Raw genomic sequence first — 72,089 nt, forward strand, 5'->3', positions numbered from 1 at the left:
CAAAACACGCGAATTTATAACATGTGGCCAACTTTTCAAGGCCATGCGATCGTATGGCTTTTGTGCCTCCAGGCCATGCGATCGCATGGAGGTAGGTATCAGCTCACACTCCTTTGTTTTCTTGTTTGCTGACGGTTTAATAAATAAATATAATATATAAATAATTTTAAGAATTATTTAAATATTATATTATATTTATGTGCATAGTTGACTTGTAATTTTTAGTCCGTTGCATCGAGCGTTGAGAGTTGACTTTGGTCCCGGTTCCGGTTTTTCGAACGTCCTTGCGTACAATTTAATATCTTGTATTTTGCGTTTCGCGTCTTGTACTCTTGTAATTTTGAGACGTTTCTCATTAATAATTGGAACCACTTTGATTGTACTTTGTACTTTTGAGCTTTTTGGTCGTTTGCGTCTTTAATTCGTCGAATCTGTCTTTTGTCTTCACCTTTTATTATTTAAACGAATATCACTTGTAAATAGAACAATTGCAACTAAAAGCTTGTCTTCCTTGAGGGATAATGCTATTAAATATATGTTCATTTTTAGCATTATCAAATGGAAAAGATGAATAAAGATATTCACGCAATACGAATCAGTTGTGAGCAATGCGGTGGACCACACTTAACGAAAGATTGTCACATTGAGCAAACGATAGAACAACGAGAGAATGTTTCCTACATGAACCAAAGGCCGGGAAATAATTAACAAATTAATTATCAACCGCCAAGGCCAAACTTCAATCGAAATCAAAATATTCTTTACAATCCAAATGGACCTAACAATAACTCGTACAACCAACAAGGTCCGAATAACCAACCAACTCAAAACAACACTTTCAATCAACAAAAACCTAGCTTATATAAACCACCACAAACCGAAGAGAAAATGCCAAATCTAGAGGAAATGATGGCAAAGCTAATGGAATCTCAAACACAATATATTACATCTCAAACCCAAACAAATGAGAGGTTTGATCAGTCATTAAGAACTCAACAAGCTTCCATTTTGAATCTAGAAAAATACGTAGGTACTCTTGCTAGCACGATGAGTGAGAGGGAACAAGGAAAGCTACCGATTAATACCGAAGTAAATCCTCGGAATGAGAATGTTAATATGGTTTCAACGAATTCTGAAAAACCTGTAACATCCCGCCTTTTTCCGTTTACTTTTCAGTTTAACTATTTAAATTCCGTTATATGATTATGACATCCCTCGTTAATTCGCGTTTTAAAAATATCTCGTTTAGGTAATTCACGCACCCGCAACCAAACTCGAGGGACTAGTTTCGCCAAAGAGCCAAAGAGGTGACTAACTTGTGACTAGTCACCCCACCACCTATCTTTTTCATTTTCATTTTTCCTTTTCTTCTTCTACTTCCACATTTTCTTTCAATTCTCCATTTTGAAGAATCATCATCTAAATCTAAGCTAGCGGGTGTCTTGCAAAACAAATTACATATTTGGAATCCTTGCAACTTCCTCTTCGATTCCATACCGACTTCATTACATTTGGGTAACTTTCTAAAATCACTAGATTTGGTGTTCTTGATGTTTTTAACTTATAAAGTTGTTAATTAGTGTCTATGGCTCAAGTCTAACATGAATATATGATTTATATGTTCGATTTTGTTATTTGAAGTAACTAGCATGAACATAAACTTTGGTGTGTTTGATTTGGTGACTTGGTTGTTTGAATGATGTTAAATGTCATAAATGCATGTATTAAATGTGTTCCTAACATCACTAGCTTCAATTTCATGTGTAGGTTGCTTGAGAAAACTCCATAAACTTGATTAGTGATTTTGGTGAATTTGGGTTAGGGTTTGATAAGCTTGAAATGAATATTTGATGCATTGAATGCCATGAATTATTGTTAGTAAGTAGTTAGTTGTATTGTATGCTCGATTACCTACAAAACGGCATGTTGTATGTATGCATTAAATGCCCGAATCATAAATGTGCACTTATCAAATTTGAGTATTAAATGTGTGCATTAATTGATCATTTACTTTGGAAAGCCGATTGTTACAAATAACGTTTTTGGTTGGTGAAATGTATTTAGTTGTGTTTTTTGTCAATTTACCTTTCTAACGATATAAGGTACGAGTTCTAAGTATTAGCGGTTTGCGAGTTATGCTTGAAAGTGTTTTGAATTGAGACTTGGACATTTGAGACTGACCAGGTACCAGCTCCCGTGTATTGTCGCGGTGCGGCAATCCTGGGTCGCGGCACGGCCTAAGCCGTGTTCAGGTTCGGACCTACATGTCAATTATATGAAAAATGTTTGGCACCCTATGGACCTCCGATTCACATGAGACTTATTCTAACATGTTTATATATGAATAAAAACCTCAGAAAAAATAGTTCGGGACCCGACCCGAATGTGTTGACTTTTTCATTGACTTTGACCGACCAAAGTTTGACTTTTGTTCAAACTTAACCAAATGATTATGCAACCTTCCTAACTTGTTTCTATACTTGTATCTTGCATGAAACTTGACAATTTGATTCACATGCTACATAATCGAGTCGTAACGAGCCATAGGACTAATTGAACATCTTTGACCTATCGGGTTTACCGTTATTGATACGACCTATTTGTTTAGGTCAAGACTAGCACTATCCTTCGCACACGTTACTTTGTGAACTACTTTTCATACGTGCACTCAAGGTGAGATCATAGTCCCATCTTTCAAACAACTTTTATGCTTTAAACTATGGGATGAGAAACATATACGTATCATGCTTTTACACTTTGAACACAAGTACGAAAACGAACATTCCACGTACGGGTTTGACCAAAAATCCTCAATTTAATTATCATTAGTTACACTTGCAGGGTGTAAACGTGAACTTATATTATGTGATCACATGGGCTTGACGAGCCTCATTCGGACGGTTCGCTACCGTTAGCGGATGAAATATATTTTCAGGTCTAGTGTATGTTCTAACACTACGCAAAGGGTGCAAAATAGTTAAGTTTGATAATTGGGTGCCCGCAAAACAGATAACAACTTTGGAATGTAAATGATTTTGATAATCATATTATATTAAATCTTGTGGTTCAAATGCAACATTTACAAAAACCCCTATGATTTCACCAACGTTTTCGTTGACAGTTTTCTATATGTTTTCTCAGGTCCTTGAAAGCTACTTGATACATGCTTCTGCACTCTTTTTGATACTTGCTTGGATGTCGAGTATACATGCATAGTTGGAGCGACTTTTGACTACTTTAAATTGTGTCGCATAGGTTTCATTCGTACGTCAAACATTGTAATGTAACTAGTCTTTTGAACTACATTTGTAAACTTGAAACATCCTTTTCTTATGAAATGAATGCGACATATTTTGGTCGAACGTCATGTTAAAGACTTATGACCATGTAACGGGACCTAAGTAGTCGGCGCCATCAAACATGATTTGGTCGGGTCACTACAGATGGTATCAGAGCATTGGTTGTAGGGATTTAGAGTTCATTGGTGGCGACCCAGAGTCATAGGGTACATTGGTAAGTCTAGACTACAACCGGCATATAGACTTGAAGTAGGAATTACTTGACTACTTGTGCATTATACTCGAACTCGTCTATCATATCTAATTCTTATTCAATCTTAATCTCATGTTACTTGATTTAATTGACGCGCCACCTTGACTATATGAATTAGTGTCGAATGCACATATGAATTAGGGTAATATAATTTCCGGGATTATATTACGGTGACTCATACGAACATTCCGACATTATGACATAAAGAATTTAAGGCGAGTCAAGGAAAATTTCTCTCTATCCTTATTCCATATCATGGTTAGTATTATTAAGAATACTAATCAACGGTATTCTTGTGTTTTAAAGGAACAATGCCTCCTCATCGTGTGCCACGCCATGAGACTCCCGAACAAGCACTACAATGAATGATAGCCACCGCCGTGGAAGCGGCCACGGCCGATCACTCCTCCAACAATAACAACAACCACAACAACAATCAAGGGGCCGGTAACTCAAGCGAAGGGTGCTCCTACAAAGCCTTCATGGGGTGCAAACCTCACACTTTTGATGGAACCGGGGGACCGGTTGTGCTCACTCGATGGTTCGAACAAACGGAAGCCGTTTTTAGCATAAGCGGTTGTCGGGACCAAGATAAAGTCAAATATTCCACCCACACCTTTCCCGGTATCGCCCTCACGTGGTGGAATACGTATGTACAATCGGTGGGTACCGATGAAGCTCACGCCCTCTCTTGGGCCGATTTGAGAGAAAGGATGATCGTCGAATTTTTCCCTCGTGAAGAAACCCGAAAGCTCGAACAAGAACTAAGAACTTTAAAGGCGATCAGATACGATCTCAAGGCCTACAATCAATGATACGCAGAGCTATCCTTGATGTGTCCCAACCTCGTGAACCCCGAATCTCAAAGAGTTGAACTGGTCTTCCAAAGAGCATCAAACAAGGAGTGATGTCATCCAAACCCGCTAACCTACAACAAGCTTTGAACATGGCCCGCCAATTGATCGAAACGGTTGACGAAATTGTAGTTCCGGCACCTAAGGCCGAGGATAAATCGGGCAGCAACAAAAGAAAATGGGAAGCCCCCCAATCAAGCAACAACTACAACAACAACTTCACCAAAAAGCCTTTCACCTCCGACGCCAAGAAAAGTTATGGCGGAAATAAACCCTTTTGCAACAAATGCCACAAACACCACTATGGTGAATGTAGCAATCTATTTTGCCACCGGTGCCAAAGGGGTGGTCATGTGGCCAACGATTGTAGAAGTGCCGCCCCGTCGCTCAAAAGGTGCCCAATGCTCCAAAACCGGGTACTTGTTATGAATGTGGCCAAACGGGTCATTTTAGAAATGCGTGTCCGAAGAAGAAAGCCAACACCAACACATGCGGATGAGCTTTCAACATCAACACCGAGGAAGTCTGAGATGACAATGAATTAGTCACGGGCACGTTTCTCCTCAACAACACTTATGTTACTTGTTTACTCGATTCGGGTGCCGATAAGAGTTTTGCATCCAAGACTTTGACTCATTCTTTTAATACTCCACCACTTCCACTAGATACCACTTATACCATTGAAGTGGCCAACGGAAAAATATTGAGTGCCGACACATATTACCGGGGGTGTACGTTAAACATTTTGGGTAATGAGTTTGAAATTGACTTGATACCCATGGAACTAGGAAGCTTCGATGTAATAATCGGTATGAATTGGCTAGCCAAAACGAAATCTCACATCCTTTGTGATCTTAACGCAATCCGAATTCCTATCGAGAATGGTGAACCTTTGATCGTCTATGGCGATAAGAGTTGCACCGGACTCAACCTCGTTTCATGCATTAAAGTTAGAAAACTACTCTGTAAGGGTTGTTTTACGATCCTTGCTCATGTTAAGAAAGTCAAGTCCGATGAGAAGCACATCGATGATGTGCCAATTGTTAGTGACTATTCCGATGTATTTCCCGACGAATTACCAGGTCTTCCACCTCATCGACCGGTTGAATTCCAAATCGATCTTATTCCGGGAGCCGCACCCGTAGCACGTGCACCATATAGACTCGCTCCATCCGAAATGTAAGAATTGCAAAGTCAAATCCAAGAACTACTTGATCGTGGTTTTATCCAACCTAGCCATTCACCTTGGGGCGCTCCGATTTTGTTTGTTAAAAAGAAAGACGGATCCCTACGAATGTGCATTGATTATCGTGAACTAAATAAATTGACGGTTAAGAACCGATATCCTCTTCCTCGCATCGATGATGTCTTTGATCAACTACAAGGGTCTTGTGTATATTCAAAAATCGATCTCCGCTCGGGTTATCATCAATTAAGGGTTAAGGGGGAAGATGTCTCCAAAACCGCTTTCTGAACTCGTTATGGTAGCTATGAATTTCTTGTAATGCCATTTGGTCTCACTAACGCACCGGCAGTGTTCATGGATCTTGACAAATTCATTATCGTGTTCATCGATGATATTTTGACATATTCAAAAAGCGAAGAAGAACACGAGGAACACCTCCGACTTGTGCTTGAACTTTTAAGACAAGAACAACTCTATGCCAAATTCTCCAAGTGTGAATTTTGGTTAAAGGAAGTTCAATTTCTTGGTCATGTTGTAAGTGACCAAGGTATTAAAGTCGATCCATTAAAAATCGAAGCCATTAGTAAATGGGAGACCCCTACTACTCCTACTCACATTCGTCAATTCTTGGGTCTCGCCGGATACTATCGTAGAAATTCATTTGGGCGACCGAACAAGAATCCGCATTTCAAATCTTGAAAACAAAGCTAACCACCGCTCCTATCTTGTCACTTCCCGAAGGCAATGACGATTTTGTTGTATATTGCGATGCCTCGAAACATGGTTTTGGGTGTGTGTTGATGCAACGAACGAAAGTCATTTCTTATGCTTCTCGACAACTCAAAATTCATGAACGAAACTATACGACACATGATCTCGAACTCGGAGCCGTTGTCTTTGCACTTAAAATGTGGAGACACTATCTTTATGGAACCAAGAGTACTATCTTTACCGATCACAAAAGTCTCCAACACATCTTCGATCAAAAGCAACTAAACATGAGACAACGAAGGTGGATTGAAACCTTAAACGATTACGATTGCGAGCTTCGTTACCATCCCGGGAAGGCAAATGTAGTAGCCGATGCCTTAAGTCGAAAAGAAAAGCGGTGCCTCTTCGTGTCCGAGCTTTAAACATCACCATCCACACCAACCTTAATAGCCAAATTCGGGTAGCCCAAGATGAGGCTCTCAAGGATGAAAACGTTTCACACGAGCTCTTAAACATTCTAGTCTCTCGATTCGAAACTAAGGAAACCGGACTCCGATATTTCGCCGGAAGGATTTGGGTGCCTAGTTATGGGGACCTACGAAGTCTTATTTTAGATGAAGCCCATAAGTCACGATACTCGATTCACCCCGGTGCCAATAAGATGTACCACGACCTTAAAGAACAATATTGATGGCCGAACATCAAAAGGGACGTAGCTACTTATGTTGCCAAGTGTTTGACATGTTCCAAAGTCAAAGCCGAACACCAAAGACCGTCCGGGTTACTTCAACAACCCGAAATCCCGCAATGGAAGTGGGAAAGAATAACGATGGACTTCATCACCAAGTTACCAAAGACAACGGGCGGTTATGATACCATTTGGGTTATTGTTGACCGTCTCACCAAATCCGCACACTTTCTCGCTATGAAAGAAACCGACAAAATGGAGAAACTTGCACAACTTTACATCAAGGAGATCGTAGCCCGACACGATGTACCTTTATCGATTATCTCCGACCGAGATGGCCGTTTTGTTTCTAGATTTTGGCGTACCTTGCAAGAAGCGTTGGGAACGCGTTTAGAAATGAGCACCGCATATCATCCCCAAACCGATGGACAAAGCGAACGCACAATTCAAACCTTAGAGGACATGTTACGGGCTTGTGTGGTTGATTTTGGAAAAGCTTGGGACAAGCACTTACCTCTCGCCGAGTTCTCTTACAACAATAGTTATCACGCGAGTATTAAAGCCGCACCTTTTGAAGCGTTATATGGCCGTAAATGTCGTTCTCCTCTTTGTTGGGCCGAAGTAGGCGACGTACAAATCACCGGACCCGAACTCATTCACAAAACCACCGAGAAGATCGTTCAAATCCGAGATAGGCTTCGGACGGCCCGGAGTCGTCAAAAGTACTATACCAACAAAAGACGTAACGACCTTGAATTTCAAGTCGGTGATCGCGTCATGTTAAAAGTCGCACCTTGGAAAGGTGTGATTCGTTTTGGAAAACGTGGGAAATTAAATCCGCGGTATATTGATCCCTTCGAAATCTTGGAGCGTATTGGAACCGTTGCTTATCGTTTAGATCTTCCGCCTTAATTGAGCTCCGTTCATCCTACCTTCCATGTATCTAACTTGAAAAAGTGTCTTGCCGAACCCGATATCGTCATCCCTCTCGAGGAACTTACTATTTATGACAAACTTCATTTTGTGGAAGAACCGGTTGAAATTGCGGACACCTCCGTCAAGACATTGAAACAAAGCCGAAACCCGATTGTCAAGGTTCGTTGGAATGCTAAAAGAGGACCCGAGTTTACTTGGGAAAGGCAAGATCAAATGCAAAAGAAATACCCTCACTTATTCCCAAATCCGGAAACGCAAAATTTCGAGGAAGAAACAACGACTACTACGCCTACTTAAATTTCGGGACGAAATTTCTTTTAAGGAGTAGGTAATGTAACATCCCGCCTTTTTCCGTTTACTTTTCCATTTAACTATTTAAATTCCGTTATATGATTATGACATCCCTCGTTAATTCGCGTTTTTAAAATATCTCGTTTAGGTAATTCACGCACCCGCAACCGAACTCGAGGGACTAGTTTCGCCAAAGAGCCAAAGAGGTGACTAACTTGTGACTAGTCACCCCACCACCTATCTTTTTCAATTTCATTTTTCCTTTTCTTCTTCTACTTCCACATTTTCTTTCAATTCTCCATTTTGAAGAATCATCATCTAAATCCAAGCTAGCAGGTGTCTTGCAAAACAAATTACATATTTGGAATCCTTGCAACTTCCTCTTCGATTCCATACCGACTTCATTACATTTGGGTAACTTTCTAAAATCACTAGATTTGGTGTTCTTGATGTTTTTAACTTATAAAGTAGTTAATTAGTGTCTATGGCTCAAGTCTAACATGAATATATGATTTATATGTTCGATTTTGTTATTTGAAGTAACTAGCATGAACATAAACTTTGGTGTGTTTGATTTGGTGACTTGGTTGTTTGAATGATGTTAAATGTCATAAATGCATGTATTAAATGTGTTCCTAACATCACTAGCTTCAATTTCATGTGTAGGTTGCTTGAGAAAACTCCATAAACTTGATTAGTGATTTTGGTGAATTTGGGTTAGGGTTTGATAAGCTTGAAATAAATATTTGATGCATTGAATGTCATGAATTATTGTTAGTAAGTAGTTAGTTGTATTGTATGCTCGATTACCTACAAAACGGCATGTTGTATGTATGCATTAAATGCCCGAATCATAAATGTGCACTTATCAAATTTGAGTATTAAATGTGTGCATTAATTGATCATTTACTTTGGAAAGCCGATTGTAACAAATAACGTTTTTGGTTGGTGAAATGTATTTAGTTGTGTTCTTTGTCAATTTACCTTTCTAACGATATAAGATACGAGTTCTAAGTATTAGCGGTTTGTGAGTTATGCTTGAAAGTGTTTTGAATTGAGACTTGGACATTTGAGACTAACCAGGTACCAGCTCCCGTGTATTGTCGCGGCGCGGGAATCCTGGGTCGCGGCACGGCCTAAGCCGTGTTTAGGTTCTGACCTACATGTCAATTATATGAAAAATGTTTGGCACCCTATGGACCTCCGATTCACATGAGACTTGTTCTAACATGTTTATATATGAATAAAAACCTCAGAAAAAATAGTTCGGGACCCGACCCGAACGTGTTGACTTTTTCGTTGACTTTGACCGACCAAAGTTTGACTTTTGTTCAAACTTAACCAAATGATTATGCAACCTTCCTAACTTGTTTCTATACTTGTATCTTGCATGAAACTTGACAATTTGATTCACGTGCTATATAATCGAGTCGTAACGAGCCATAGGACTAATTGAACATCTTTGACCTATCGAGTTTACCGTTATTGATACGACCTATTTGTTTAGGTCAAGACTAGCACTATTCTTCGCACACGTTACTTTGTGAAGTACTTTTCATACGTGCACTCAAGGTGAGATCATAGTCCCATCTTTCAAACAACTTTTATGCTTTAAACTATGGGATGAGAAACATATACGTATCATGCTTTTACACTTTGAACACAAGTACGAAAATGAACATTCCACGTACCGGTTTGAACAAAAATCCTCAATTCAATTATCATTAGTTACACTTGCAGGGTGTAAACGTGAACTTATATTATGTGATCACATGGGCTTGACGAGCCTCATTCGGACGGTTCGCTACCGTTAGCGGATGAAATATATTTTCGGGTCTAGTGTATGTTCTAACACTACGCAAAGGGTGCAAAACAGTTAAGTTTGATAATTGGGTGCCCGCAAAATAGATAACAACTTTGGAATGCAAATGATTTTGATAATCATATTATATTAAATCTTGTGGTTCAAATGCAACGTTTACTAAAACACCTATGATTTCACCAACGTTTTCGTTGACAGTTTTCTATATGTTTTCTCAGGTCCTTGAAAGCTACTTGATACATGCTTCCGCACTCTTTTTGATACTTGCTTGGATGTCGAGTATACATGCATAGTTGGAGCGTCTTTTGACTACTTTAAATTGTGTCGCATAGGTTTCATTCGTACGTCAAACATTGTAATGTAACTAGTCTTTTGAACTACATTTGTAAACTTGAAACATCCTTTTCTTATGAAATGAATGCGACATATTTTGGTCAAATGTCATGTTAAAGACTTATGACCACGTAACGGGACCTAAGTAGTCGGCACCGTCAAACATGATTTGGTCGGGTCGCTACAAAACCAGCATCAGAAAATGGGAAGGTTTTCGATGTGAGTAACAATGAAGAAGTTACAACACTACCACTACCACCACCACCCGAGTATGTAAAGCCAGTGGTGGCACCATACAAACCACCCATCCCGTTTCCAAGAAAAGGAGTTGAGTATGAGCAAGTAATAGGTAATAAAATTTGTGATACCTCTGGAAAGAAGAAGAAGAATAAGAAAGTACAAGAAACAAAAACCGTAAAAATAAATTCGGTGAAGACAGTTCAACCAAAAGCTCCACCCAGGGTGGGTGATCCGGGTGAATTTATTGTTCCGTGTCTACTTAGTGATTGTGTCATGTATGATGCACTAGCAGATTTAGGTGCGAGTGTGAGTGTTATGCCTCTTTCATTATATAAGAGATTAGGAGTAGGTGAGTTAAGTCCAACAGAGATGAGTGTCCGACTCTTTGATCAAGCCATTAGGCACCCAGTTGGAATTTCAGACAACCTACCCGTTCAAGTGGGTAATTTAACCTTTCTAGTCGAATTTATTGTCATTGACATAGAAGAGGACCCAAACATTCCTCTAATTTTAGGTTGACCATTCTTAGCATCCACCGGGGCGTTATTTGACGTAAGAGATGGTAGAATGACACTTAGTAATGATGAAAAATCGATCACCTTTGTAAGTCGAAAGTCTAAATCTCCACCAACCAAAACCGTTGAACCAAAAAAAACGATTGGTAAGAACCATGTTGTTTTACCAACTCCAACGGTAGTGCTTAGCAATAATAAAACGCCTAAGTGTGGGGAAAATGAAGTAACACCTAATGATTACTTGATAACGAAGAACCCCGTTGTTGATGCGAAATTAAATGACTCTGTTATTAATAGTTCAATGAAGAAACTTATTAAACGGATTCGCGATGCTAGAACCAAGGGGAACTTTAAGTTATGTAACCGGTTAGTATCTAATCTATCGCCTAAAGAAAAGGCGAAACTAGTTGAATTTGTGAATATTACACAGGAATCTGACCAATGGCTTAAAGCAAAAGTCACACATATGCAAGTCGATTATGGTCCAAGAGAAATTGATGACGAAGTTAATCACAATTTCGACACCACAGCTACCTAAGTGTGGGGAGATTCAAATGTTCTAAAAAGAAAACGCTGTCTAGAGTTAGTTGTTCTGTTCTCGTGTAGTTCCGAGAATGGAATCCGATTGGTCTTTTCCGCTAGCAGACACTAAAGAACTAGTTTTCTCCCCCCATTCTAAATTTTTTGTTTTATAGGTTTTATATAAAATTATTACGCTTTCTAAATTTAAGTTTTGTGTGAATTTAAAAACAAAATTTACTTTATTTCATTAAGTTTAAAAAATAATTTCTAAAATTCATCGTAAGTTGAAGACTAGGTCATGGAACCGAAATTGCTTTACCCGAGTGCGGGGCGACAAATTTTGTTATCATTATTTTTAATATTATTGATCTAAAGTATACCAAAAAAAATAAAAAACCCAAAAATCTTTGCTTTTAAAACAGTCGCTTTAACGATAAATTTTAAATTTTGTCAAGGGACGGACTAGGTAAACATACCGAAACCACCTAAAGTAAAAGGAAACAAAATTTTAAAAAATTATTCATTTAAATTGTTTTAATAAATAAAGGTTTTATATAATATATATATATATATATATATATATATATATATATATATATATATATATATATATATATATATATATATATATATATATATATATTATATATATATATGTTTGTAGTTTATCTTATGTACAAAACAGGGTAAAACAACGCACTTTCAAAGATTAAGTTCAGCAATAGCTACAAATTTTGACGATAAGACGCAAAACATATGTGAAATTACAATAAAAGAAATGAACGATGAGGCGCGCCATCTATCATTCGACGAGCTTAGAAATTTTAAACTGGGTATTTTTAATCACTTTTCTACACTAATCACCCTCATGAATTTATAATTATAGTCTGATTTCATGCAAATGAGGGCATTGCATGATCTCAAGTGTGGGGAAGGGTTATAAATTCTCTCGGGTTTACACTTAGTTTAATTGCCAAATTTTGTGAAAATTTGAAAAAATTTCAACTAAATGAATTCAAAATCATGTTTATACATATTTATGAACGATAAAACTAGATTTTACTACCGAAATTATTGTTACCTCGGAGAGAACATAAATGGAGAAACAACCCAAAACGTTAGAATTCATTTAAAATAGAATTCATTTAAAATAGAATAGAGGAGAATAAAAAGGCAAAGAAAAAAATAATAAATAAAAGCTAAGTGTGAGAAGAATTTACCAAGTTATTTAAAACACATATCACATATGTTTGTACAAGATTATTACAGGTACTTTTGTTTTGGACGATTTTAATCAGTTTTACCCGATTTACTATATTATATTTGAAAGAAAGATGGATCTACACGATGAATCAATTCCATCATTAAAAGGAAGTAAAGTCTTCCAAAAAAGACACGCGCTTCTTGATTTAGGTCAAGAAGTTGTCGTCCAGACCAGCTGTAGGTTGATGAAAAATCTAGAAAAGTCATCTCTAAAATCAGCTGGATATCCACGGACCTCAGCATCAAACAGGGTCGCCAAGTGGTCAGACTTATCCTAGCCATGAGAGGATCTGTTTCGTAAAATAGGGAGGGCGCCGTGCAAATTAGTTTGATAAGACTAATGAATCAGACCCCCAGAAAGGATAATCTCCTTAAAAGATTAAAAATCAGCTTTTAAGCCTGATATTACTCAATCCTTGAGATTGACTTTAAAGATTGAGAATTACAAACTCATGGAATTCGATGATATCTAAACTCGAGCGTGAACGAGAAAATATTTGGCCAAATTAAAACCGATTTATTTTCTGAAAACCTATTTTCAATGCGTTCATTACCATTGAACGTAAAATCCTAAGAATTCACCAGAATTCATTAGGTCACCTGAACCAAATCGGGTGTCAACTGTAAGAACGGTGGTTGATAGCATGGTCGAAGACAGGACCTTGTGCCAGACCGAAAAACTATAGGGTGATCTTTACTATTGCTCCTACAAAGGATAGTAATTGCATCCGACACGATATAGACCATAATAAAAAGCATGTCACGGGACATTGCCTTAACAGTTGCTTGTTCAACGCTTTCCTTTACAACCGGACGGTAGTTTACCGAAAGGTAATATACGGAGCAAGTATACTGGACGTGTGCTTTCCTAATACAAGGTTAGCAAGTGGGTGACACAAAACCGCAAGTTTTGAGCTAAAATTTTAAAATCTAAAACCCACAAAACCCACAAAAACATTTTGCAAACACCGGTGAAGGGTTATTCGGGGAAAACATATCTAGGGTAAATGCTAGAATGAATTTTCAAAAGATCAAATGTTTTCATAAAGATCCAATTTCTTTAAAGGATCTAAATTTTTATAGTCATGTGGGACTATAAACCACATCGTTACTATCATTGTTTATACCGCCGTATCAAAATCACTGATGTATAAAGTGTGAGAATAAAAAAAAGTGATTCGAGTGAAGTGTGATTTTATTTTAAGTTCTGTATTGCTTGAGGACAAGCAACGCTCAAGTGTGGGGATATTTGATAGTGCTCCAAATGAACATATATTTAGGCACAATATCCTTCCAATATGTAAAGCTTTTAGTTGTAATTGTTCTATTTTTATGTAATATTCGTTTAAATAAATAAGTACGAAGACAAAAGAAGAAAACGACGATTTGAAGACGCAAATGACCAAAAAGCTAAAAAGTACAAAGTACAATTCAAGTGGTTCGAAATATTGATGAGAAACGTCTCAAAATTACAAAAGTACAAGTCGCAAAACGCAAAGTACATGATATTAAATTATACGAAAGGACGTTCGAAAATCCGGAACCGGGACCAGAGTCAACTCTCAACGCGCGATGCAACGGAGCTAAAATTACAAGTCAACTATGCACATAAATGTAATATAATATATAAATAATTCTTAAAATTATATATATATATATATATATATATATATATATATATATATATATATATATATATATATATATATATATATATATATATATATATATATATTATATATATAAAACGTCGACAAACTAGAAAACAAAAACATGTGAGCTGATCCAGCTGGCCATGCGATCGCATGGCCAGGATGCCCATATTTCATGCGATCGCATGAGCCCAAATGGCTGGCCACATCTATAAATTGCAACGTTTTTTCAGCGAATTATACACATCTTTTTCTTTTCCTTCTCTGTAATTATTTATATATATATATATATATATATATATATATATATATATATATATATATATATATATATATATATATATATAATTTAAAGTTTAATTTAAGTTTAATAATAATTGGGTTAATGTAAGAAATGTTTTACGGGTTTTAAAGTCGGAACTCTATCCGGGTAACGCTACGCGATAAATAATCACTGTAAGCTATGTTCTTCCTTTTTAAATTAATGTCTCGTAACTAAATTATTATTATGCTTATTTGAGCCGAAGTAATCATGATGTTAGACTAAAAATTAAGATTGTGTTATTAGATTTTGTACCATAATTAAGGTTTGGACAAAAGACCGACACTTGTGGACATTGGACTATTGACTATTAATAGATAGGGGGTATTGTCTAATCAAATGACAACTCATTGGAACATGTCGAACTTATCTTCAAATTAGTTAATCTAATGATTATTAAAATGATTATGTATGTTCTATTTAGTGACATTTATACTACATCTTTTACGATCATTTAATTAATTATTCGGGTTGGGTAATTGATTATTCATTCTGATCAAGTGGGTAAATTAATATTCATATCTCATTAAAACAGGGGTGGATTACATACAAGGATAATTGGTGTAATTGTTAACAAAGTATTAAAACCTTGTTACAGTTCGAATTCCTAATTAGTTGGAATATTTGACTTCGGGAATAAGGTTAATTTGATGAGAATTTTATAATTATGATCGATGGACTATTATGGACAAAAACCAGATAGGTATCAAATAAATCCAGGACAAAGGACAATTAACCCAGATAAATAAATTAAAATCAAAACGTCAAACATCATGATTACGGAAGTTTAAATAAGCATAATACTTTTATTTCATATTTCATCGTACCTTTATTTACTGTCATTTTAATTACTGCAATTTACTTTATCACAATTTAAATTCTATCATTTATATTATCGTCATTTATCTTTACGCTTTATTTAAAATCGACAAACCGGTCATTAAACGGTAAAAACCCCATTTTATAATAATATTACTATATATAATTATATATATTTTATATAAATATAGTTGTTAAAAATATAGCGTTAAACTCAGCTAGCTCCCTGTGGAACGAACCGGACTTACTAAAAACTACACTACTCTACGATTAGGTACACTGCCTATAAGTGTTGTAGCAAGGTTTAGATATATCCCATCTATAAATAAATAATAAAACTTGTGTAAATTGTACCGTATTTCGTATTAAAAATAAAGTATTTCGTATACATCGCTGCACACATCAAGGGTCATTGTTAAAGAAACATCTGTACAGTGGGAGTTGGCTCGTGATGAAAAATTAGGTTTGTCAAAAGACGTGCTCTCGTATGTAGTCGGTGTTCCAATGGTGAAAGCAAAGGCGGTTATGTGGAAAATCAAGGGTGTGAATGCATTCTCACACGGTTGCCTTGATGGCATTTTCCACATGTTTGATCTACCGGGTGGTTTATTCTATGTTGGAAAGATAAATCGGGTAGATATTATAGAGTACGGGTGGATAGCTTGGGCGATGGGGTTAATTGGGTCGGGTCGGACTCAAACAACCCGTTATCTCCTAGTGTAAGGAGATAGGTGTCATAGCCAAAGAGTTGTTGTTGTTTGTGTTTTATTCTCTCAAGCTAGTAACATAGTTATCAAATTATAGCTCAGCGGAAGGAGGTGTAATTAGTGGGTCAAGTTGTTATTGTGGGATAATAATGTTTGAAGTCTAACAAGTAGCGTTGAAGACCTTATATCGAAAGTCTACTCATCCGAAGTATGTGATGAGGTGCGTGTACTAAACGGTAATTGGAGGACCCAAATGGCGTTTGGCGGTATGTAAATGGTATTTAATGTTCTTGGTTAGATTAGGCGAGTTTACGAAGGATTGAGTTTGTTCAAAGTCTCCAAGTGGGAGATTTGTTGAGGTGTGGAGACATTTAAACAAAGTTGAAAATGTCGCCACAAAAGGTGTGTTAAGGTGTTGCACGGACTTTACAAATTTCGGGTTGCGTGAAACCTGAACTCAGGAGGTTTCAGGGCGTGATGCGGTGCATCACTCTTGGATGCTGCGCATCCATGCAGCATTTTGGCCCGAAGGTTTGTGATGCGGAGCTTTAAAGGGATACGACGCATTTTTTGGCAAATGATGCGGCGCATTATGAGGAGATGCGGCACATCTCCTGTCTAGCAGCAAGTTGGCAACTTGCTCACATGGGATCCGGATTTGATTAACCAAGTTGTCACTTTAGGTGCAAAGTAGGTTACTTTACACCTTGTTTTATTGCTGTGATCATGCATATGCAAGGGTGTAAAGAGGATCAAGTTGGCTAGTTGATGGTTCCTTGATGATTCCTTGAAGCATGCTTATGTTTCTTGTTTCTCCTATAAATAATCCTCATTGTAACTCATTGTAAACACACCACCATGAAATTAATACAAATAGAACACTCTTTGGTTGGCCGTGGACTAAAGCAATCACTTGTGATTGCATATAACCACGTTAAATTCCCGTGTTATTTATCATTCTTGCAAGTTTTGCGATTATCACTATATTTTTTCGTTTGTTGGAAGTGGGTTAGATAACTTGGGGTTATCTTGTCTTATTTGGGCTCACCTAGTCGGGTTTCCTAACACATATGTCCATTAAACACACATTTAGGCGTATGTGTTTCCTTTCTCTGCATAAGACACATGTAAGACCCTGTTCCAGTTTCAGTCTGGTTCAGTTGATTGGGACGCCGTCCAGGTTTTGGGACGCCATCTAGTAGAGAAGGACTGGACGCCGTCCAGATTATTTGGACGCCGTCCAAGTGGTCTGACGGGCCAGCTGTGTAATTTTTAGATTTTAAAAGGGGTATGTTGGTTTTTTCACTTGGTGGCCGGTTTTAACCCACAAATGGGCAAGGTTGAGCTCATTCAACCTTATCCTCACCCAACTTATCCTCTCATCTTCAACCTCAAGTTCTAGAGAGAGAGAAGAGTGAGAAAGCTTGAGAAAAGGAAGAAGAAGCTTGAATCGATTAAAAGCTCGGGTTTTAAAGTTGTTCATCTCGTTCACGGCTACATTGTGGTAGTATTGGTAAGTTCAAACTCCGAATTTCAATTGTTAGTTTTGATATTCAAGTTAGGGTTTGAGCTTGATTAGTTGTGAAACCCTTTTAGATGATGAAGTGGGTTTATGGTGACTAGTTATTGTGGTCACATGGCGGGTTTTGGGTTGGTTGACGTTTTGGCCATTATTAGGCTTTGATAATGGGTATAACCACTAGTGTTAGTGATTATGGAAGTGTTGGAACCCATTTGAGGGTATTTGGTTGATTAATTTTGAAATGGGTCAAAATTAGGGTTTATGTGTCAAATTGGGCGAGACGAGTGGTTAACACTTGTGTTCGGGTTTAGTTGGCGTATTAGGACTATACTCACTCGTGTTAGTGATTATTGGTTGGTTTGGACGCGGTTTGGTGCTTGGAAGTGCAATGGGTCGAAATTGCACTAAGTGTCGATTTGAGTTGGTTTGTAAATCCACTCTAATTGTGTTGTTGCATTTGTGATATTGGAATAGGTACATTCCATCGGCGAGTTCCGGATTATTCGGTAGCATTCATCAAGACGACAAGGTGAGTGTTAATATCCTATGTGCACATGTATGTATAGGATGGGTGCGGGTCGGGTGAAGTGGTTCTCGGTTATAGAGCTCATCACTTCACGTATAGGTGGATTTGTTGGACTTGTGTAATAGGTCCAATCGGCACGGTTGTGCTTTTTTGGTTGACCACCTTTAGCGAGGTGCACACTTGTGTGTACGTTATCACATGTGCTTGCGATGTGGGTTATACAACCCCAATGGCGAAGGGTTGGTATTGAGTTGTGAATGGAGAAGTGAATCACGTGTGGATACGGATTCACGATGACTCGTGTGGTTCGGTCATCTTATTGAGGTAGTGATCTCGTGTGATTGCGGATTCACTAAGGCTCGTGTAGTTCGGCCAACCTCGATGTGGTTGTGATATTGAAGATAGTAGTCTCGTGTGGATGCGGATTTACTAAGGCTCGTGTAGTTCGGCCAATCTTCATTTGGTATTTGGGTTAAGGGGTTAACCTTGGGCGTTTTACGCTTTATTGTTATATATATATCGTTGTATTGTTGTGATGTAGCTAACCCTCCAGGTGTAGCTTATTGGAGTGGTTCATATCGTCGTTGGTGAACTTACTTGTTGATTATTAGCTTGTGTATAACGGTTGAACGGTATGCTTAGATTGCTAGTCTTATACTTGGATGCTCCGGTATGTGTTATTTGATTATTTGTGTGGCGTGTCCATTTTATGCATATATATGTATGTAGTATATTCTCACTCACTAAGCGTTAGCTTACCCTCTCGTTGTTTACATTTTTAAGAGCTTCATGAGGACTAAACCCCCGATGTATGACGGGAAACCGGATCCTTTGGTAAGTACAACATGGATCTCGGATGTCGAAGGGTGTTTTTGTACTATTGATTGCTCTCCCGAGAAGATGACAAGACTCGCTACTAGCTTGTTGCGGGGTAGGGCGAAGGATTGGTTGGATGGTAAGATTGATCTTGTCGGTGGAGAAGCGTTTACGGGGTTATCGTGGGACGATTTTAAGAAGGAATTCTTCGGGGAATTCCGGACTTCAGCCGATCTGTCAGAATTGCGTAATGAGTTGCGAAATTTGCAACAGGGTTCTATGGATTTGAATACTCTCAAGACGACCTTTATGGCGAAGGCTCTTTTTTCCTGGAGTATATGGGGAATGATAGTTTGTTGATGGAAGATTTCTATCGGACTTTGAATGATGACTTAGAGAATAAAATTACGAGAAGTCGTTTGCGGAGTTATTCGCGGTGGCTAGGGGTTTCGAGTCGTATTCGCGATCGAAGATTGGCGAACCTTCAAGTGAGAGAAGGGTTGTTTCATATGGCGCTCCAAGTAAGAGAGCTAGGGGTACAAGTGTGAGCACGGGTGGTATACGGACGAGTATATCGGATTCTAGTGCGTCTAGGTGTTACAATTGTGGCGAGAGGGGTCACAAGTCTTGGGAATGTTCGGTGCCAAAGGGTGATGGCACGGTGTTTCAATTGCCAAGAAGAAGGACATCGTAAGTCGGAGTGTCCTTAGTTAGCGGGGACGGGTGCGGCAAGGAGACGTTAAGGTACGTTTCGTTTTAATAAATATGTCCTTTGAATATTTATTTATGTGCCGATGTGTTCGGGTTTGTTGGATGCATTGTGTTGAGCATATTATTGTTATGGGTGACGTTCCTAATGGAATTACCCTATGGGGACATTTTGATTGATGGGCGAAGGGCGTAAGACTTGGTGCAACCAAGCATTCCTTGGTGTTTGGAAAATGTTTCTAACAAGCCTCAGGAATGGGCTTTGGTGTTCGGTTTTTAAGAGCGTGTTCGCTTTTGCGTTTGGGGTGGTGAACCATGAGGTTCATCGGGTGGATAAAACCCTAAAGGTCGAGTGTTTGATCTCGATGTATGTTGGTAATGGAGTCTACGTGAAGCGGTGTTAGGCACCTCTTTCATACCTACTAGCGTGGTATTCGACTCCGATGATGTTGCGGTTACATTGTACTTAGGGTACCGGAGAGAAACCCTTAGGTACATGAGTGACTAGGTGGAAATTTGACAAGCTAGAGCAATCGGAGGATTGCAAGATTAAAGTTTGTGTAATTTGGGGTGAACTCTTCGTTCGAAGTGTTTAAGGATAGGTTAAAATCCTTTGTATGCTCATGGATAGGGCAAGGTATTGTGAAGTGTATATCATGGGATACCTTTATCTCGATGATGTGGTTATGAAACGGAGTTCTAAGTGGGGGAGTTGTACTCTCGCATGAAGGTGTTCTAGTGTATTGATATTGGACGATGCTCGTATGGATTCGGAGCTAGCGTTGAGACCTACGTTGGTCGATTGTGGTAAAAGTACGATTTGGAATAAATTGTACTTATGGTTTTGGATTTAAATTATCACCGAGGTGGTAATGTGGCGAATCTCATTTAAAGATAATGGACGTGTTTGACGAGCAAGGTGAGATCCCTCGGTTAAGGGATGTGTAACGACCCGACTTTTTCGACTTGCTTTTATGCCTTGTATTTTAGCGAAACTGCGTATTTGTGCGTACTGTGCTACTTTATACTCTGGAACCTCTATATACATGGTTTACTTTCATTTATATATTAAACCGTGCCTTAGAGTACGTAGGATACTTAACTTGTTCACCGGAAGCTTTTATGACCGTTAGTGTCACTTGACGTTTCGAATAAACCGCGAACTGCGCACACGTTTAACTTTTGTCGTAATCGGAATATAATGACTACGAAATATTAATTATTATTTTATAAAAATAATTACTTGGGTTTTTGGATGCTTACTTATGCGTAGTAATTTAATTATGCTTACTAGTTACTCTAGTTGGACTTTCTACCTTGATGGACTTAAGCCCACCCTACTCTAGCTAGTAGCCCATTTATTTAGCCCACTTATTAATTACTAGTGACCCAATAATAAGTAAGACAAATGCCCATTTATTAGAGGAAACATGCTAGCATTTGTGTCAAGTATTATCCTTAATGTTGCATGGGATCCTAACATAAGCACCAACTGTAAAGACCCCGACCTTATCCACCTGGACGAAGTCTTCAACATATGGTCCCATTGCGAGGTACTGAACTCTACATGCCATGAATGACTCCATGTAGTATCTTTAAAATGAGCAAATGCACAGCGGAAGACTTAATTCGTACCTGAGAATAAACATGCTTTAAAACGTCAACATAAAGTTGGTGAGATATAGGTTTAAGTGCTAACAGTGTTATAAATATAGACCACAAGATTTCATTTTCATAAACATAATACACTCGCAAGTGTATGTAAAGCATTCTAAGTGGTTGAGCACTTGGTAACCATACTTAACTATTAATCAACGTCGCATATTCCCTTTATTATGAAATCTCACTACACTGTACCAAGTGTAGCCTACAAAACGAAGTACTGTGCAACCGTTGAATACTGGTCGTCCAGTCCGGTTGGGGTTGTCAGGCCCGATAGATCTATCAACAGGATTCGCGTTTACAATACCCATGTAAATAGTAGTTACCAAGCTACAGGGAAGTATGTCAGTGGTACAACTCAACGTAGAATGTATTTTTAATCACTTGTGTCCATAACGTAAATCGTAAAATGCATGTATTCTCATCCCGAAATATTTAAAGTTTAAAAATGGGACTATATACTCACCATACTGTATTTTGTAGTAAAAATATATATGACGTCATTTAACAAGTGTAGGGTTGACCTCGGATTCACGAACCTATATCAGTTATTTGTATTAAAATATATAATGATAATCAAATAATCCCATCTATTAATTATATAATATTCGTATAGTTAGTGTTGTAGTTTATATAATTTTGTACTAAATTCTTATATATATTGTTTTCATAAATTACATGTTATGTATGTATTTATTTTGTATATACATAATAGAAATGTTTATAGATAATATTAATATAATTATAATATAAGTATATTTTATATACAAAATATTTATTTGTTATAATAATATAATAATATTAATGATAATGAAATTTTAAATAAAAAAAAGTTTTAATAATAATGAAAATTTTAATAATAATGATAACTTTAAAAAAAAAATAATGGTTCTCTTAATAATAATAGTAATAATTATGATAATATTAAAAATGATATAAATAATAATAATAATAATAATAATAATAATAATAATAATAATAATAATAATAATAATAATAATAATAATAATAATAATAATAATAATAGTTATAATAATAATAAGAATAGTAATAAAACTACCTTTAAAGGAAACAAGCTAAAAATATAAACTATTGTCGCCCAGGCTCGAACCCGCGACCTCTTGCTAACCACTCACACGCCCAAACCATTAAACCAATTGTAAATTTTCTGATTTAAATGGTACATGATTTCGTTTTAACCCGCTATCATCACGATCCTTAACCATAAACAATATCTTAGTCGTTTCATTAGTACCATCAAGGCATCATCATGCTCTTCGAAATGGCATTATCATACACATCATACGATCATCATTATTCTCGAGCCATAAACATCATCATCATCTAATGCATAATACCATCATCTATTCCATAATATCATCATCATTATATCATACCTATCATCCTCTTAAATTTTATCTTCGACTTACATCACCATTCGATCTCCATCATCATCAATATCTCGTCATTATAACCTCATCACCGTCATACTACTTATTATCATTATCGTCCCTATCTTGCATCTACTTGTCGATTAGAAATCAGAAAAACAGGTACAAGAGTTTGCAACTTGCGGCCCCATTTTCCTCGCAAGCCCAAGAGAAAAATATCATTTGGCCCAATTTAGAAGATGGGGAATATGGCAGTCCACAAAAAAAAATCAATTTGCTGGGCCTTACAAATTTAAAAGCCCGTTAAACTACCAGATTCCTTATTCATTTATTTGTAATTACACTCGATGGAACTGTGGTGGTGGGGTTAGTCTGGAAAATAAGACAACCACTCCATCATCATCTTCGTTATTTTATTCGAATCAGATAGCAATAAAATAAAAATTACGGTTGTTTGTGGTGGTTCTAGCATGGTATTGGTTATCGACGTGGAAGATGGTGGTTGTTTTCGTTTGACAAAAACCGAAAGAAACAAGAAGAGATAAGTAGGGAGTTTGAACAGCCGTATTTTTGTAATATGAGACTGAACATGAAACATAAAAGTGACAGGTTTCGGTGGATCAATAGAACAGAAATAGAAAACAGAATCAGTAGTATAACAGCGATTGTTGCAGTTTTTAAAGGTGACGGTTTAGTGTTTAATCCATGGGGAAGAAGAAGGATGGGGTGGTGGTTCTTGGCTTGACTTACGTAAACCCCAAAAAAAATTTGATGATTGTTTTTGTGTATACCCGAAATAGGAAACAACCCAAAGATATTTGCAGCAATAAAAGATGTTTGAAGGTGGTTAAATGGTGATTTGTTGATGGGTTTAGTCACGGTTTACAAATACTAACGAAACAAAAGATATGTGGGTTTCAATAATTATGGTGGTGGTTTACGGTCTTCAACAAGAATATTATGGGGTGGTTGTTTGATGGATGTTAATGGTGATGATGGTTCGTGATAGTTTAAAGGTGGTGGCTCGATGGTTGATGGTGTGTCGTGAAGATGAAGTGGATTATGGTGGTAGCCGATGGGTGTTCAATGGTGACGATCTTCGAATCATGATAGGGAGCACGGTAACAACAACAATAATAATAATCCAGTCCGTAGCCGTAGTTATTTGATTGATGCGAGTGGTGGTGATGAACTGAAAGTGATGAGTTGTGGTTGTGAGTTTGATGAATTACTCCAACAAACAGATGCCAGAAAGTAGAGGTAGTAGTGGTTTTCTTTTGTGTTTGCAAAGTATGTATGTGTATGCTTATATATATAGGGAGAATAAATAGATAGTGTCCAAGCAAACAAAAACAGTATTACCTATATATCAATTACGCATAGTATACACTAGTGGTTGAATTGATTATAAATCACGGATGTAATATAACAAATTAAAGTAATAATATAAAATTAATAATAATTAATAATATTAATAATAAATAATATAATAATCAAAGAAATATATAAATGTGTAAATTGTTAGCCGTCATCTACTATTTCATTTACGGACTGAATTTCGTAATCCGTTTGTTAATTCAATGGCAGATAAAAGTCCTCTGAAAAATCCCATATTTTAAATTAAATGTCATTATTTATTTTGGTCATTATGGTATAGAATTCAATCGTTAACTATTAAATAAAATTTTACTCATTGTCCACTCCCGATCCTTGGTAAAATATAAAAAGTTTTAAAACTTACCAAATAGTTCCTAAATACATTTTTAATAAGTCTACAATCCGTAGAACTCAGTTTCGGTTCACCGTTTATTTTAAAATCATATAAGTTTGAATTTAACTTACTTATTATCAATCGGAACATCAATGAGTATTTACAATTACTTAATATTTATTTTTAATATACTTTATTTGTATATAGATATGTTTTAAATAATAATTATTATTTTTACATAATTAATTACATCATAAATTATATTTCAAATTATATATATATATATATATATATATATATATATATATATATATATATATATTTATTTATTTATTTAAATATATACATATATATTTATAAATAGTTGTTCGTGAATCATCGGAAATGGTCGAAGGTCAATTGAATATATGAATTAGTTCAAAATTTTTGAAATCCAACCTAACAGATTTCTCTCAGCGTGTTGAAAATACAATATCGTATCGAGAGTTAGGTTCAAAATTAGTCGAAATTTTCCGGGTCGTGACACCAACTTTAGACAACCATTAACCAAAAAGCAAACTTTTGTCCCCCTTGTCCCCCCTCTAAATTTCGGCCAACTCACCCCACCCTCACCCTCATTTACTATAAATACCACCCTTATTCCATCCATTTAACACTTGCACTCATTTGTATTTCACACACACTTACTCTCTTATTTCCTTTCTAATCTTTCTCACTCTAAAACTTGTAAGTTTTTTATTTTTCTTCTTCTTCTTCTCCTTTCCTTTTCGTGATCATCATCATTCTTTAAAAGATTAAGCTTTTTAGCTTTGATCTTGATTACATCTTGTAGATTCAAGCATGAATCCTTCAAGAACATGGAAGATTCAAGCTTTCTAGCTTTGAATCTTCACCTACTTTATAGATCTACATCTTTTAGCTTTAATCTTGTTATTTTGTTGTAAAGATTCAAACTTTTGTTTGTAATCTTCATGTAACTTAAGATCCAAGCTTTATGCTTCAAGATCTTCAAGAACAACCAAGATACAAGCTTTCTAGCTTGAAACTTCATATCTTTTTGTTGGATCTAAGTTTTCTAACTTATGATCTTGTTGTTTTGTTATAAAGATTCAAACTTGTGTTTGTTATCTTCATGTAACTTAAAGATCCAAGCTTTATGCTTCAAGATCTTCAAGAACACCAAAGGTTCAAGCTTTCTAGCTTTGTAACCTTGCAACTTGTGTGAAAAGGATCCAAGCTCTCTAGCTTAGGGTTCCATCACCTCATTTGACTTAGATTATGTTCATACTTGTTTGATTGATGTAAAGTTTGTAGCTTTAGTTGTAAATGTAACTTGTAATTGTGTTAAGACTAAGGATATGATGTAACCTTGGTTCATCATCCATCTAAGACTCTTAAATGAGTTGTGTTCTTACTTGGTCTTAACATATTGTGTGTTGATGGTGGAATCTTGGTCAAGGTGATGCTAACCCATCAACGAGTTGTACACTTGAAGCTACAAGCATCAAGGATGAGAACCGTGATGAGCATCAAGCACCAAGAACCCCACCGGAGCACTTGTTTACTGTTTTTAGGGATCTGATCAGTAACCTGGGCTACTGTAAAGTTGATTTTCAGTTAGTTCGGTTCGAGTAGATTATTTTTCGTTTAGGCCTCATCTTAATCCGAGTTACGGTTTAGGATTTATGGCCCTCCAAAAGTTACTACGCCCTTGTAACGTTGTGCTGAAATTTCTGACCTACTCGCACTTAAACCGTCGCCACGGTCAAACGAAGACGAGTTTGGTTCTAGAAATTGGTCAGCAACTAGGGGACTCATATACGGAGCCATAGCCACTGATTACGCGTCTTTTTGATTTACGTAGAAGTCGTAGCAGCTGACCGAAGTCAGCCTATTGTTTCGATCTCTATTCGTGTCAAACTTACTTAGCTTTTATGATGATGAATGATGATGATGATAACACTTAAACTTATTTTATGCACTAATAGAACTTATAAAGACAACCTACTGACCTAGTAACCTTTGATTTAGGTTGACGACCTTTCAGACCGACTTACTACTTGCACACTTTCGTATCGACTTGTATTGCTTATTCACTGTGAGTTATAGCTTCCCTTTATACTTTACTATTTTTGGGACTGAGAACACATGCGCTTTTTATGTTCTACTTATTTGACACGAGTACTTAAACTTTACATATGTGTGGGTTATATAACGGCATAAACTTTCCCCTTAGCACGGTAACGTTTAACTATTGGTTTTTGAACCGGTAGACGCGAATCTTAGATATGGATCCATAGGGTTTGACATCCCCACTCGAGCTAGTCGCGCTAGCATTTAACGGGTGTTTAATACTTCGAGGACATACGCACTCGCCAGGTGTACTTTTAGGGGGTGATATTTATATTTACGTTAAGTCTAGTTACCATGTGCCCACGGTTATACATATACTTTTCATACTGTTTTGAAACATTGAAATCTCGTGGTCAATCTTATATTACTGTTACAATTTAAACTATAGCTCACCAACATTATTGTTGACGTTTTTAAGCATGTTTTCTCAGGTGCTTAGATGTTTGTTGCTTCCGCTGTTAGACTTGCTGTCATGCTGTTTAGACTTGCTGTTAAGGACCTGCTGTGTTAGGTATCCGCTGCATAACTTAGAGATGTCTCAATTATGGAACTTTTCTTTTGCATTCGTAATTTATGTTATTTTCAAAAATAATGACTTTGTAACTACCTTTGTGTCACGTTATCTTTTGTAAAACGCTATGTCTTTTTATGAATGCAAACTGGTTTTCAGACAGCATATAGTATTTGACCGTGTAAAGATCCTGTTGTTGGCGAATCGTACACGATGGTTTTGTACGGGGCGTCACATGATGTGTGTGGCGGATTCTCTTATGAAGAATTATTGTTTTGTGCCTATGTGCGATATGGGCGGTTCTTGCTCGATTGTACTGGCGTTGTGTACGCATACGTATGATGCGCGTATGTGTATAATGGATTTACTTGGGTGGGTTAGTCCCGGTGGGTTAGTCCCAGTGTTAAGACACCACCTGGGGGTTAGTGTTACGCGGTGTTGAGTACACTAATGTATATTTGTTTGGGGTGGATGGTTAGTGTAATCCGTTAGGATTCACTATGGTGTAGCAGTGCGCGATGTTACACTACTCGTTGTGATCGAGGCCAAAAGAGTGTGTGTTGATGGTTAGTGTATTCCGTTAGGATTCACTATGGTGTAGCAGTGCGCGATGTTACACTACTCGTCGTATGAGGCCAAAAGAGCGTGTGTGATTGGTGGGTTATGGCCATCGACTCAGCCCGCAAACTTCACCATGGGAGTAGTGTTATATCGGCATGGTATAACGTTATCTGGAAATGCGAGTACCGATGGGGAATGGGAGTACCATTCCTGTGTTGAGATTTGGGAGGTGAATCACGTGTGGTTGCGGATTCACGATGACGCGTGTAGTTTCGGTCATCTTATTGATGAAGTGAGTCTCGTGTAGTTCGGATTCACAATGACACATGTGGATGCGGTCATTCTATTGGGAAGTGAGTCTCGTGTAGTTCGGATTCACAATGACACGTGTGGATGCGGTCATTCTATTGGGATAGTGACTCTCGTGTAGTTCGGATTCACTAAGGTGCGTGTAGTTCGGCCAATCCCGATTGTTGATGCGGTGGAGGTGGTGAGTCACGTGTGGTGCGGATTCACTAAGGCGCGTGTATTTCGACCAGCCTTCATGTGGTTTGTGTTGTGGACTATTGGTTGTTTTATACACCAATGGTGGGGTCGTGAGGACCATGTTATGTGATTAGTGATGTGATAGCCGTGTTTCGCTCACATGTTGTTACGGGTGTGACAATAGTCGATTTTGTACACCTTGGGATTTGCGTTTCCATAGTCGTTTGGGACGCTAGTGGATTTAGTCGTTTGCTTACGATTTTATGATAGTTGCGTATTGGTCGTGTTGCACACTACAAGGGATGTTAAGTGGTAAGTGTTATCCGCAAGGATTCGCTTCTGTTTGGTCTTCATTCGGTTTGGTTGTTGACCTTATTTTGGTATGTGGTTACTTTAGCATTGTACTTGTTAGGGGTACGCTAAAGGGTTGATATCTCGGTACGAGATTGGTTGAGTTCTTCCCGATGTGAGGGATTGAGCAAGTTTTAGTGCTCGGATTTGTGTATTTGATAAATCGCGGATGACGATTTAGTGTTTAAGGTGATTCGTTGGGAAGAATTGCCTAGCGAAATTGGAAGAAACGCTTGATGTTTTCATGTATGCTAAGCGTTGTAATAGTTTTCGGATGTTGTGTGCATTGCATGTCCCCTAATGCGTGCAGGTGTGTAATTGGTAAATGGGATAATCTTCGGATTTTTGATAAATGTGGCGAAGGTCGGATTGGAATGTATGTTTGAGGACCATTGAGTGTTTGTCCGGTTGGTTAAGTGATGGAGATCACAGGGACGTGATCCAATTTAAGTGGGGGAGAGTTGTAAGACCCTGTTCCAGTTTCAGTCTGGTTCAGTTGATTGGGACGCCGTCCAGGTTTTGGGACGCCGTCCAGTAGAGAAGGACTGGACGCCGTCCAAGTGGTCTGACGGGCAGCTGTGTAATTTTTAGATTTTAAAAGGGGTATGTTGGTTTTTTCACTTGGTGGCCGGTTTTAACCCACAAATGGGCAAGGTTGAGCTCATTCAACCTTATCCTCACCCAACTTATCCTCTCATCTTCAACCTCAAGTTCTAGAGAGAGAGAAGAGTGAGAAAGCTTGAGAAAAGGAAGAAGAAGCTTGAATCGATCAAAAGCTCGGGTTCTAAAGTTGTTCATCTCGTTCACGGCTACGTTGTGGTAGTATTGGTAAGTTCAAACTCCGAATTTCATTTGTTAGATTTGATATTCAAGTTAGGGTTTGAGTTTGATTAGTTGTGAAACCTTTTTAGATGATGAAGTGGGTTTATGGTGACTAGTTATTGTGGTCACATGGCGGGTTTTGGGTTGGTTTGACGTTTTGGCCATGATTAGGCTTTGATAATGGGTATAACCACTAGTGTTAGTGATTATGGAAGTGTTGGAACCCATTTGAGGGTATTTGGTTGATTAATTTTGAAATGAGTCAAAATTAGGGTTTATGTGTCAAATTGGGCGAGACGAGTGGTTAAAATTTGTGTTCGGGTTTAGTTGGCATATTAGGACCATTCTCACTTGTGTTAGTGATTATTGGTTGGTTTGGACGCGGTTTGGTGCTTGGAAGTGCAATGGGTCGAAATTGCACTAAGTGTCGATTTGAGTTGGTTTGTAAATCCACTCTAATTGTGTTGTTGCATTTGTGATATTGGAATAGGTACATTCCATCGGCGAGTTGCGGATTATTCGGTAGCATTCATCAAGACGACAAGGTGAGTGTTAATATCCTATGTGCATATGTATGTGTAAGATGGGTGCGGGTCGGGTGAAGTGGTTCTCGGTTATAGAGCTCACTTAATGTATAGGTGGATTTGATGGACTTGTGTAATAGGTCAAATTGGCACGGTTGTGCGTTTTTGGTTGACCACCTTTGTGTGTACGTTATCACATGTGCTTGTGATGTGGATTATACAACCCCAATGGCGAAGGGTTGGTATTGAGTTGTGAATGGAGAAGTGGATCACGTGTGGATGCGGATTCACGATGACTCGTGTGGTTCGGTCATCTTATTGAGGTAGTGATCTCGTGTGATTGCGGATTCACTAAGTCTCGTGTAGTTCGGCCAACCTCGATGATGTTGTGATATTGAAGATAGTAGTCTCGTGTGGATGCGGATTTACTAAGGCTCGTGTAGTTCGGCCAATCTTCATTTGGTATTTTGGTTAAGGGGTTAACCTTGGGCGTTTTACGCTTTATTGTTATATATATATATATATATATCGTTGTATCGTTGTGATGTAGCTAACCCTCTGGGTGTAGCTTGTTGGAGTGGTTCATATCGTCGTTGGTGAACTTACTTGTTGATTATTAGCTTGTGTATAGCGGTTGAACGGTATGCTTAGATTGCTAGTCTTATACTTGGATGCTCCGGTATGTGTTATTTGATTATTTGTGTAGCGTGTCCATTTTATGCATATATATGTATGTAGTATATTCTCACTCACTAAGCGTTAGCTTACCCTCTCGTTGTTTACATTTTTATAGATATGCATGGATGCGGTGGCTCGGGTAAGCGTGGAAACTAGAGGACTTGCGTAGTTGCTTAGAAGACGTGCTTTTGGATTTGATTAGGATTGAGTAGCGTATCCCCAATCACCATGATCGGTCTTCGTGTTTGTGTTAAAATTTATATGGTCGAAAACTTGTATTTTGTACGAAAGTCGTAAAACGGCCAATGTGGGCCCGGTGTCGTAAAACTCGATTTTATCGTGGAAAACTCTTAGTTTTAATTATTATAACATATTGTGAAAGTGTTTTCGTGTGAAAGTGTCGGGAAGCGGGTTTTCCGCTCGCGCGTAAATGTAAAACTGATCAGAATATTTTAGTTCATTTGGATGCCGTCCAAAAGGCTTGGACGCCGTCCAGTCCTTCAAAACTGGACGCCGTCCAGATAACTGGACGCCGTCAAGATAACTGGACGCTGTCCAGATACACTGTGTCACAATTTTTTTTAAGGCGTGTTTTTGGTCGGATAACGGGTTGGGTCGTTACAACACAAATTCAAAAAAATGGGTAATTTATACACCGTAATATATAAATATAACATCTATACGGATAAGCGCAAACATGTATTATCAATGACGAAGCTTTTCAGAGCAGGGAGGGGTTGTGGCCCCCGCAATAAAAATGAAACTTGTAGTCATTTGAGTTACAATTATTTACGTTGTTGAATCAGCTAAATCAGACTCGGATTCAGCAAAAATCTCATTTTTTGGTAGTACGAAGGAAGGATTGACCCAAAAATTGGATAGGGGTCAAGACGCTGTCGGGAGCCAGCGGCCGACTCAAGTGCCCCCGAAACTCGCGAAATGGTCGCTAAAGGCTCACAAAATATGTTGGCTATCACCGATTTGAGCACATCTCCTTCATTCATACGGATTTATATTTCATATTTAGTTAATTTTAAAGCTTAAACGGTTTTAACTCAAAGGGCAACTTTTATTTTATGGTCAAATCCTACCGTCTTAGAGAGACCCTATGCCCCTATCTTGATATAACCCATGATATCACAAACGTACTAAAAATATATTGTATTGTATGCTAAAATCATTTGATCTCCCTGATAAAATTCTGGAAGCTCCGTCATTGGTCATCGTATTAGTTTGGACTCAACAATCACATTAGTTATAGTAATACAGAACGCATTGCGTATTTAAATAATCAATTCACAAATCATCACTATTTCCTTATTACTAAACACTGCTCTGAATTCAGTTATTCGTCACATCTATCCAGTAACAATTTATCAAAATTAAAAATACATAGAAGCAACAAACAACATGAGCTAGAATAACCCTAACCTCTTTAATCACACCATAATTGTGACCTAAAAATCAGAGCACCGACCATTTCGTTCCCAATCCCCGAATCGAGTAGGTTCGGGACCTCTTGGACCGCCAATTTCACCTGTTTCATTATTAATATCCAAATCATCATCACCGTCATCATCTTCTTCTTCTTCGTTTTTATCATTAGGTTTTTGGATCTTATCTTGTTGGTCGTTATGTGAGTCGGTTTGAATAGTTTCGGTTGAATTGGAAATGAATCGGTTGATGGAGTTTGGGAATTGTGATCGTACGGTGGAGATGATGACAACCGAACGTGAGAGGTCGGTCGGCGGTGATGATAGTAGGCGGCGAAGGTTAGTCATTGCAATTAATTTTTTTTCTTGGTGAGGAAAGTGAAAAACAAAGAGAGAAGGACGAACTAAATCGATTCGCATGTTGGCGAGTCGTAATGAGGTGACGTGTCTTAAATGCCCTGCCACGTAAATGGCCTCAATAAATTACACGTGTACAAACGATGACCTTGAAACTATGTTAGTTCTACTGTAAAAGGGGTGTTCATCTAAAGGTGACGTGTTCATCTAGTTTTCGATTCTCTCGTTTTTTTTGTTTTTTTTATTTTTTTTATTTTAGAGACTTAACCATTCACGCACGCGATCATCTCCAGCAGTTGTTATACCCGTTCCCAACTACTTGTCCAGAAGAAACTCACACCAATACCATACGAGACGAACGGTAAAACCTCTTTCCCTTTACCCACACCAATTCCATACGGGACATGGACGGTAAAACCCCTTCCCCTTTACCCCAAACGCGATGTGAGAAAGGTGCCATGATGGATGGTACTTTACTTCATGGCAGTGATGAAATTGTGAATTAATATGTAGCAAACGATATCGAACTCCAACCCCCTAAAGTTGGCGGGCCTCTCAATATATTTGGTATGTTTAGTTTTTAAAAATTTTGACCCCCAAATCAAAAATCGAATTTGTATCTAACATTGAAACCATACTTGCTAAGGACCATTGCAAGTGACTCAATATATGTTCGTCTACGTGCACAGGTATCAACTTAAAGTTTAAACTCGAGATGAAGAAAAAGAGAAGTGGCTAAATAAGTAGAAACCATTTGGATTCAAATCTTGCAACGGAGAAATAAAAAAAAATAAGGCCAATAATCACATCCAACAATAAATTGCACATTGGATGCCAAAACTAGCCATAGATGACAAAAAAACACTCATCTATACATATTATTTGTTCAATGTTCAAACATGCAACAACCAATACAAAAAGAAGAAGCTATAAACAGCAGATCAGCATACAAAACTAGACCTTCCACCAAAACCCACCTCTCTCTCTCTGTAACCCTTTCTTTGTATCTTCTATTATTATGACCTAACTGCTGCTTGTTGCACCCTTTTTCCCTTTTCTTCCTGCAACCTTTCTTCAAGATCCTTACCATCATTCATCATGAATTTGTCCACCTGTGCTGCCGCCTGTCGCCCTTCTGAGATGGCCCACACAACCAATGACTGCCCTCTTCGGCAATCACCCGCTGCAAATACACCATCTACATTCGTTTGAAATCTCCCATACTCCGCCTTCACATTTGATCTCCCGTCTTTCTCTAACCCCAGTTTATCTGCTATCATCTATCAACACAATTTTAAACCAGTTAGCAAGTACTAGAGGTAGCAATTTTGGCCCACCTACGAATAAATCAGGCGACTCAAGCTTATTATTCGTCTCTAATATCGAGCAGGTTTATATATAAATATATATATACACACATACACATACACACACACACACACACACACACATATATATGTCTCTGTGTACACTTTTTTAGTATGTCAAATATGACTACGAATTAGTGTCTCAAATATGGTCACTAAATATGGCAAGTTCGGCCCACCTACGAATTAATTAGAATTAGGTGTCTCAAATTTGATCACTAGAGACTAGAGATAGCAATTTCGGCCCACCTACGAATTAATTAGCAGTCATATTTGACATACTAATTAACTAAGAATTTTATAAGTATTCAATATTTGTTACTTACAAAATTAATTCTGCAATCATATTTGACACACTAATTAAGGTTTTTAAAAATATATATAATATAATTTCTTGGCACAAAAAGATTTATAGGTCAACCCCAAAAAAAAAATCTAATGGGGGGTCCAACTTGTATATTTTAAGTGTTGATAAATACTAACCGATTCAGGACCAAGGAATCCCATGGCTAGCAAAACCAGGTCAGCCTCAAGTATCTCTTCTGAACCTTCAACTTCCTTGAATTGGAACCGTCCAGTGTCATCCTTTGCCCATTGAACACGTACAATCTCAATCCCTTTTACTGATCCATTCTCATCACTAATAAACCTTTTCGTCAACACCTCATACGATCGTGGGTCTTTACCAAACTTAGTAGCAGCTTCCTGGTGTCCATAATCTACACGGAACACACGAGGCCACTGCGAGCCCAAAAAAAAAAAAAAAAAAATCAAGAAAAAAACAATAAAAAAAACTGCTTGTGAGATTTCATTCTTCATTTCTTCTAGTGATTTAGTGAAAAGAAACAAACCTGTGGCCAAGGATTTCCGGGAGCTCGTGTTTGTGGTGGCTCAGGAAGAAGCTCGAGATTAACAATGCTGGTACACCCATGTCGTATTGAAGTACCGATACAATCAGTACCGGTGTCACCTCCACCTATTACAATTACCTTTTTACCCTTAGCAGAGATATAGTTATTATCTGCAAGGTTGCTGTCCAATAAGCTTTTGGTATTCGCATGCAAAAATTCCATAGCGAAATGTACTCCCGACAGTTCACGCCCTGGAACAGGAAGGTCCCTGCAACGCAACATTTTAATTGTTTAGCGTTTCATTACAACAGATAATAAATAACGAAATGAACATTTAAAATTTTATTATAAATACCTTGGCTTTGTGGATCCCACGGCCAAAATAACGGCATCATTGTCTTTACGAAGTTGCTCAATGGAAAACGAAGGATCAGTTCCAACATTGGCATTCACGACAAAGTTAACACCTTCCTTGTCCATAAGGTCAACCCGTCTTTGAACAACATCAATTTTGTCGGCTTTCATGTTAGGAACCCCGTACATCATGAGTCCACCGATTCGATCAGCACGCTCATACACGGTAACCGTATGGCCAACCCTATTTAGTTGATCCGCTGCAGCCAAGCCAGAAGGCCCACTGCCCACGATAGCAACTTTTTTTCTGTTTTAAAAAAAAAAACACTGTTAGAATATCACATTTGTTATAAGAAAGTCAAGGGGAAAGTTAATGATGAGAAGTCAAGAATACCCTGTTCTATTGACGGGAGGTCTAGGCACCATCCAACCTTCTTCAAAGGCTTTGTCAATAATCGAGCACTCAATGTTTTTAATCGAGACGGGATTTTCAATAATACCGAGCACACACGATCCTTCACATGGAGCAGGACAGACACGTCCCGTGAACTCAGGGAAATTGTTTGTCTCAAGAAGTCGATCCAATGCTTCACGCCATCTGTTCTGGTAAACTAACTCGTTGAATTCTGGAATTTTGTTGCCAAGTGGACAACCAGAGTTCTCCTGCCATTATTTTACAATAATTTAATTAAGCTTAAAATTTATAATTTATATTTTATTTATATTTAACCAGTTTGATGATATAAAGTCATTATCTACCTGATGGCAAAAAGGTGTACCACAATCCATACAACGCGCAGATTGAGTTTTTAAGAGCGGGCCAGGTTTTGTCTCTTCCATTACTTCATTCCAGTCATTCATCCTAACAGCCGGGTCACGATACGATACTCCCTCACGCTCGTATGCAACAAAACCACGGTGTTTGACCGCATCCTCAACCCGAGATGGTCGGGTCACTGGTTCATCCTGTTCAACCTCAACCTCGATGACCGGCTCAATGACCTTATTAAATGATTTGGCTGCCAACTTTTTAAGTTCTTCAAAAGCATCTTTCTCCTTCAACACATCTTCCTCTCGAATATCAGCTTCTTCAGCAGCTTTTTCTGCAGCCTTTTGCGCAATTTCGGTTGCTTTCATGGTCGCCAAGATCCTCTTATAATCCCTAGGGAACACCTTAACAAACTTAGGCAAAAGATTGTCAAAATCTCTAAGTACTTCCTTCGCCAGCTGGCTGTTCGTGTGGCGTTGGTGTTGCTGAATCAGCATTCTGAGAGTCATAATATCGTCTTCATCTTCCACCTTATCAAGATCAACGAGCTCAGCATTACATCTTGACCGAAACTTTGAGTCAACGTCAAGAACATATGCAATTCCACCACTCATACCCGCAGCAAAATTCCTCCCGGTTTTACCCAAAATGACAACGGTCCCACCAGTCATGTATTCACACCCATGATCACCGACACCTTCAACCACCGTTTTCGCTCCCGAATTTCGCACACAGAATCGTTCAGCCGCCATACCATTAAAATAAGCCTCACCGCTCGTTGCACCATACAAAGCAACGTTCCCGATCACGATATTCTCTTTAGGGTCGAACCCGCTTCCTTTGGGAGGATAAACGACAATCTTTCCACCCGACAACCCTTTCCCGACGTAATCATTGCTGTCACCTTCTAACTCGAGCATGATTCCCGGGCAAAGAAAAGCTCCGATACTCTGACCCGCACTTCCATTAAGTTTGATATGGATAGTGTCGGTTGGTAGGCCCGGTAAATGGTAACGTTTAGTTACTTCATGACTAAGCATCGTCCCGACTGCACGGTTAACATTGCAAATTGGTGATTCAATGTACACGGGAAGTCCTTTTTCTAAAGCGGGTTTTGCGAGTGTTATTAACCGTTGATCAAGCGCCATATCTAAGCCATGATCTTGTTTTTCTACACAAGTCTGGGCGGCATCGGGTCGGATGTCAGCAGCAGGTCGAAGTAATAGTGACAGATCAATGTTTTTCAATTTCTCATTGTTTTTGGCAAGATCTTTATCCACTTCAAGCATATCTGCACGTCCCACCATTTCGTTAACTGTTCTAAAACCCATTTCGGACATTAATTCCCTCATTTCCTCTGCTAACATGAAAAAGAAATTGATAACATGTTCCGGTTCCCCTGCAAACTTTTCACGAAGAACGGGATCCTGTGTAGCAATCCCGACGGGACACGTGTTTTTGTGACACTTTCTCATCATGATGCAACCGAGTGTGATGAGTGGTGCGGTACTGAACCCAAACTCCTCGGCCCCGAGAAGAGCAGCAATGGCTACATCTCTTCCGGTTTTTAGTTGACCATCGGTCTGGAGAACGGTTCGACCACGAAGATCATTTGCAACTAGGGTTTGGTGTGTTTCGGCTAGACCAAGCTCCCATGGAAGCCCAGCACTCTTGATCCCGGTCCACCTAGATGCACCAGTTCCACCATCATGGCCTGAAATCAAGACATGGTCTGCATGGCCCTTAACCACCCCACTCGCAATTACTCCCACACCAGCTTCAGAAACCAGCTTCACGCTCACACGAGCCGAAGGATTTGCATTCTACAGCAACCAAATACAATTGTCAAGAAAGTTTTTTAATTTATGTACACTAACTAAAAAAAATAACAAATTTATTATTATTATTACCTTCAGATCGTGAATTAATTGAGCAAGATCTTCAATCGAATAGATATCATGATGTGGCGGAGGACTAATTAATCCAACACCAGCTGTCGAATTTCTTGTGACAGCAATATCGCCGATAACTTTGTGACCTGGAAGTTCGCCACCTTCACCTGGTTTTGCTCCCTGTGATGATGAAATATAAAGTAAGTACTATAATTAATGGCATACGATAATAAACTTTGGTTTATTTAACCTCACCAAATAGTCAAATGTGGGTATTCACTTAATGATGCAAAGTCACCATCATCTGTCCATTAACATAAATACATAAACAAGAGGAACTTATGTTCCAACTGGGGTACTGGGACCAACAATTAATGCAATGACAAACAGGGTAGGGGCCTCGTTTACTGAATGATTAAATTAACATATTACCTGAGCCATCTTAATCTGCAGTTCATCAGCGTTGGTAAGATAGTAACTAGAAACTCCAAATCGTCCACTAGCAACCTGCTTAATTGCACTCCTCTTTGGATTCATTGAACCATCTGGTAGTGGTACCAAACGAGACGGATTTTCACCTCCCTCACCTATAAAGATTAAATACTATTAATAAAATACTAAATTCATTCAAATCTAAAACGTCTAATTTCGTAGATACATACCAGTGTTAGATTTGCCTCCTATTTTGTTCATAGCTACAGCAAGAGTGGTGTGAGCTTCCAACGAAATTGACCCATAACTCATGGCACCAGTACAAAATCGTTTTACTATTTCACTAGCGGGTTCAACCTCTTCTAAAGGAACCTTAACATTACCCTCTTTAAACTTTAACAGCCCGCGTAAATTGCATTCTTTATTCAACTCGTGAATACGTTTTGAATACTCTTTATAAGCAGCAACACTATTACCCCGAGCAGCCTCTTGCAGCTTTGCAATAGCAAGAGGATCGTTTAAATGAACCTCGCCACCTTTTCTCCAATGGTAATCACCATTGTTTGGTAACGCAACGGCTTCGGCACTGTGCGGAGGAAACTCGCGAGTCGGAAACCCTAAATTGTGCAATTGAAGAGCGTCACCCGCAAGTGCTTCGAACGTGGCCCCTTCGACTCTACTTGGAGTGCCAGCAAAGCATCGTTCCATAACTTCTGTTGATAACCCAACTGCTTCGAAGATTTGTGCACCTTTATATGAGGCTAAAGTGGATATTCCCATTTTGGCAAGAACCTTTTGCATTCCATAGTGACTAGCTTTGAAATACTTTTTGACTAATTCCTGTTTAGTGTGGAAGTCGCCGTTTGACTTTGGTGGGATTTTACCATCAACTTGCATCCTCCAAATGGCCTCCACGGCTAAATATGGACAGATGGCGTCAACACCGAAGCCGACAAGCGTACAGAAATGATGCACTTCACGTGGCTCGGCGGATTCAACCATCAATGCAACCCTGGTTCTTTCGAGCTTCCTAACCAAATGATGGTGGACTGCACCAACGGCTAACAGAGAGCTTACTGCCACTCGCTTTGATGAAAAGGCTGCAAAAAAAGAAATGTTAAATCATCTAATACATATCCAATCCATGTTTGGGAATTAGAGGGCATTCATTAGCAGATATAAAATATGTTAGTAATGATTCAAGATTGTATTATGTTAATCTGTTCAACTCATTTGACACAAAGGTGCCTTTTAATTAAACAGGTCAAAAAGTTGCACGTCAGCAGTCAGAAGTCAAGTCGCTCAAAGGGCACTTTGAATGCATAGAACCTCCAAAAATTGATCATTGATAAAATAACATGTTTAAGATTAACGTATGATTTATCATTAGAATGACCAAGGAGATTCGACCCGTTTATGACCCAAATTGAAAATTATCTGACTCAACCCATACCCATTTTAACTCCTTACGCAACCAACCTGTCTCGTCAATGTCAGGACATTTAGAGTGAAAACAGGGCTAGGTATGATAGTATTGAATGTTTACCTCTGTCAGAAAGTACCAACGTAGTATAGCCCTCTTTAATTGCATCATGAGCCTGCGAACAGATTCTATCTAGGGTTTCCTCCAAACCCTTTCGGCCAAGTTCTTTAGGGTAGGTTATATCAAGAACTTTGCTTCTCCAGCCTCTGAAATTCATATTTTTAATTGATTCCATCTCTTCGATAGACAAGAGTGGGCCTTTTAGTGAAAGCCGATGACATTGCTCTTCTGTTGTCTCTGTAAGATCACCTTCGGGTCCCACCATGCATTCCATGGAAGTTACAATCTTTTCCCGTATAGGATCGATAGGTGGGTTCGTTACTTGTGCAAACATTTGCTTAAAATACTCGAATGTTAGCTTCTCTCTGTTAGACATCACAGCCAACGGAGCATCATTTCCCATTGAACCAAGTGCCTCAACACCATCTTTTGCCATCGGTAGTAAAAGCATTTCCAATGATTCAATTGTATAACTGCATAAAACCATATCCGCATTACAGTTAATAAACAAATATATAAGTAACAAATAAAGAGTATTATTGTTATTAGAAGTTTAGATACCCAAAAGCCTTCAATGGAGCCAAGAGTCCCCGAATACCCATGTTCTCCATGTTATCATCCTCAGGAGTTGCCTAAAATAGAATGGAAGTGAGTATAAATGCTCAAAAAGAAAATGAAAAGGTAGGAAGTTTTCAATCTTCATAATTTGCCATACAAATACACATCTAAATATCTGAACATCACAACTTCAACAACTAAACAAATCCAAAATAACAATTACCTTTGAGACTCCGGCAATAGGTGGGCAGGTGCGGGAAGACTTAGTAACAGATTCAACAATGTTCTTGAGTTCTATCTTTTGCTTTTCTAGCCACGTTCCATAAGGTTTTGCACGTGAATATTGTTGTTTCAAGGCTTCATCATCAACAACTGTATGTTTCTCAAAATCCACAAGAAGCATCATTCCCGGGTTGAGTCTACCTTTCCTGGACACATCTTCAGGTGGAATGTCAACAACTCCAACCTCACTCGCCATTATAACTCGCCCGCTGTGAGTAACATAAAAACGACCTGGACGCAGTCCGTTTCGGTCCAATGTAGCCCCAAGGTATCGGCCATCAGTAACTACAAAATAAATGCTCATGAGAACAAATAAAAACTACTATATCCTTGTCTCAATCAGGAGTAACAATTGAAGTATATATTTTGTAATCATACTTGACATGCTAACAATTTAACAAAAATTTGGACAACAGTTCACCCCCAATTCGTTTGACCCATATCAAAAAACTACCCATTTTGACAGACATAATATAAAGTAACATCAAATAATGATATGCAGGGCATACATGAAACTAAAGCAGGTCCATCCCATGGCTCCATTAAAGCTGAGCAATATTCATACAAGGCCTTCCTTTGAGGATCCATATTTTTGTCATTCTGCCAGGCTTCAGGGATCATCATCATAACAGCCTCAGGAAGACTTCTACCAGCTCTAACTAATAACTCAAGAACACCATCAAAAGCACCTGCAAAGCAACAACAAATTATTATTACAATTCACTATATTGAACCAAATAGAAAACCGTTCAAGTATTGAGTATTTAATTAAATATTCAGTTGGATAAATTTGTACACACCTGAATCTGATGAACTGGCATCTACAATGGGAAGAAGTTTCTTCAACTCGTTCTTTGAGAGGCCAAGCTCCTTGCATTTTAAAAGGCCTTCACGTGCCTTCATCCTGAATATAAAAACATACGACTATATTAACAATTATAACACAAGTGATTGATAAGCAAACAACAGTTTTGAATTTTAAGAGGATTTACCAATTAACATTCCCTCTAAGCGTGTTAATTTCTCCATTGTGGCCAAGAACACGCATAGGCTGAGCACGATCCCAACTAGGAAACGTGTTGGTTGAAAATCGAGAATGAATCTGCGCAAAACACACGAAAACCAAGGCTTTCAGTCCATCAAATAGTTAGATAGCGATAATAAAATGTATTGTAATGCACTTGGATGACCGAGAACCCGATACCACCATTGAAATCTTCATGTGAGCAAAAGACTGCATCAAGTTTTTGTAAACATGATGTACCTATTTGCCAACTCACCACAAAAGAATCCAATCGAGCAAGCAATCCAAATTCACAAAATTAATCAAAGAATGCCTCGGAAGTCATTCCTCAACATTGCATCTCTCTCCCGTTAACCGGTTGATCCAATGCTGTTGTTAAGTATGAAGTCAGCAGACAAAAAAACAAGTTCATGGAATAAATATTTACCAGTGCCATGTAGCTCGTAAACCTTTCATTCCCAAGATCAGCAAAATAATACTCCTTCAACTGGTTTGGTTTTAGCTGGCCTTTGTACACAACCGTTCTGCACAAAATTATTCAAATTTAACAACCCGTCAGATCACAATCACAATATAATTATGATATATACATAATACATATATGTAACACAGTGAGATAGGGAAACCAAACCTAGATGATAAAGAACATATATAGAAGTCCCTGACCCCACCATGTTGGAGATTCAATGCAGCTCGGATGGCTACCATTGAAACCCTCCTTAGTATGTACATCTGCAAATAGCAATTATCTAACAAGATGAGCATCATCCGTATCAAAATTGGTCAAATATACATATTTGAACAAGTTATGAGCATACAACATAAATTTCCTACATACCTGCTGCTCAAAATCAGCTTTTGACCTAGATGTTGGTGTGAGAAACACTTGTTCAATGATGGGTTCAGTTTGTAAAGCAGACTTGCCCAAACCTGAATTATCAGTGGGAATCGTACGCCATCCAAGCACAGTGTGCCCAAGTGATTCAGCAACCTGCAAATAAAGATGTACACTTTTTCAATACATGCACCATAAAGTGCTCAAGACTAAAACTTATACTGTAAATTTACAAAGTATTTATACTACGTCATATAAATTTAGGATACCTACCTTCGTGAATACAATCTTGCTTTGCTCCCTCCTAGTATCGGAAGTAGGCAAGAAGAACATGCCGACTGCATATTCCCCAGGGGGTGGTAGCTCAAACCCCTCATCCTTTGCCACCTGGTGTTGAATTTTGAGCAATTAAATTAAATAATCAAATAAGTACTGTTTATAAGAAAATTAAAATCATTAAATTAAAACAATCATTATTTCGATCCACTAATCAAAATCAAATCCAACCCCTATTTTCAACAGAGTTGAAAACAAAACGATTATTTTTCCAGTTTACTACATAGCACAAATTTGGATACACATGATCAGTAATAGTTTTCAATAGTAATTTCCTTTGACACCATTCACTCAACACTACTCGCTCATATCAAGATCAAGATATAAAATCAAAATCTATCAAAAATACATTACAATTTTTAACTTTTTGGGTCAACATCCTTAAGTTTAGCAAGAAAAATGAAAAATAAAATAAAAAAAATGCCCCGCCTATATCAACCAAAATATATATTTGTGATCCATTGAAAATAACAAGAATCACTTCACCTTATAAAAATAAATCTACATATAATATAAACCAAATTACTAAATTAAATATAAATCTTTTGTATCTAGAGTTTGAAATTAAACTAAACACATATAATTATATATTATATATTACATATTACATGATATACATATATACAATAAAACAATTACTCCGTATTAATTATTAATTATACAAACTATATATATCCATATCTATATCTGACTACCTCCTTGTAGAAATCATGTGGAAGTCCAACAAGAATTCCGGCCCCATCACCCGTATTTGTCTCACATCCACAAGCACCTCTATGTGACATACGCACCAACATCTCAATTCCATCAGTCACCTAATTTAAAAAAAAAAAAAAATTCCCAAATTCAAATTTAATTAGTCCAAACACAAAACAATATCATAGCAATAGCAATACAAAATAAAATAAAATTAAAAATCAAATCAGATAAAATAAACAATCGAGAGTGATGCATACCGTTTTTCTGTTAGCTATACCGGACAACTCAGCTACAAACCCAACTCCACATGCATCCTTATCAAATTTCGGATCATATAAACCTAACGGCTTCTCAGGCACTAACGACAAATTAGACCTAACCACCATTCTTCTCATCACCTTCGGGTCACATCTCGGACTATCCGCTTTCAATTGCTGTAACGTCTCACAACCGGACCCGAATCCACGTAAAACCCTAGCCGCTCCATTAAATTTACTCGACTGTTTAACAACCGAGCAACTCGTCCTGTTACTTCTACCAGCCGCAATCCGAACTAAACCGTTAATCGGACGAGTAGTAGTAACAAACGTCGGGTCGGGTCGAACCTGAATAGCGTGATTCAAAGGCACCGACATTAAATAATTTATATTATCGACAAATAAGTTTTATTTATTTATCAGATCTGGATTTGATGTATATGTGTGTGTATATTTGTAGAGATAATAATCAATAATCAATAGAATCTGATAATAAAACTGAAATAACGAAATAAACCGAGAAATCAGAGCGACGGTTGGAGATAGATACAGATGTGTGTATATATAACCTACACAGGAGAGAGAAAGAGAGAGGGTTTTGTTTCGTCTTCAACGAGGTGGGTGATAGAGAGGATTATATAGAGAGAAAAAGGGAGCAGGGGTAACAGCTAATCTAAACAAGGGTGTCATTGTTGAGTGTGGTGTGGGACCCGGATATATGTTTATTTTTCACACTTTTTTTACTTTTTTAATTTTGGGTAAAACTTCTACGCTACCTGAAAATCTGAATGTATTTTATTTACAGGTTTAGCGAATAAATCTACATTATAATATAAACGTCATTGACCCGTTAATAAATATTTATTACTTGGTATTTGGTTTAGTTAATTGAATTTAAATATTCATAATATATACTCTTATAATTTATTATAAAATGTTTAATGTTTATAGTATTAGTGTCGTGTTGTAGTAAAAATATATTTAAAGATATTGAGAAACTTTTTAATAACTATATAAAAAAGTTGTGTAGCTTCAAGGTGTTGAACATTGTGGAGACTTGTCAAATATATATTCTCGTTGTATTGCCATTATTCATCATATTCATATTCATCATATATAAATATAAATATATGAGTTAATTATACTATTGGTCCCGTGATTTACTCACAATTATACCGTTCATCCCTATCTTTTTAAAATTATACCGCAAGTCCCTGTGGTTTTAAACTTATTTGGCGGTATAATTGACTCTAAATATAAATTAAATTAGAAAATTATGACATTATTAAATTGGAATTGTACATCACTTATAGCAAATATTACAACCTATAGAATCACATCATGACCTCACCTAAAACTCCCATTTATTAGATACTCGTAGAATAGATAGATAGATAAGTAGTACTACCCTTTTTTGAAAAAACATATACGTAGTAATAAATAAATATAAATAAAATAATAATAATATTAATAATTAATATTAATAATAATAATAATAATAATAATAATAATAATAATAATAATAATAATAATAATAATAATAATAATAATAATAATAATAGATTAAATTAAAAAAGAGTTTGATAATTTAAAAAAGAAAAAATCACACAGTTAATTCATGTGATTTACATCAGATTATGCGAATGGTCCCTGTACTTTTTTGACGTGGTTGGTGATTGTGGTTTGCAAAATTTACGTGAGTGATTCTTGTCAGTAACAGCCTTTAACATTTTATGTTAGGTTCAGTCATGTGCCTTGCACGTTGTAACAACCATGACTTTTTCGATTTGAATTAACTCTTTGAGGCTTATGGTTCACGAGTTTCCGACATTATTTGCATTAGTTACATTTGTGCAATACATGAGTTTATTATATGTTTAGAATCTTAGAATATTCTACGTACCGAGTTTTCGAACTCTAATTTAGTTAGGTAGTTGTTTCGATTTACATTAATTAGATCATACACATCACTTAATAAGTAATAACGAACTAAGACTGAATCCCCTTCCCTCTAAATTTCGGTCGGCCCCTCCATTTAATGTCTTTAGTTAGGCCCTAAATAATCTTGATTCTATCCTAAATTAAACCCTAACTATTTAACAACCTAAACTCCTAAACCTAATTCATTAATCATAAATCTAAATTTTTGCTCCCTCCCTCTTCTCTCTTGCTCACGGCAGCCACCACCATCACCTTACCACCATCAATTTTCTAAATTGATCATCCATTCAAGTGGAAATCGATAACTAGCATTAGTTTAATCGTCTTCTTCAAGTGTTATTGTGATTTTTGGCCTAAGAAAACTCAAACCCTAACTTTTTCCTACTAATTCCTTTACTTTAATATTTCACAATTAGGATTTTGAATAAAGATTATGTGAGAATTAAATTGGTTTATATGTTTTCTTTACCGTTGTGTTAATTGATTAAAAAATTCAAATTTTAATCTGATCGTTCCGACTAGCTAACTATTTTATTATTTTTATATGATTTGATATTTACATTTTAAATTAAAAGTATTTGATTTTTAATTTCAGATTTATATTTTTCTTACATAAGATGAATTATTTATGAATTTTACAAAGTACGTGTCATTTGTTAAAACCATTTTGAATTGTTGTGTCTCTAAAACGTGATTGTGAGAATTCGGTTTGGATGCTGGTCATATATTTTTACAGTTTTATAGATGACTTAAATAGTTAACTTTTTCAATTGGTTTGAGTCATATTTGATTAAAATTCAATTAGTTGTGATTTTTTGCAAGGTACACATGTTATGCTGAATTATTTTCTGACCTACGAGTCTGTTTAATTCGTTTGAATAATATTGTTATTACATCAGGGAATGAAAATTTTCGTGGTTACAGGGGACTTAATGATCTAACTTTTTCATGTGTTGTCGAGGTATTTTGATTTGTGATGATTTAATTATTATTTTTAAAACAAACATATTGATGCAGTTGAGTCTAAATTGGAAACTAATATTACTTGAGTTTGAAATTATTGATAACTTATTGGTCAAATGTATTTTGTAAGTCAATGTCACGTGTCTTATGAGTCTCTGTAAAGTGATATAAACTTATTAAGTAATTTATTATTTTCTACAAACTTTTATACGCTGAAAGTTATGTTGTGACCATAAGTGAGTATTTTAATTATATGAAATTATGTACTTCGTATTAGAAGGCAAGACTATATTTGTTAGAAAAATACTTTAAAGGTCTACATTTCTGGAGAATATGGTCAATTATACTTTAAAAATACTATTTTATGACTTATTTATACGCAATAAATGTAGGGTGTTTCGAAAAGTCGATTTTATAAATCGTTAATTAAAAAGAGTTTTCGCCTTACAATGTTTTTAACTAAACTCAAACGCTTAGGTGTTGTAATTGTGACATAACCTTATTCATACTTTTCTCCTAGAGTTGTATGAACACTAATCGAGCCTCTCGCTCAAGGTTGTGTACTTTCGGGTCACTCGTTTATACTATTATCTGTGTATTTTTACTGCGCACTTTAAGGTTAGTTTCATAGTCCTACTTTTTAATCTTCTATTTTTATGGAATTAGAATACATGCACGTTTTATTTAACATTATGGACACAAGTACTTAACTATTTTGTGCATGAGTTGATAACCATAAAGCCATTTAGCTCGGTAACGGTTAAAACTGGTTTAGGTAAGTGCGAATCATATTGATAGATCTATTGAGTTTGACAACTCCGTCCAGGTTAGTCGCTCAAACATCCAACGGATGTATAGTACTTCGTTACTTTTACACTTTGGTTAGGTGTACTTACAAGGGGTACTCACATACGTTAAGCTTAGTTACCGGGTGTTCGGTTGCATACAAACTTTTATGCTATTTTTGAACAAACTTAACAGTGTAGTCCACTTTACTTTATTATATGTGATATAAACCTTTTAATTCACCCAACATCCATGTTGACTTTTAGCATTTTATTCTTAGGGCCTTAAGTTTTGCTCTGGCGCATACTGATTAAGGTCAAGCATGCTCTCATGGCTGGAGTGTCAACATGTTTTTAATTAAACGTTATCATTATGCATTCAGTAACTTTTGATAATTTTATTATGATAAATGTATCACTTTTGACGTTTGGGACAACTTGGTTTATTTTGGAAACTTTTATAAATTAATAAGAATTTCATCAATACGTCTCATATAGAGGGGGCGTTGATCATGTTTTGGACCTTTTGCTCTTATGCCACGTCATAGTGGTTTTGACCGGGGTGTTACACGTATGAGGGCATTTTCATCCTTTTCATCACTTCTCTTGCACTCAATAGATAATAAGTTGACTTCAATAATGATCTTTTCTCTCTGCTAGTTCAGGAACAAAGACGTGAAAATTAAGAACATATACCCCTAAAATACACCCAAATCTAAATCAAACCCAAATCCATGTTAAAAAAAAAATCTTAAAAAAGGTCAAAAAATATACCAGTGCCAGAAAAATGAATGCCGGAGCTCCACCTCTATCTCCGGTGACAAAATTCCAAAAACGAAGGTCGAAGAAACATACGAGCGCCTCTTACCTACAACTAACGAGTTTAATGTACGGTCAAACTTGCAAACCATCACCATCTTTGCTGGCCACCACAAAACCTTGGATTCCGATCATATCTGCATTTTCATTCATCAACAACCACCACTCAAAAGAAAACATAGAAAGTTCCATATCATCCCTAAAATCGTTAAAAACTTAAAAACTCATCAAATTATCCCAAAATCAAAACTAAATCAAAACCCATTCTTCTTTCTTTCATCCACCACAATACAATTAATTTTCGATCTACTTTTCTGGTCACATAATCAATTACAACGCACCACCACACTACATCATATGTTTAATATCTCCATCACAAATATTTGGTCGGAGAAGACGAGCTTTAGATCGGAGTTTGTATGTTGGATTTCGATCGATTTGGATGCCGAATTTTGAATCGGTTTGTATGTCGTTTTTTTGTTAAAATGGAATCGAATTAGGTTAGTATGTTGGATTTCGCAGTAGATCTTATATGATCTGCTACTTAGTATCATTTCAGTTTAACAAAAGTTTGGTTAAATTTTTGTTAAACATTTGCTACGCATTAAGTAAAAAGTGTGGTTAACTATTAGCAACAAATTATTTTGCAAAGTGAATTTTGTTTTGGTAATTTGGTGACTTTTTTTGATCATGTGAATTTTGTTTTGGTAATTTGGTGACTTTTTTTGATCATGTACTCATTAATGATTTTGATGACATCTTAATTGCTCTTTATTGGTGATAGTGTAATGAGGGTGGTGGAATTTTTGTCTTACTGCTACAATTTTTTATTTCTATCTAGGGTTTATTGCTAAGTTATTCTGACCAGGTGGCGGTGGAGATAGTAGCAGTGGGTTTGGGAATTAGGATGGAAAGGAATGTGGATAACTTTAATTGGTCAAGTATTTGGTGGTGGGCTTAGATAATAGTTGTCGATAGAGCGAAAGAAATAGGTAGAAGAAAAAGACAAAAATACCCTCACATGTACTACACATGTCATGACTTAACGAATATTTTTAACGATTGTTAGTGGCAAAGACCACCACATAACTTTTATAAACCACATTGACCAATCACATCAAAAACAAAGTACGGGTTCCACTCGCGTAATCTGAAGTAAACCACATGAACTAACCACGTAATTTTATCTTTAGAAAAATATCAAGAGATGCATATCCTAATGTTCTGCTTAATTAAACCATACTACTCGAACAATATACATTGTTTACAATCTAAACCCAATACAAATACATGATCTTTTCATGTGTGATCATTTAGAACAATACGTTGCAACTTTGACACTGATCATAGATGAAACAAGCAAATAAAACTATTGGGACCACTTAAATCCTGCGTCTTCACCCATCCCTCCCTAAATGAAAACACTAGAAGAATGAGCGTCTTGAAAGAGAGCTAAACAGCATGATAAATCAAGATCTATCATGAACTCTGGGCTCCAAAAATACTCCAAACGTCCTCCTATCAAACGCCTACACACAATGAAATGGAAGAACATCTGGTTCTTAAGACAATAACTAGCCATCGTATCAAGAGGCTCAAGGGGAGAACTACAAGGCAAGAACGCAACACAAAAATGTGGGGAAGATTCATGAACCAACAACCATTAACAACCTTAAAAAAAACTCAATGTCTCTCAACCTCCACAACCCAACTAATATCATCGACCAAACTACGCTATACTCTTAAAAATAAGCATGTAGCAATGAACCCAACACCTAATATAAAAAGTGGGGACAAGTTAAGTGAATGTATAGATTATGTATGTTAGCATTGAAAACTCTTAAAAGGAACACCGGTAATATATATGAACATATATATATATATATATATCAAACACATAACTATGATGATGACCATGATGATCCAACTAACTTAAACCTAATGATGATAGGTTGGCAACTTTGGACTACCGCTGCTATTTGCTATCACACTGGTTACTGTGCTCATAAGGTGAGTCATAGCCCCAACTTTTTAACTGTTTTATAAACTATTTTCGGGGTGAGAATACATGTCTTTTCTGTTTTACAACGTAGACACAAGTACTAAACTTACATTCTATGCTGAGTTATAACCGAAAATCCCTTAGCTTTGGTAACTAGTAACTACCAGTTTATGAACTGGTGGGTGCGAATAGGTGTATATGGATCCATAGGGCTTGACATCCCCGTCCGGGCTAGTCGCGCTAGCATAAAACGGGCGTATACTATTTGAGGTAGTATACATTGGTTAAGTGTATTTAGAAACAGGGGTACTGAACAAACGTTAAGGCTTAGTTACCGGGTGCTCGAACTTATAGAATCTTTTTTATATATATTTTTAACGATGCTTGCGAGCATGCAAACGAAATCTTGTAGTCTACACTCTACACTTCATACAACTTAAACCTATGATTCACTCAACCTTTGTGTTGACATTTTTACATGTTTATTCTCAAGTAATTAGGGAATGCTTCCACTCTAGGTAGTAAGGCAGTAGAGTTCATGCATTTGGATTGAAGATTTTTTTAAACTATGATAGTGGCATCTTGTCTTTCATTTTGTATACATTTGGTTTTGATTAGTACTTGGTTGGTTTTTAACTTTAAGTATTGTAAATGCTTGATTTTTGAATAAAATGCCACTATTGTTTTTGAAACGTTGCATATAGCTTGCATCGATCAGACTTTGGCCTCTGGTAATACAACACGTCAAGGCCACATTTTGATGGGGTATTACATGGGCGAAACCCGTGAGTTTGCTGCTGCAGCTCAAGAACACAGTCGACCGAGTGCCTTTACTCAGTCGATCATTTGTCTTTCTGGTGGGCCGTTTGTCTACTCCATCGGCCTTGTGTCTTTTGAAAGACAGTCGAGTATGTGTCTCTACTCAGTCAGCCATTTGTCTAGATACTCGACCGACTGTCTAAAGACACACTACCGAGATGGGCAGTTTGTCTTTTTGGGAAAATTTTATGAAAAGTGCTCGTTTATAGCCGTTATTCTTCCCGTGTATCTAATTTTGATTAGAGCACTATATTAACTTGATTTATATTATTCTCAGGTGATAAGAACAAGGAAGAAGCTCAGAGTTAGATAACTGAGTTGTTGCTAGTAATCGGTGAGTGGATCTATCTACGGATATAGTTTAAGTACCATTTCATGCTACTATGGTTTATTATATTACCATGCTTAATTGTGTTATTATTGCCATGATTAGATAATAGTTTCCATACTAGTTAGAGGTTGCATGCTTACTATGATTCTATAACTACTATGTGCGCATTGTGTTTGACACCAGCCGTGCTTAGAGAGGTTGGGAACTTTCAAACGAGCCTTGGGAGGTTGAAGTTCGTATGAGCTCAACCGTGCCTTAGGAGGTTGGGTTCATTCCTGTTGTCTGTGTATTGATTTAGTAGGAAAAGACTATCGAGAGACACTAGCTCGATCATCTAGGTGTCGTGTGCTCATACAAGCCGCCGATTCTCGTATTGTCGTTATTTGTATGCTAGTTAGTTGTTAGCATGTTAGTGATATTAATTACATGGGTGATGCTTAAGCTGTGTCTATTTGATAGATTTCATTCACTTAGCAGTTGTGCTAATCCCTCATATTTTCACCCTTGCAGGTTTAGGTACTGCTAGTTAGGATGGGTGCAGGTGTTGAAGACATGTTTGACGTGCGAACTCTGATGTGGACTTTTGTAACCTGTATTTTGCAATAAGTAACACTGTTGTGTAAACTTGAACTTAATGACGTGGATTTATGTAGTGATGTAATTAATGTTGTGATTTCAATAATTAAGTCTTTTGCAGTGTTTTGAAAAAATGGTCGGTGTTACAAGTTGGTATCAGAGCATAGGTTTGGCAACCGATACATGTGTATACTTGTTCTCAAACCTTGAGTTAAGTCAAACATGTCAGTTGGGTGGGGATTAAGTGAATGTAAGGATATATGTGTGTTAGTAGTGCTTTGCTAACCAGTTATCCACTAAGCTTTTGTGTGAGTTAATTTGTTGTACATGGATGGCTGATAGAAACGCGACTGGCTCGTCAAACCCTGGAACATACAGAGCACATGACGAGGGTGTTGAGTCTGATGATGATTAGCATAATTACATTCTTGAGTTATAAAAGAACTTGAAAGAAACTCAAGATAGAGTAGCTGAGCTTGAGTTGGCTCAACCAGTGGGAAATGATGATACGCCACCGGGATTCTCAATTGCGTATTCCAAATATTTCCTAATGTAAACCAGACACAATTTCAGTACCCGATGTAGAACCAGTTTCCTCAACAATACTATATGCCACCTCAAAGTTCTTATCCTTATCAAAATTCAAAGATGATGAATCAGTATCAAATGTCAATGATTCAACAAGAGTTCATTCAACCTCCGAAAAAGTGTTCTTACAAGAATTTCCGCGATTGAAAACCCCCATAATTATCAGGAAGTAAGGATCCGACAGAAACTCTTTGATGGCAATGGTTTGCTGGGATTCTTTGATCTCTAGCATACCGAGTAATGATACACGTACCTCCGCAAATAGCACATCGTGTGTATCACGTGCTGGTTGCACATATAATATGTCCCGCATTGTGTCTATTGCGAGCATTCGATAAACTCTTGCTTAGCAAATAAGTAAGACGGCCAACGAAGCATACCTTATCCTAAAATAACTGAAATCTTGTTCCTAACTATAATACCTATATTTATGGGATTGATATGGGAGAATCTAGAGTCGTTTAAAGATACATCTAGGGTTAGGGTTTAGCTATAAATATAACCCTAAACCTAGCTCAGGAGGATCGAATAACAATCACCGTTTTCTGTATTACTCGATTAACGATTGCATCCAAAAAACACTTTACGGTAACATGTATGTTCATTATGAACTGTAACCTACGAAACCACCCAAGTGGCCATTATTGCGGCTAAGCCATTAATGGTGAACTAAGTCGTTAATCACCCTTTCGTAGATCTTCATCTCAATAAGGGTTATCCACGGTAACCATTGACCGGAGATTAACACTATAATGTTCTTAAACACTCCCACATGGCACTCAACATATGATCAGTCCTCTGCGACATATTTATGTTCGATCAAATGGCACCATCCGTGGGACCATAAATAGAACTGCATAAGAAGTTTGTTTGTTACGAGCGATTAACTTTCAAGCTTCTGATCTTTTATGGTTTGTTCCTGTAATAGGTACTAAGCTATGGGAGGAGGAAACAAGTCTGGTAAAGATCAGTCCTATCATCAGGCATTCGGCCCGACCGGACCAAAAAACCAGGAGAAAACACCTACTTCACAAAAGAAACCTGATGCAGGGGCAGACAAGTCCTTTGAGAAAGCAAAAAAGTCAACAGTTAATACTAGGCGGTGGGGTCCATCCCGATATATTCAGCGCCAAAGTCAACAGTTAATACTAGGCAGATCATGACACATGTAAGTGCATGCGAGTGGTTGTACAAGGAAAACATCGAGCTCAGCGAGCCGACAAACATCAAGACTCCACTTGATAACGTGCACTTCCGGCGAGACACCTCGCCGATCCTAAAGCTTTCTACTTTCTTTACCCCAGGTGGTTCATCCGAGCGCGCCCGCAGTTCTGCGGGTGAGGATAAAAAGAAGAGTCTGGAAAGTTTGCTCAACATCTTGGCTGGAGCTACGCCGGAACAATACGTCCAGGCATTCAACGTGCCTAACTGGGGTGAAGAAATCTTAAACAAGTTTTATGCCGGGATGATGTGCCATAAAGTTAAACCTTTTATGGAGGTCGCACCTGTTAATGAAAATTTCGCACCCCGCATCGCTAACTACGTGCCCGCGTCACCACCAGTTATCCCGTTGACTATGGGATGGTACGATGGCACGATGGATCCCGATGATTTTTTACAAAGATACGAGGGGAATGCCCGTGCGCAAGCATGGAATAATGAAATCAAGTGTCTTGAATTTCAAACTTTACTTCAAGGTGTTGCGAGAGAGTGGTTCAACAATTTGTCATCTCCCCTTGGTAGCTCGTATAGCAATCTTCGTGCGCGCTTCCTGCTGAATTTCCATAACATGCGCACTCAAAAGAGGACGCATGTAGAGTGTCATGATATTAGGCAGGGGGTAAGAGAATCTCTTGGTCAGTTTATTGATCGATATATAAAGGAAGTATCTAAGATGGCGGGTCTGCCAGAAAGTCAAAAAGTGTCAGGGTTTATTCATGGGCTCTGCAGGGAAAGATATCTTACCTTATGGCAGCGTCTGCGCATGAAGGTCCCCGATACTTTAGCAGAAGCAATTAAAGAAGCACACGAGCATATGCGTATGAGGGAGGATACCAATCGGCACGACACCAAGTATCATGATGGGAAAAGTGGCAAAGATGACGATTCCCATCAGGGGTAGCGCAAAAGTGACAGTTCTGGCCAGGATTCTGGCTCGTCAAGGCACAACAATAAGTTCCGAAGATCAAGCACGGGAGCTGATCAAAGGAAGGGACACTTTCCAAACCAGAACTTCGCAATTATGCACGAACTAAATAAAAAGCCTAAGGAAATCTTGGCTACTGAGCATATCTGCTTAATGTTTTATGAGCCTGGCAAGATGTCAGAATACGCCAGGCGCGATAAATCCAAGTTCTGCAAGTTCCATAATGATTATGGCCACGAAATTGATCGGTGTAAATATTTTATTGAAAAGGTTGTAGAGTGCCTCAGGAGGGGTGAGCTCAACCATTTGAAACCTACATAGAAGAAAGGACCTTCCTTGCAGAATCAAGCGCCTGATAAAGGCGCGCCAAATCCGAAAAAGAATGCTGACAAGAGCGCCGATAAAACGATCAACATGGTACATGCTTGGCACACGAGACAAAGACGAAAAGTCGAACAGTTAGAGAAGTGGGAGATAGAACCGATATATTTTCCACCCATACAGACTGTAAATTCGTCACATGCACCAATTGTTATCAAGGGGCGCGTTATCGATTGTGGATACAATGTTAAAAGATTAAACATTGATACGGGGAGCAGCGTTGATGTTTGTACGAGCACTGCTTCAGGCAGCTACCAGAGGAAATCAAGTCAAAATTACGCGTGCCGACTACCATGCTCTCTGGGTTTTATGGGGAGTCGGCATGGCCGTTAGGTGCATTGAACTCGAATTAGAATTAGCAGATGATAATGATCCCTCTCGCTCTCGAGTTGTGCCCATCGAATTTTGTGTGGTACGCTCTTACTCTTGTTACAATGCGCTTTTGGGAAGAGTTACTTTGCAGAATTTTGGCGCGATACCTTCAACAATTCATGGTATGATAAAATTCTCTATCAAGTAAGGAATAGCAATCATTCGAACGGAGTCTGGAAGGGCACTTTGTGCATCCATCGGACCACCAAAATCGCTTCCTACCATTGGCGAACAAATGCTAAGCTGCTCTATTATCGTCAACCCAAAGCACCCAGACAAGCGAATTCAGATTGAGGGCAGCTTATCCAACGACGTTAGAGTCAAGTTGCAGAATATGCTGATAACCAATATGGATGTTTTCGCATGGAGTGAAGAGGACATGACGGGAGTACCTCGCGAAATAGCAGAGCACAAATTAAATGCTAGCCCAAGTTTAACTCCGGTGCGACAGAAGAAAAGGCCTATGGCCCCGGAAAGAAGCGAGTGGCTGCGAATGGAGGTAGAAAAGCTAGTGAATGTGAATATATTTAGGGAAGTGTACTATCAAACTTGGGTAGCAAATCATGCCTTAGTCAAGAAAGCTGATGGTTCATGGTGCATGTGTGTTGATTTCAAGGATATTAACAAAGCATGCCCCAAAGACAACTATCCTCTCCCGGAGATAGATTGGAAGGTTGAATCATTATCTGGGTTCAGATTTAAATGTTTCTCGGATGCGTACATGGGATACCATCAGATTCAGATGGCGAAGGCTGACGAGGACAAGACTGCGTTCCATACAGATCAAGGTATCTATTGTTACACAAAGATGCCCTTTGGATTGAAAAATGTGGGTGCAACCTATCAGCGAGTGGTCGATGCTGCGTTCAGAGATCAAATTGGTAGGAACCTTGAAGCTTATGTCGACGATTTGGTTATCAAAAGCTATACGGAAGTGCAACTACTAGATGACATCCTCGAAACGTTCAACTCCCTGTGCAAAATCAACATGAAACTTAATCCCGCAAAGTGTAGTTTTGGGGAAGAAGAGGGAAAATTCTTGGGGCACATAGTAACCCCAAGAGGAATCCGAGCGAATCCCAAGAAAATTGAAGCGGTGGAACAAATGCAGTCACCGAAACCCAGAAAAGAAGTTCAAAGTCTGACAGGAAAACTAGCGGCGCTAACACGCTTCCTGTCAAAAGCAGCAGAGAGGTCTTTGCCATTCTTCCAGACTTTTAAAGAACTCATTTAAAAAGTCAGACTTCAAGTGGACAGAGGAGGCCGAGAAAGCTTTTCTAGAAATGAAGGCGCTTTTGAAAGAACTGCCTACTTTAATTGCGCCGGTGGTGGGAGAAACATTGATGCTGTATCTTGCGACTTCGAAGGAATCTACAAGCTCTGTTCTTGTCGCAGATAGGGGGCATGTATGTACCATGCTTTATTTATTTTTTATACGCATAGAAAGTTGTATGTTTATGTATATGTGCAACCCGTTCTCTAAAACGCAGGTACAGATGCATGTATACTTTGTCAGTAAGACGCTTAGTGGTAGTGATGTCAATTACACCCCAATGGAAAAGCTGGTATACGCGTTTGTGCACACAGCTCGTAGGTTGCGTCGATACTTCCAAGCGCATCCTATAGTGGTATTGACTGACCAACCCATAAGACAGGTACAAGTCGCGGAACGCGCTACCTATGTATAACGCAATCTTATAAGTCACTTTTAGTGTGCATGGATTGGATGCGACATACTGACAACAATTGTATCATCACAGGTGCTGTATAAACCTGAGGTTTCAGGGCGATTGGCTAAATGGGCCATAGAATTGGGGGAGCACGAAATAAACTTCTCTCCACGGACCGCGGTCAAAGGACAGATATTGGCAGATTACTTGGCCAAAACTATGGTCGAGATAGAAGCGTCAAAGGAGAGTATTGCAACCAAACCTCTATAAAGTCAACCTTGGGAGTTGTATACTGATGGAGCTTGTGGCCCGAAGGGTTCATGCGCAGGGTTAGTTCTGACAAGTTTGGAGGGGAAAGAGTACACTTATGCACTTCGATTTGCATTCACAGCCACGAATAATGAATCAGAGTATGAAGCACTATTATCAGGAATGCGTATAGCGCAGCAGTTGGGTATTAAGTGTTTGGATGCATACGTTGACTCGCAACTCGTGGCAAATCAAGTTAATGGGCTATTTGAGGCGCATGATGCCTCTATGCAAAGCTACCTGGAACTTGTGCAGGAGATGATAGTAAAGTTCGACGTATTCAGACTAACACAGGTACCTTGGGGTCAGAATAAGAAAGAAGATGCGCTTAGCAAGTTGGCTACTTTAGCCTTTGATCACTTGCGCAAAAATGTATGGGTGGAGGAATTGACGCAGAAGTCTATAGATGAGAAGTCTACCGTCGCACCTATTGAGGAGGAAAGCCCAAACTGGATGACACCTATACTCAAGTTTTTAATAGAAGGAATGCTCCCTACAGACGAAAAGGAAGCTAGAAAGGTATGCATGAAAGCGCCCATGTACACTTTGGTAGATGGAGCTCTTTACAGAAAGTCATTCCTTGGGCCAAGCCTGCTATGTATTGGTCCAAATCAAGCGAAATATGTGATCAGAGAGATTTATGAAGGGTATTGTGCTCTACCCTCTGGCTATCGGACTATAGCCGCAAAGGTTATGTGCATTGGGTATTACTGGCCCACCATTCACAAAGATGCAGCTGAGGTCGTGAAAACGTGTCAATCATGCCAACAACATGCGCCCATCAGTAGAGCACCGCGACATCCTATAATACCAATAACAGTAGCTTGGCCATTCTGCAAGTGGGCCATTAATATTGTCGGCCCTATTACCGCGTGCTCAGGTACGCGTGGAATAATTTATATGCATAATACTTCGCTAATTACGCGCTTTCATAGTATTAATGCAATCATTGTTTACTTAGGGGGAATCAAATTCTTGGTGGTAGCAATTGATTACTTCACTAAATAGGTGGAGGCGAAAGCATTGGTGACTATTACTAGCAGGCGCATTCGCAACTTCTTTTGGGAAGATATTGTGTGCAGGTTTGGTATTCCCAGTGAAATCGTCAGCGATAACGGAACCCAGTTCGAAGGAGAACCATTCCGGTCCTGGTGCTAAGACCTGAATATTAAGCAATCTTTCACGTCGGTAGCGCACCCCAGGCGAATGGGCAATGTGAAGTAACCAACTGGGACATTGTAAAGGGGATAATGGCACGCTTGGGCTTATATGGAAACGAATGGGTCGATGAACTCCCAAGTGTATTGTGGGCGCATCGAACTACGCATAAAAATAGCACAGGTGAAACTCCTTTCAGCTTAGTTTATGGGACTGGAGCTATTATCCCTGCAGAAATACTGGTACCCACGAAGAGAGTTCAAAATTTTGATGAGTCAAGCAATGGTGAAGGCTTGCGCGCTAACCTAGACATGCTAGAGGAGCGCAGAGAAATTACAGCTATACGAGAAGCCATGAACAAGCATAAAATCTCCAAGTATTATGATAAGCGCATCAAGCCATTGTCATTCAAAGTGGGAGAGTATGTGTGGCGCAATAATGAAGCAAGCCGAGCAGAGAGGATACTGGAAAGCTTGGGCCCAATTGGGAAGGTCCCTATGAAATAATTGGCACAAGTGCTACAGGATCTTATATCCTAGCTAAAGTAACTGGTAGACGAGTACCTCGTACTTGGCATGCAACCAATTTGAAAAGATACTATATATAATTGTCAGGCTACAGCACATGGGATTGATCACCCGGCAGTATGAGCACTTACATTTTTTAGTGTATTTAAAATGTTGCTATATTTCCAAAGACAATTAGTATTTCTTTTTGGTTGTAAGGGTTTGTCATTTGGTTATGACTTTTGGATTTTATTTATTTTGTCATGAATAAATTTAATTTCTGTATGGAAACGTTTGGTTATGTTTCAACGCACATTTTGATAGTAGTTACGTGCATCCTGCCTTTTAAGCGATGATCTCTAGCTCCCGCTTGGCACAAGCATGTTTGGTTACAAGGCTGGATTTTAGGGTGGGTAACATAGAAGACTACATGTCATGACTATATACGACAAGCATTAGGGTTGCTTGCCCACTAACCTAAGTGTTGGTTCACTTGGAAGACTCTAAGTACTTTACTTAGTAATGCAATGAAAAGCGCTGGCTATGTGCACAATAGTTTGGCGTCGGTTAGCATTACTAAACTTTGAGTATAAACAAAGTATACATTGGTTTGTATGCATCACAATTACAATATTTGTTAAGAGTAATAAACACTTGAAACAATAAAGTTAGCAAAAGAAATTTCAATAATGTTGCACTAAGTTAAAGTAGTGCCATGATAAAACATTAAACCTAAGAGTACTAGGAGCACTCAGGCCCAATAAGCAAAATATGGCACGCAGGCCTAAGCTTTAACAATTGGCACGCATGCCTAGTAAAAAAAAGAAAGAAAGGAAAATCTAATCTACGTGGCATTATTTGGAACGTTGCCCTACACTAATGGGAATGATCCTTCGAACCCTCGCCCCCAGCAATTAGGCGGATCACCCATGTAAAAAGAAAAATAAAGTTTGACCTATATGTGATCCTGTACAGAAAGGCGGGGAGCACATCCATGTTGCAGGATGTACCCCCAAAGTGTAGCGACCCGACAAAATCGTCATTGACGGCGCCGTCTACTTAGGTCCCGTTACGTGGTCATAAGTCTTTAAAACAACGTTTGACCAAAAGTATGTCGCATTTATTTCAAAAGTAAAGATGTTTCAAGGTTTACAAAGTAGTTCGACAACTAGTTACATAACAAAGTTTAAAGTACAATTGAAACATATGCGACACAATTTAAAAGTAGCCAAAAGACGCTCCACGTATGCATGTATACTCGATATCCAAGCAAAGCATCAAAAGTAAAGAGCGGAAGCATGTATCACAAAACGTTCAAGGACCTGAGAAAGACATAGAAATCTGTCAACGAAAACGTTGGTGAAATCATAGGTTTAAGTAAGTAAGTACAAATGAACCATAAGATTTGTAACATTGATATAATAGTAATACATTCCAAAAGTTTGTTTCACGAGCACCCAATTATCAATGCTTAACTTTCCTTCCATAGAACCCCATCACAATAGTGTTAGAACATACACTGTTTCACGAAAATATATTTCATTCGTAAACGGTAGCGAACCGTTTGAATGAGGGTTTGTCAAACCCATATGGATCCATACAACATAAGTTCTCGCTTACACCCGGCAAGTGTAAATAATGATAATCGAATTGAGGATTTTGTTCTAAACTCGTATGTAGAATGTTTGTTTTCCTGTACTTGTGTTCACTTAGTAAAAGAAATATTTATGTTTTCTCATCCCAAATATAAGTTCAAAAAGAGTAAAAGTGGGACTATGATCTCACCTTGAGTGCACGAGTAATAAAGTACTTCAACAAGTAAACGTGTGCAAAGAACAATGTTAGTCTTGACCTAAACAAGTAAGTTGTATCAATAATGGTAAACGCAATTGGTCAAGGATGTTCAATTAGTCCTATGGCTCGTTACTACTCGACTAAGTAGCATGTGAATCAAATTGTCAAGTTTCATGCAAGATACAAGTATAGAAGCAAGTTAGAGAGATTGCATAAGTATTCGGTTAAGTTTGGCTAAAAGTCAAACTTGGTCGGGTCAAAGTCAACGAAAAAGTCAACACGTTCGGGTCGGGTCCCGAACTATTTTTCTGAGGTTTTTAATCATATATAAGCATGTTGGTCAAGTTTCATGTTAATCGGAGGTGCGTAGCATAGTTAGAATTAAACGAAAAACGACAATTTTGGACAGCCCCCGATAGTTCATCTGGACGGCGTCCAAAATGGCTGGACGGCGTCCAGTATTGAAGGCCTGGACGGCGTCTAAAAGGCTGGACGGTGTCCAATTCTGAAGGGCTGGACGGCGTCCAAGAATCTGAACGGCGTCCAGATCTGTATCCAGGCCCTGTTTTGCTGCAACAAAGAAATGCACGAACCAAAACTCAAACAATCCCAATTTATGACCCGCAAACAATCAAAACATGTATCCTATATCATCGGGAAGGTATTTTGACAAAGGATACAACTAACCACATATCATCAATCGAGTTTATCATTTACAACAACAAAAACCTCGTCAAGAGATCGTTAAATGTTCATAATCAAAGTCTCAAGTTCGCAAAATGCATTTCATGATTCGGGAATCCAATTTATACATATGATATGCCGTTTTGAAGGTAACGAAACATACAATACAACTAAACACTTACTAACAATTTTCATGGCATTCAAATCATCAAAAGTCCATTTTAAGAGCTATCAAACCCTAGCCAAGAATCACAAAATCAATAATCATGTTAGTGATGTTTTTCCAATCAACCTACACACCAAATTGAAGCTAGTGATACTAGTAACACAATTAAAACATGAACTTTAACAATTTAACAACATTAATTCATCCAAAATCAAAGATTAAGCACACCCATTTCAATTGTTCATACTAGTTACTCAAAACAACAAATCGAGCAAGTAAATCATATATTCATGCTAGACACGAGCCATAGACACTAACTAACACCATTTCAAATCAAAAACACGAATTTAGAGAAATCTAGAGTTTTAGAAATGTTACCCAAACGAGATGAAGTTGGTATCAAATTGTAGAGGATGAAGAGAGGATTCCAAATACGTAATTTGTTTTGATGTTGGCCTCCTAGATCGAATTTAGATGATGAATGATTGAATTGGGTAAATGTGTGTGTGTTCTTGCTAGAGAGAAAGAGAGAGAGATGGAGATGATTGAATGGTGGTGATTGGGGTGGACTAGTTGACCTAGTCAACTAGTTTGCCCCGTGTCAATTTTAGTCCCTCGAGTTTAGAAGCGGGTGCGAGATTTTACCGAACGAATATTTTGAAAACGCTCGAGTAAACGAGTGATGTTATAATTAAATAACGGAAATATTATGAACGTTAGTCAACGGAAACTACGAATTTAGATAACGGAAGATATTATCTAAAAAAAAAAAAAGACGGCCGTTAAAATAATTTAACGGAAAAATGCGGGATGTTACATTACCTACACCTTAAAAGAAATTTCGTCCCGAAATTTAGTTGAAAGTAGTAGTCGTTGTTCCTTCATCGAGATCGTGCGTTGCCCATTCTACGGATAAGTGAAAGTACTTCATCGGGCATTTCAACGAACTTTGACAGTCGGGGTTTTACGTTGTTTCAGAGTTTGGTTTCATGATTCAAAATTTCAACCGGTTCTCCTAGGAAGGAAAGTTTGTCATCGATAGTAGGTTCGTCGAAAAGGGTAACAAGTCCTGGTTTCGCAAGGCACGTCTTTAAGCTTGATACGTAGAATGTGGGATGTACGGAGACTCGAATGAGTTGAAAAATCTAAACGGCTAGTAACGGGTCCGAAACGCCCCAGGATTTTAAAAGGTTTTGTGTATCGCGGATTTAGCTTCCTACATTTCCCGAAACGGATTGCACCTTCCTAAGGTGCGACTTTTAACGTTACGCGGTTACCCACTTGGAATTCGAGAGGTCCACGTCTAACATCGGCATAGCTCTTTTGGCGACTACGGTCCGCCTTGAGCCTTTCTTGGATTTGAACGATCATAACGGTTATCTCATGAATGAGTCCGGGTCCGGTGGTTTGCATGTCAACTACTTCGGTTCAACAATTTAGAAAATGACAATTGTGGCTATATGAGTTCTCGAAAGGTGTGGCGTTAATACTCGAATGAAAATTATTGTAGTACTAGAATTCGGCTAAAGGCAAATACTTTTCTCAAGTAAATTTGAAGTTGATAACGCAAATTCGTATTACGGTTTTCAAGGTTGAATTGTACATGTGCTTTGTTCGTCGGTTTGTGGATGATACGCGGTACTCATGTCTAAACGTGGTCCCGAGACTTTTGTAAGGCACTCCTAAATCTAGAAGTGAAACGAGGATCTCGATCCGAAACGAGGTACATTTCCTTAAGATAAATTTGAATAAGTTTGTTAGGACTTGAAAACTTTAGTTAGAACAAGTTTCTGTTTCTCAAGAATTTCGCGCCGCGGAAGATTTATCGGTTTTCGAAAACGTTTGTTAGGACTATTCACCCTCGTGGTGAATACTAGTATAACGTGAAGAGTCTCTCTCTCCATTAAGAGTTTAGAATAATGATTTCCTTAAACGGAAATACGAGTGTAATGCGAGAGAAGTTTCTGCCTCGATGTGAGCATACCAAACAGTTTGTAGTTCGTCGATAAAACTATGCGAAAACGAGATAGTATACACGTATAACATACGTCTGATGTTGAAAGAATTTACCATTCATTCGGAAGTATAACTATGGTTCGAAAATAATCGAAGATGTGTCCCGGGTATGGTTGTTATTAGTATTCTCGGGGTTGAGTAGTAGTTGGCCGTATAACAGAAGCACAGGGACGTTAAGTAAAGAAGAAAGGGGTATCCTTGGATTGTGTGTTATCTTTGGTCTCAGTAATATCAGACGGTAATAGTGAAATAGCAGAGCTATGTATCGTGGTACGCGATGATGAGAAGATTGATCGGATCCATAAATAAGTATTCAAATTCTCCGTGTAAAATAACGAATTTCAGCTTCCTTGATTTCGAGTCGAGAGGGGTTGCCTTTCAGGCGTTCACGTAGAAGTATTTCTATATTTGAGTTCCATTTTGTGCCACACGAATTTATCTAGTAAGGTTGGTGTGAAAAATCACGTTCAAAGTCCGGACACGGAAAATGTTTAATTCTTTCCCTTAGTACGTTAACGAGGTTAAAGGACGAGCGATACGGGAAAAATCGGAAATTAATCTTTGGTAATAATCGCGAGATCCAAAATTTTACGAATACAAGTCGGAGTCGTGAGGGTTTCTCCAAAATTAATTAATTAATTAATTTTTTTTTTTGCGAGATCTACTGTAATACCTTGACCACTAACAACATGGTTTAGAATTTGGACTTCGTTTAACCAAAATTCTCACTTGGAGAATTCGGCATAGAGTTGCTCTTTTCTCAAGAGTTCGAGCGTAAGACGGAGATGTTGTTCGTTTTTCCTTTCCGCTTGAATAGCTTAAAACATCAATTATAAGTACGGTAATGGATTTGTCTAGATAAGTTTGCATACGCAGTTCCGGAGGTCTATGAATACGGGCGGAGCCTTAGATAAACTGAACGGCACTAAAAGAAATTTATAACTATCGTAGCGAGTTCGGAAAGTGGTTTAGGAGACATCTTCTCCCTTAACCCTCAATTGATGATAACCAGAATGAAGGTCGATTTTAGAATATACGCGAGATCCGTGTAACGGTTCAAGAGGTTGTTGATACGGGGAAGAGGATATCGGTTCTTAAACGGAAATTATTTAGTTCACTAAAATCACATATATGTGGGGAAAACATTCCCTTCCTAACGTATAGGTTTTGGGCTCCCTAGTTCTATAGATGTCAAATCAAAGTTCAAATTACCTACCCAATAAGTTTAACGTACTCCCTCCGATAAAATTTATCGATACGCAATGGTTTTCCGTTGGTCACTTGAATGGCGTAAGTAATATCTAGGGGGAGGGGTGGAGTGCAAAGAGTAGGCTCCAAAGCCTTGGATACAAAACATTTATCGATACCCGAATCGGATAAACATGAAACATAAGAGTCGTTGAGAAGAAACGTACCCGTAACTAATTGTCATTCCGGGAATCCTATGTGTTAAGGTTGAAAGCTCATTCGCGTACATTGGGGTGGGCGTTCTTCTTGGGACATGCATTCTTAAAATGACCCAGTTGTCCACATTCAAAACAAGCACCCCTTCTGCGTGCACTGGGCACCTTTTTAGCGACGGGGGCGGCACCCTTACAACCATGGGCCACATGGCTACTTCTTTGAAACTTGATGCAAAATGGTTCGCCACATTTTCCATAATGATGTTTGTGGCACGTGTTGCAAAAAGGTCGTGTTCCAGCATAATTTTTCCTACCGCCGGGGGTGAAAGGCTTCTTGGTGGAGTCGTTGTGGTTGTGGTTGCTTGATGGAGAGGCTTCCTGTTTTCTTTTGTTGTTAACCGGTTGGGCCTCGGTCGTTGGTGCCGGCGCTTCAATTTCATCCACCGTTTTTATAAATCGGCGGGCTATCATCACAGCCTCTTGTAGGTCGGCGGGTCTTAATGGCATTACCCCGTGTGGAATGCTCTTAGGGAGGCCATCCATGTAAAACTCAACTCCTTGGGGCCCGAGAGCCCGGAGGTTTGGACAAATTGAGGTTAGTTCGGCAAACCGTTGATTATAAGCTTCGAGGTCATCTCGGGCTATTTTTAAATTTCTTGGCCCCTGTTCGAGCCTTCGGGTCTCTTCGCGCGGGAAGTATTCGGTGGTCATTCTTTCTCTTAATTCGGTCCAAGAGAGTGTAAGGGCTTCATCGATACCCACCGATTATACATACGTGTTCCACCATGAGAGAGCAATACCGGTGAGAGTGAGGATGGAAAACTTGACCTTATCTTGGTCTCGACAACCGCTTATGCTAAAAACGGCTTCTGTTTGTTCGAACCATCGGGTGAGAGCAACCGGTCCTTCGGTTCCATTGAAAGTGGGAGGATTGTACTTCATGAAGTTTTTGTAGGAGCACCCACCGTTTGAATTACCTACCCCATGATTGTTGTTGTTGTTGGAGAAGTGACCGGCCACTGCCTCTCCTACAGCGGTGGCTATCATTCGTTGAAGAGCTTGTTCGAGAGTTTCGGGAGGGGTATTGTGTTGACCTTGGTGAGCCATTGTTCCTTCATGACACAAGAATACCGTTGTTTAGTATTATCAATAATACTAATCGTGATATGGAAATCAAGATAAAGAGGAAATTTTTCCTTGACTCACCTTAAATTCTTTATGTCATAATGTCGGAATGTTCATATGAGTCACCGTAATATAATCCCGAAAATTATATTACCCTGATTCATATGTGCATTCGACATCATTTCATATAGTCAAGGTGGCGTGTCAATCAAATCAACCACGTGAGATTAAGGTAGAATAAGAGTTAGATGTGAATAGAAGAGATCGAGTATAAATGCACAAGTAGTCAAGTAATTCCTACTCCAAGTCTATATGCCGGTTGTAGTCTAGACTCACTAATGTACCCTATGACTCGGGGTTGACACCAATGAACTCTAAATCCCTACAACCAACGCTCTGATACCAATTGTAGCGACCCGACAAAATCGTCATTGACGGCGCCGTCTACTTAGGTCCCGTTACGTGGTCATAAGTCTTTAAAACAACGTTTGACCAAAAGTATGTCGCATTTATTTCAAAAGTAAAGATGTTTCAAGGTTTACAAAGTAGTTCGACAACTAGTTACATAACAAAGTTTAAAGTACAATTGAAACATATGCGACACAATTTAAAAGTAGCCAAAAGACGCTCCACGTATGCATGTATACTCGATATCCAAGCAAAGCATCAAAAGTAAAGAGCGGAAGCATGTATCACAAAACGTTCAAGGACCTGAGAAAGACATAGAAATCTGTCAACGAAAATGTTGGTGAAATCATAGGTTTAAGTAAGTAAGTACAAATGAACCACAAGATTTGTAACATTGATATAATAGTAATACATTCCAAAAGTTTGTTTCACGAGCGCCCAATTATCAATGCTTAACTTTCCTTCCATAGAACCCCATCACAATAGTGTTAGAACATACACTGTTTCACGAAAATATATTTCATTCGTAAACGGTAGCGAACCGTTTGAATGAGGGTTTGTCAAACCCATATGGATCCATACAACATAAGTTCTCACTTACACCCGGCAAGTGTAACTAATGATAATCGAATTGAGGATTTTGTTCTAAACTCGTATGTAGAATGTTTGTTTTCTTGTACTTGTGTTCACTTAGTAAAAGAAATATTTATGTTTTCTCATCCCAAATGTAAGTTCAAAAAGAGTAAAAGTGGGACTATGATCTCACCTTGAGTGCATGAGTGATAAAGTACTTCAACAAGTAAACGTGTGCAAAGAACAATGTTAGTCTTGACCTAAACAAGTAAGTTGTATCAATAATGGTAAACGCAATTGGTCAAGGATGTTCAATTAGTCCTATGGCTCGTTACGACTCGATTAAGTAGCATGTGAATCAAATTGTCAAGTTTCATGCAAGATACAAGTATAGAAGCAAGTTAGAGAGATTGCATAGGTATTCGGTTAAGTTTGGCTAAAAGTCAAACTTAGTCGGGTCAAAGTCAACACGTTCGGGTCGGGTCCCGAACTATTTTTCTGAGGTATTTAATCATATATAAGCATGTTGGTCAAGTTTCATGTTAATCGGAGGTGCGTAGCATAGTTAGAATTAAACGAAAAACGACAATTTTGGACAGCCCCCGATAGTTCATCTGGACGGCGTCCAAAATGGCTGGACGGCGTCCAGTATTGAAGGCCTGGACGGCGTCCAAAAGGCTGGATGGCGTCCAAGTCTGAAGGGATGGACGGCGTCCAAGAATCTGGACGGCGTCCAGATCTGTACCCAGGCCCTGTTTTGCTGCAACAAAGAAATGCACGAACCAAAACTCAAACAATCCCAATTTATGACCCGCAAACAATCAAAACATGTATCCTATATCATCGGGAAGGTATTTTGACAAAGGATACAACTAACCACATATCATCAATCGAGTTTATCATTTACAACAACAAAAACCTCGTCAAGAGATCGTTAAATGTTCATAATCAAAGTCTCAAGTTCGCAGAATGCATTTCATGATTCGGGAATCCAATTTATACATATGATATGCCGTTTTGAAGGTAACGAAACATACAATACAACTAAACACTTACTAACAATGTTTCATGGCATTCAAATCATCAAAAGTCCATTTTAAGAGCTATCAAACCCTAGCCAAGAATCACAAAATCAATAATCATGTTAGTGATGTTTTTCCAATCAACCTACACACCAAATTGAAGCTAGTGATACTAGTAACACAATTAAAACATGAACTTTAACAATTTAACAACATTAATTCATCCAAAATCAAAGATTAAGCACACCCATTTCAATTGTTCATACTAGTTACTCAAAACAACAAATCGAGCAAGTAAATCATATATTCATGCTAGACACGAGCCATAGACACTAACTAACACCATTTCAAATCAAAAACACGAATTTAGAGAAATCTAGAGTTTTAGAAATGTTACCCAAACGAGATGAAGTTGGTATCAAATTGTAGAGGATGAAGAGAGGATTTCAAATACGTAATTTGTTTTGATGTTGGCCTCCTAGATCGAATTTAGATGATGAATGATTGAATTGGGTAAATGTGTGTGTGTTCTTGCTAGAGAGAAAGAGAGAGAGATGGAGATGATTGAATGGTGGTGATTAGGGTGGACTAGTTGACCTAGTCAACTAGTTTGCCCCGTGTCAATTTTAGTCCCTCGAGTTTAGAAGCGGGTGCGGGATTTTACCGAACGAATATTTTGAAAACGCTCGAGTAAACGAGTGATGTTATAATTAAATAACGGAAATATTATGAACGTTAGTCAACGGAAACTACGAATTTAGATAACGGAAGATATTATCTAAAAAAAAAAGACGGCAGTTAAAATAATTTTACGGAAAAATGCGGGATGTTACACAAAGTGTGGGCGCATAGGGCCGAAGACGTTATATGCCTACGGCTCACCTGCATGCTCGTCACTTCAAAAAAAACTACTATTCGCCTCAAAAAGCACGCCATAGCAGTGTTCGAGCCCTCTGGCTCACCACCTCACATCACAAGCTCCAACAAATCCTGCACTGAGGTTGCAGGGTTAATGAAATGTCCCGTTCTTATTGATTAAAAACGTTCCATATTAATTGATTTCGTTGCGAGGTTTTGACCTCTATATGAGACGTTTTTCAAAGACTGCATTCATTTTTAAACAAACCATAACCTTTATTTCATCAATAAAGGTTTAAAAAGCTTTACGTAGATTATCAAATAATGATAATCTAAAATATCCTGTTTACACACGACCATTACATAATGGTTTACAATACAAATATGTTACAACAAAATAAGTTTCTTGAATGCAGTTTTTACACAATATCATACAAGCATGGACTCCAAATTTCGTCCTTATTTAAGTATGCGACAGCGGAAGCTCTTAGTATTCACCTGAGAATAAACATGCTTTAAACGTCAACAAAAATGTTGGTGAGTTATAGGTTTAACCTATATATATCAAATCGTAACAATAGACCACAAGATTTCATATTTCAATACACATCCCATACATAGAGATAAAAATCATTCATATGGTGAACACCTGGTAACCGACATTAACAAGATGCATATATAAGAATATCCCCATCATTCCGGGACACCCTTCGGATATGATATAAATTTCGAAGTACTAAAGCATCCGGTACTTTGGATGGGGTTTGTTAGGCCCAATAGATCTATCTTTAGGATTCGCGTCAATTAGGGTATCTGTTCCCTAATTCTTAGATTACCAGACTTAATAAAAAGGGGCATATTCGATTTCGATAATTCAACCATAGAATGTAGTTTCACGTACTTGTGTCTATTTTGTAAATCATTTATAAAACCTGCATGTATTCTCATCCCAAAAATATTAGATTTTAAAAGTGGGACTATAACTCACTTTCACAGATTTTTACTTCGTCGGGAAGTAAGACTTGGCCACTGGTTGATTCACGAACCTATAACAATATATACATATATATCAAAGTATGTTCAAAATATATTTACAACACTTTTAATATATTTTGATGTTTTAAGTTTATTAAGTCAGCTGTCCTCGTTAGTAACCTACAACTAGTTGTCCACAGTTAGATGTACAGAAATAAATCGATAAATATTATCTTGAATCAATCCACGACCCAGTGTATACGTATCTCAGTATTGATCACAACTCAAACTATATATATTTTGGAATCAACCTCAACCCTGTATAGCTAACTCCAACATTCACATATAGAGTGTCTATGGTTGTTCCGAAATATATATAGATGTGTCGACATGATAGGTCGAAACATTGTATACGTGTCTATGGTATCTCAAGATTACATAATATACAATACAAGTTGATTAAGTTATGGTTGGAATAGATTTGTTACCAATTTTCACGTAGCTAAAATGAGAAAAATTATCCAATCTTGTTTTACCCATAACTTCTTCATTTTAAATCCGTTTTGAGTGAATCAAATTCCTATGGTTTAATATTTAACTCTATTTTATGAATCTAAACAGAAAAAGTATAGGTTTAGAGTCGGAAAAATAAGTTACAAGTCGTTTTTGTAAAGGTAGTCATTTCAGTCGAAAGAACGACGTCTAGATGACCATTTTAGAAAACATACTTCCACTTTGAGTTTAACCATAATTTTTGGATATAGTTTCATGTTCATAATAAAAATCCTTTTCTCAGAATAACAACTTTTAAATCAAAGTTTATCATAGTTTTTAATTAACTAACCCAAAACAGCCCGTGGTGTTACTACGACGGCGTAAATCCGGTTTTACGGTGTTTTTCGTGTTTCCAGGTTTTAAATCATTAAGTTAGCATATCATATAGATATAGAACATGTGTTTAGTTGATTTTAAAAGTCAAGTTAGAAGGATTAACTTTTGTTTGCGAACAAGTTTAGAATTAACTAAACTATGTTCTAGTGATTACAAGTTTAAACCTTCGAATAAGATAGCTTTATATGTATGAATTGAATGATATTATGAACATCATTACTGCCTTAAGTTCCTTGGATAAACCTACTGGAAAAGAGAAAAATGGATTTAGCTTCAATGGATCCTTGGATGGCTCGAAGTTCTTGAAGCAGAATCATGACACGAAAACAAGTTCAAGTAAGATCATCACTTGAAATAAGATTGTTATAGTTATAGAAATTGAACTAAAGTTTGAATATGATTATTACCTTGTATTAGAATGATAACCTACTGTAAGAAACAAAGATTTCTTGAGGTTGGATGATCACCTTACAAGATTGGAAGTGAGCTAGCAAACTTGAAAGTATTCTTGATTTTATGAAACTAGAACTTTTGGAATTTATGAAGAACACTTAGAACTTGAAGATAGAACTTGAGAGAGATCAATTAGATGAAGAAAATTGAAGAATGAAAGTGTTTGTAGGTGTTTTTGGTCGTTGGTGTATGGATTAGATATAAAGGATATGTAATTTTGTTTTCATGTAAATAAGTCATGAATGATTACTCATATTTTTGTAATTTTATGAGATATTTCATGCTAGTTGCCAAATGATGGTTCCCACATGTGTTAGGTGACTCACATGGGCTGCTAAGAGCTGATCATTAGAGTGTATATACCAATAGTACATACATCTAAAAGCTGTGTATTGTACGAGTACGAATACGGGTGCATACGAGTAGAATTGTTGATGAAACTGAACGAGGATGTAATTGTAAGCATTTTTGTTAAGTAGAAGTATTTTGATAAGTGTATTGAAGTCTTTAAAAAGTGTATAAATACATATTAAAACACTACATGTATATAC

General features: G+C 37.9%; 3 protein-coding genes across 5 annotated transcripts; 2 read left to right on the forward strand and 1 right to left on the reverse strand.

Moving 5' to 3' along the window:
• Positions 1-33,341: 33,341 nt before the first annotated feature.
• On the reverse strand, positions 33,342-44,396 carry LOC139894556 (glutamate synthase 1 [NADH], chloroplastic-like). 3 transcript variants are annotated; one of them, XM_071877909.1, is made up of 21 exons: positions 43,805-44,396; positions 43,544-43,663; positions 42,786-42,899; positions 42,516-42,668; positions 42,309-42,409; positions 42,105-42,201; positions 41,646-41,755; positions 41,454-41,557; positions 41,163-41,342; positions 40,595-40,938; positions 40,375-40,445; positions 39,817-40,286; positions 38,501-39,370; positions 38,271-38,425; positions 37,857-38,018; positions 35,937-37,769; positions 35,572-35,840; positions 35,179-35,484; positions 34,824-35,091; positions 34,456-34,713; positions 33,342-33,885 (listed from the first exon to the last, which is right to left on the reverse strand). In XM_071877909.1, exons 1-21 carry the CDS (start codon positions 44,180-44,182, stop codon positions 33,622-33,624), a joined length of 6,627 nt encoding a protein of 2,208 aa, XP_071734010.1. In that variant the 5' UTR covers positions 44,183-44,396; the 3' UTR covers positions 33,342-33,621. The 3 variants fall into 3 exon arrangements, with proteins under 3 accessions (XP_071734010.1, XP_071734012.1, XP_071734011.1); XM_071877911.1 differs by lacking the exons at positions 42,105-42,201; positions 42,309-42,409; positions 42,516-42,668; ... (1 more) ...; positions 43,544-43,663; positions 43,805-44,396 and adding an exon at positions 41,861-41,890; XM_071877910.1 differs by lacking the exons at positions 42,105-42,201; positions 42,309-42,409; positions 42,516-42,668; ... (1 more) ...; positions 43,544-43,663; positions 43,805-44,396 and adding an exon at positions 41,858-41,890.
• A 12,414-nt stretch (positions 44,397-56,810) lies between these two features.
• LOC139889626 (uncharacterized) lies at positions 56,811-58,671 on the forward strand. Its single transcript, XM_071872567.1, has 5 exons — positions 56,811-56,933; positions 57,018-57,182; positions 57,288-57,444; positions 57,526-58,386; positions 58,589-58,671. Exons 1-5 carry the CDS (start codon positions 56,811-56,813, stop codon positions 58,669-58,671), a joined length of 1,389 nt encoding a protein of 462 aa, XP_071728668.1.
• Positions 58,672-58,756: 85 nt separating this feature from the next.
• LOC139889627 (uncharacterized) lies at positions 58,757-59,170 on the forward strand. Its single transcript, XM_071872568.1, has one exon. The coding sequence runs from the start codon at positions 58,757-58,759 to the stop codon at positions 59,168-59,170; it is 414 nt and encodes a 137-aa protein (XP_071728669.1).
• The last annotated feature ends 12,919 nt before the right edge of the window (positions 59,171-72,089 follow it).

This window comes from Rutidosis leptorrhynchoides, chromosome 2, assembly GCF_046630445.1.
Source record: "Rutidosis leptorrhynchoides isolate AG116_Rl617_1_P2 chromosome 2, CSIRO_AGI_Rlap_v1, whole genome shotgun sequence".
Taxonomy (NCBI): domain Eukaryota; kingdom Viridiplantae; phylum Streptophyta; class Magnoliopsida; order Asterales; family Asteraceae; genus Rutidosis; species Rutidosis leptorrhynchoides.

What these genes read in the sequence shown, in the direction of transcription:
- LOC139894556 (XM_071877909.1), bottom strand. Translation starts at nt 44,182, where the DNA reads ATGTCGGTGCCTTTGAATCACGCTATTCAGGTTCGACCCGACCCGACG. An exon ending in CTATTGCCGGAGTCTCAAAG is followed by an intron (nt 40,446 to 40,594) that starts GTAATTGTTATT and finishes ATTCTATTTTAG; the next exon opens with GCAACTCCTGAGGATGATAA. An exon ending in AGGAGGCAAATCTAACACTG is followed by an intron (nt 38,426 to 38,500) that starts GTATGTATCTAC and finishes TAATCTTTATAG; the next exon opens with GTGAGGGAGGTGAAAATCCG.
- LOC139889626 (XM_071872567.1), top strand. Translation starts at nt 56,811, where the DNA reads ATGAAGGCGCTTTTGAAAGAACTGCCTACTTTAATTGCGCCGGTGGTG. An exon ending in GATAGAAGCGTCAAAGGAGA is followed by an intron (nt 57,445 to 57,525) that starts GTATTGCAACCA and finishes GTTCATGCGCAG; the next exon opens with GGTTAGTTCTGACAAGTTTG. An exon ending in CCCTATTACCGCGTGCTCAG is followed by an intron (nt 58,387 to 58,588) that starts GTACGCGTGGAA and finishes TATTGTGTGCAG; the next exon opens with GTTTGGTATTCCCAGTGAAA.
- LOC139889627 (XM_071872568.1), top strand. Translation starts at nt 58,757, where the DNA reads ATGGCACGCTTGGGCTTATATGGAAACGAATGGGTCGATGAACTCCCA.